General features: G+C 44.8%; 1 protein-coding gene and 1 long non-coding RNA gene across 8 annotated transcripts; both read right to left on the reverse strand.

Moving 5' to 3' along the window:
- Positions 1-4,434: 4,434 nt before the first annotated feature.
- LOC134736533 (uncharacterized) lies at positions 4,435-10,079 on the reverse strand. Its single transcript, XR_010120627.1, has 2 exons — positions 6,822-10,079; positions 4,435-6,376 (listed from the first exon to the last, which is right to left on the reverse strand). It is a non-coding gene; the product is annotated as an uncharacterized lncRNA (long non-coding RNA).
- A 788-nt stretch (positions 10,080-10,867) lies between these two features.
- DCTD (dCMP deaminase) lies at positions 10,868-38,190 on the reverse strand. Of its 7 annotated transcripts, none has more exons than XM_063638464.1 (7): positions 37,877-37,954; positions 37,002-37,128; positions 36,045-36,159; positions 35,506-35,641; positions 15,226-15,342; positions 13,782-13,878; positions 10,868-12,226 (listed from the first exon to the last, which is right to left on the reverse strand). In XM_063638464.1, the coding sequence occupies exons 3-7, from the start codon at positions 36,150-36,152 to the stop codon at positions 12,148-12,150; spliced, it is 537 nt and encodes a 178-aa protein (XP_063494534.1). In that variant the 5' UTR covers positions 36,153-36,159; positions 37,002-37,128; positions 37,877-37,954; the 3' UTR covers positions 10,868-12,147. The 7 variants fall into 7 exon arrangements, with proteins under 7 accessions (XP_063494534.1, XP_063494533.1, XP_055132462.1 ...); XM_063638463.1 differs by lacking the exon at positions 37,877-37,954 and adding an exon at positions 37,256-37,599; XM_055276487.2 differs by lacking the exon at positions 37,002-37,128 and having other exon boundaries at positions 37,877-38,190.
- Between the last annotated feature and the right edge of the window lie 33,752 nt (positions 38,191-71,942).

The following is a 71,942-nucleotide window of genomic DNA, read 5'->3' on the forward strand; positions in this document are numbered from 1 at the left end:
AGCACTTTGAGAGGCGGAGGCGGGTGGATCACTTGAGGTCAGGATTTCCAGACTAGCCTGGCCAACATGGTGAAACCTTGTCTCTACTAAAAATACAATTAGCCGGACATGGTGGCGTGAGGCTGTAGTCCCAGCTACTCAGGAGGCTGAGGCAGGAGAATGGCTTGAACCTAGGAGGTGGAGGTTGCAGTGAGCTGAGATCGTGCCACTGCACTCCAGCCTGGGTGACAGAGTGAGACTCCATCTCAGAAAACAAACAAAAAAAACCCCAAAACCCCTGGGCCAGGCACTGTTCTAGGCACTAGGGAGTCAACAGGAATAAAACAGGCTTGGCCCCTGCTGTTTTGGGGGGACACAAACAGAAAACAATAAGACAAATAGACAAAAGAGTTATGTAAAGAAAGAAACTGGGTGACCTGATGGTTCCTGGGAGGTGGGGGTCTTGGGGGTGCAGGTAGACAGGGTGGGCCAGGGTGGGCCCCTCCGAGGAGCGGACTCTGAGTGGAGGTGCTGGAGATAGGAAGGAGGAAACTGGGAAGAGCTGGTGGAGAGAATTCTCACCTGGGAAGAAGAAATAGCAAGTGCAGCTGCCGATCTGGAAAGGAACGCTCAAGAAGAACAGGCTGGCAAGGCCAGGGCATCAGGAATCGGAAAGCAGGAGCAGAGAGGCTGGAAAGCCAGCTGTGGTGGAGGGCCACAGACTACGGCTCCCATTTGTCTGCCTTAGCACCCAGCTTCATGAGCTGTCCCAAGACCCCATGTCACTTGGCCCAGTGTCCTGGTATGGGCACCGGCCTCCAAGCTGGGGAACCTGAGTTCTCAGCCCACTTCTACCTCTAAAGCAGTGCAAGCCTGCCTAAGTCCTAACTGCATGTCCTTATCTACAAAGCAATGCTGGAGACACGATTCTAAACTCTAATATTCTCCAGCAACGACTGTGCCATGCTGGCCACACAGATGACTCACAAAGAACTCCAGCACTGCCAGTGCCAAAGTGCCGGGCTTGCATTGACAGAGTCCAGGATCTTCGCCTGCAAACCCTGCTGCTGCTCCTCTGAGAGTGGAAACCTGCCAACCCACGGCCGAGGGACAGTAACAACTCACTTGGCCAGTGAGCAATGTCACGGCCGTGTCCAAGAGAGGAGAGGCAGGAGGGGAGACGTAACAGGCAGGAAGCCCACTCCCAGACAATGAGCGTCTTCAGAGTCCTGACGGAGCAGGAGTCTAAATTGAAACATCCTGGTGCAGCGGAGTGATTACACTAAAGCAAGCTGGCAAAACATCAGACAGCAGGTACCATGGCTGCCTGCGACGGGAGGCTCCGGCTGACTTCCTAATTGGGCCAAAGCACCTCGAGTGCTCTGAAGTTCACTTGCACTACCCTCAGTGGCTGAAACAAAGAATCCTTTCATCAATTAAAATGTGTTTCCAAGGCAGCGTTTTGCTCTTCCCTGGAGGAGCTGCTGGACTTGCTCTTGTGATCTGTGCTGGCTTTGAGACCCCCATCTGGGGCTGCAAACCCAGCAAACCTGGAGCCCGCGCCCAGGCCTCAGCATGTGCTGCTTGGACTTAGCCCTGCTGTGGATTTAGTGACTGTTCACTTTGCTCCTCCCCACTCAAGACCCAACAGACAATGTTTAGCCAAAGTTGCTTTGGGGCAGGGGAGGCACACTCTACCTCGGGTCTCTTCTGTGCTGCTCACCGTGACTCAGAGCTGCTCGGCCATGCTGCTTCTCATCAATCTGCGGCTGCTGTTTGGTAAAGAGCTCCCCTTTTTCATGTGGTGGGGAGGCACGTGTGGCCATGCTGCTCCTCACCTCCTTTTCCTGTGATTCCCGTAAGCCTTTCAGAACCCTCTCCTCCCTGCTCCCACCCCTTTAAAGACAGTAGTAGCTGCTTAATCAAAATGTGCCCATGAGCACTGATGTTCAGAGTCGGTAGCAAAGGGCTGGATGTATTTATATGTGTATTTTTATCAGGCACTTATCTTATGCCAGTGTGCGCCTTCCTTGTGTCCTGGGTATGACCTGGGGCCAGCCTGTTTCTGTCAACGGCACCAGGGAAACAGTAGAAAGGAGAGGAGCATAGAGTCGTTATGAGTCTGTGATATTTGGGAAATTAAATAAAAAGTCCACTGTGCCCTCCGCTCAGCCGCTCCCTCTTGGAAGGCAGAGCTGTGGGGGAAAGGCTGAAATCAGCTTCATTTCCCTCCATTCCTGACTCTAATAATACGGGAGAACCAAGGTCGGAAAACATGCAGAGAACACGCTCACAGTATGGAGTTTCTTCTAAGTAATACTTTTCTGATTCATTTTATTACGAAATTAAATAGTTGATCCATTTGAACTCTCATTAATAGATATTAAATGTTTCTTATTATAAGAATGCTAATAAATCATTAGGTTTTATATAAAAAAAAACTAACCACCAAATGGCTAACAAATTAAATTTAAATCATTAAGTCTGATATTCCTAGAGAGGATCACAGGGGGTGGTACATTAGAGAACCTGTTTTTATTTTGTTTGGTTTTAAACACAAAGAGCCCGTGCTGGCTGCTGGCTCGAGCCTCCCTGGCCCCTTTCCAGACGGCAGCGAGCATCTGTGAGGCAGCTGACCGGGCGGAGCGGCCGTTTGGAGGGTGGCCGGGCTACCTGGGCAGCGGGGCCGAGTCCGTGACCTCGGCCTCATTAGTCCTGGCTCTAACCAGCCGCGCTAATCAGCACCAACATGTGCTGCTCAAGTGTTGACTGCTCTGTTGCTCATCACCCCTTCTAGGGCTGCCGCAGGTAATTAAAAGATCTACCACGAAGATGGCCAATCAGCCTCGGCTAAGCTTAGAAAGCACTATTGTCCCCTTTCAGTGTAAAGGATGCAAGAAATAGGAAGCCCCTGGTATGGGGACACAGTTTAATCAGAACTCAGAGTGCACCTTTCCAGCTGTCTGCCTGGACTGCAGAGAGACCTTGGCTGAATATTGCATCCTCTTGAAATATACTGCTGTGACCTGACTCAATTCGCCATCTCTTATTAACATTTTAACACAGGCGCCTTAAATTAGAAGAGAGTCTGTGATATTCTCATTCGTAAAACCATAACAAACTGTTTCATTTGATCAGCTGCAGCAAACCAAGATAGCCTGGTATACATCAAGAGTTTGTCTATTTTTTTCTTCTCTTAAAGCAATGATATTAATCATACCTTGCATATTCATTATATTAGAGATAAAAATACAGGTAAAAAGAACATGATCAATTCTTTAAAAAAAAAATCTAATTTTTCCCCCTGCAGGTGATATCATCCGGGCCAAGAAATGCAGACATAGAAAAGGGCAAAGTCTTGGTGGTGCACGCCTGTAATCCTAGCTACTCGGGAGGCTGAGGCAGGGGAATTGCTTGACCCGGGAGGTGGAGGTTGTGGGGAGTCGAGATCATACCACTGCACTCCAGCCTGGGCGACAAGAGCGAAGCTCTGTCAAAAAGAAAGAAGAAAAGGAAGGAAGGAAGGAAGGAAGGAAGGAAGGAAGGAAGGAAGGAAGGAAGGAAGGAAGAAAGGAAGGGGCAAAGTCATCAGTGAACAGACACTTCCAAAGTGCCTTTCGGGCTGGAACCGTACTGTCATCTAAGGCAGCTGGCACCTCAAAGCATGAGCCTACAGATTCTTTCATGGGGTCTACACTGTCAAAACGATCTTCATTATAATACTAAGCTGTTTTTTGCCTTTTTTCACTGTGTGGACATTTGCACTATGCAACCAAATCAATGGTGAGTAAAAGTGAGGGTGAAGGAATCAGAGGCAGTGGCGCCCACGTGCACTCTCCACCACCACACACTCAGGGAAGAAAACAAAGGCAGAGAAGTAAAAAGACCATTTCCCTTAAGATGTCCTCAATGATGCTAGCAGGAAAAAGTATTACTTGTAGGGAACCTCCACGTTGACGAGTCATCTTTTTCACACTTCCTGGGTGAGATGAGAAGTGTGCATGAAGCACTTCTGCACGTTGTCCTCAGGAAGAGCGCCATGTGAGTGAGTTGCAAGCTCAACTAGCCCCATTGTTCATGGGATGCCATTTTTACTTCAAAGAAAGAGTGACTGTGGATACTCAGATTTGGGGACATGACAGACATTTTCTTGAAAATGAACAAAGTAAGCCTATCTATCACTTTGAGGGAAATGAAGTGATCAAATGATAAAATTCATGCTTTCAAGATAAAATCGGAATTTTGGAAAACTTGTTATCGGTTACTGTGAACTTGACAGCTTCCCAGTACTTAAAGAGAGAGATTTTTCTCAAATTAGTGGTGATGTTTACAAAAGTGATTTGGGGATGTTGTATAATGAAATGTGTCAAGTCTTGAAAGATCTGCATAATTCAATGAACTAGTAGTTTCCAAATGACCAATAATATCATGCGTGGGTTAAACACCAATTCAAAATACAAGATAGACCAAATGATTTTAATATAAGATAATATGAAATATTCATTAATACGATTTCAGATTTCACATTGCAACTAGCTTTTAAGAAACTTTCATATATCAAATTGTGGTGCGGTATCAAAGACTATCCCAATTTTCTGAAAATGCTATTAAAATATGCCTCCCCTTTCCAACTACGTATCTGGGTTTGGCTGGATTTTCTCCACATATTTCAGCCAAAACAACTTACTGCAACAGATAGAAAACACACAGAAATGAGAATCCAGCTGTTTTCTATTAAGCCAGACATGAAAAACAATTGCAAAAATGTAACACGATGCTGCTTTTTTCATTAAAGATTTTTTTGTTGTTCTAGAAAATAGTTATTTTTTCATAAAAGTATGTTATTTATGTTAATATGTAAAGGGTTTACTATTGGTATTTTAAGTGAATTAAAATATTTTTTAAATTTCTCAGTTTTAGTTTCTAATGTAAATATTGATAAATATAACCCATGAAACTAAAGTTTCTTTGGGGTCCTCAGTAATTTTTAAGAGTGTAAAGGGGCCCGGAGACCAAAATGTTTAAAAAAAAATGTTAGCTTGAGGCAGCAGGAGAAAGAGGCTCCAGAAGAAGCAGTACCACAGGGAATATTCCAGATTAAAGGGGCTAACGAGACTTGACAACAAAATGCAATACCAAACTCTAGACTGTATCCCATACAGAAAACACCAGAAAGAAACGCATTGGGTCAACTGACAAAATTGGGATAGGAATAATAAATTAAAATATTCCAACAATGTCAAACATATTATTGTCAATAACTATACTTAACTATACTGGATATGAAAATGTCCCTATTCTCAGGAAACAAATGCTGAGTATTTAGGGGCCAGAGACCACGTTGTAACTGACCCTCAAGTGGTATGCGTGCATATGTATATATATATTACTCTTTCATAGCTGTGACCAGTTAAGAAACTAAGATTTCCTGCACAGGAGTTTGAAAGTCAATGTCAAGGTCACAAAATTCCTATGAAGCAAGTATCATTTTTCAACTCAACAACAACTTTAACACCGAGGATGCGAAGAGCCACTGAGTAGAAATTACACGATTAAACTGCTATACAATTTTCCAAGCAAGGGGTATGTTGTGGCCAACAGCATGAATGACAGCAGTTACTAGCCTCCTTCTCCCCTGCAGCCTCCTCTATCGAATGTGGAATGCCAAGGACCCTGTCAGCCTCCCTTGCAGCTAGGGGTGGCCATGTGACTGGCTATGGCCAAAGGGATGGAAGAGAATATTTGCTGGGGCTTCTGAGAAAGTTTCTGCTTTTCTAATCAAAGAGATAGCCAAGAGCAGAGAAGCCTCATCCCCACTGTACCATCCATCTCCTTCTTGCATTTAGTGTGAATGGGATGCCTGAAGTTTTTGACAAAACAAGCCTGAAGACATAAAGCAAAAGATACAAATAAAGAAAAAAGCCTAGATCTTTGCAGACATCATGGAGCAGCTGACCCAACTCCAGCAAATGCTTACCACCGTACCTATTATGTGAGGAAAAATATGCTACTTGTTTAGTCACTGAGAGTCAGGGGCCTGTTACTTACAGCTACATGCATTACTAATGCCTACTTATTCAGAGGTTGGGGAAAGGCAGAATAAATCAAAAGGCTGCACACCATGCCCACCCCCACAGAGGAGGCAATTCCAGAACAGAATGCCCATTTAAAACCTGGACCAAATGGCATGTTTAAGTTTCTAACAGTTTTCATTAACAAAAGTTAACATAAAGAACTCCTACAACAGAAAGCATTCAACAGTGATTTAAGACCTGGAAAGGTGAAGAAATCCTCTAATCAGATGGGTTTCAGTGGAAACATCATCTCTGGGTGTTCTGCCAGGAGTGACTGTTATTGCCAAATTCCTCATTCAAACCCATATATAAGAATGCTGTAACTGAAACGCAGAAGTCAAAAATAAGACATTTAAATAGTAATCTCCTGTCTCTCTCAAAGATAAATGTGCCCATTAGCCCTGGTTGCTAACAGGAAGATTTCTTTCTCTTACATTCCAGATGACAATTTTTTTCAAGCCATTCACAAAGAAATCAGCATGGAAAAAATAATTTAGGAGGCTGGCTCCTGCTCAGCTACCTCGCTGAATTAAAGTGCAATCCAGTTCATAACTTTCACGTGGAAATATTAAAAATGTTTATGAAGCCCCTCTGCATAGGGTCCTGTGCAGACGTGGGGAGAAATGGTAGCCAGGCACCAAGATACACAGGATGCCACATGCCCTCTGTGGAGTTTACAACTCGTTAGAGCAGGACAAGATATGAAAAGTTAAATGAAATGTTTCAGTAACCGTTCTAGACAGTAGAAGAGATATCATAAAACAGTACCTGATTCATTGCCAGAAAGATGGTTGCTGACAATAACTGCTGCAGGATTTCAAAGAAGAAAAAGTCACTTCAAGCTCAGGAAGGTCTGGGGAGACTTTATAGAGAAGGCAGGATCCAACTCAGTGTCGAAAGATGCATGGAAACTGTGGATGGTCAAAGGGAGCACAGGAAGAGGCTCTTAGAAATGCTGGGCTTAGGCCATGCAAGGTGGCTCACGCCTGCAATCCCAGCGCTTTGGGAGGCCAAAGCAGGAGGATCCCATGAGCCCAGGAGTTTGAGACCAGCTTGGGCAACATAGTGAGACCCCGTCTCTACAAAAAATAAAAAATAAATAACAATTGGCCAGGGAATTAGTGTGGGGTTGCATGTCCATGGTTCCTGCTGCTTGGGAGGCTGAGGTGGGAGGATTACTTGAGCCCAGGAGGTTGAGGCTGCAGCGAGATATGATGACGCCACTGCCCTCTAGCCTGAGCGACAGAGTGAGTGAGACCCTGTTTCAAAAAAAAGAAAGAAAAAAATATTGATTTTTAAAACAGAAAAATCCTTCAAGGTAGGTGACTGGTGCAGGGAGGAAGGCCGCTGGGTGGCTGAGGCAGACGGGTCCTGGTTGGAGAGGCACACTGCACATTTGGGAAAGGATGGCTGCAGAAGACGGAAGTGGCCCAAGTGTCCACTGGCGCGTGAATGGCTAAACAAAAGGCGGTATGTGAACACAATGGGCAATTCTTCAGACTTCAGACGGAAGGAAATCCTGACACAGGCTATAACTTGGATGTACCTTGAAGACATGATGCTAAGTAGCCAGTCAAAAAGAGAAAATTCTGTATGATTCCACTTATATGAGGTACTGAGAGTGGTGAAATTCATAAAGTAGAATGGTGGATGTCATTTCTGGGAAGGGGGAAGACCAAGTTACTGTGTAATGGGTGTGGAGTTTCAGTTTTGCAAGACGCAGAGCTCTGGAGATGGATGGTGGTGATGGCTGCACAACACGTGTGTAATTAATACCACTGATCTTAAAAATGGCTAAGATTGGCAAGGCAAGCGAAGCTGTAAAGTGGGGCTCCAGAGAAGAGATTTGGCAGTTGGCTACCAAAAATAAGGGCAATACCTTTCTTCGGGCCCCAGGCCTGAGACCCTTGGGCTCCATACCCGAGCGGTGAGCAGACGGTATGCTTTTCTTTCATCAGCAGAGAACCCTTCTTCCCCTGATTTTCTTAGGAAATACTGAACTCATTTTAATTTAATGAAGGACTTGTAGAATTTTTTTTTTTTTTTTTGAGACGGAGTTTCGCTCTTGTTGCTCAGGCTGGAGTGCAATGGCGCGATCTCGGCTCACCGCAACCTCCACCTCCCAGGTTCAAGCAATTCTCCTGCCTCAGCCTCCTGAGTAGCTGGGATTACAGGCATGCGCCACCACGCCTGGCTAATTTTGTGTTTTTAGTAGAGACAGGTTTTCTCCATGTTGGTCAGGCTGGTCACAAACTCCCGACCTCAGGTGACCCACCTACCTCGGCCTCCCAAAGTGCTGGGATTACAAGCGCAAGCCACCACACCCGGCCAGGACTTGTAGAATTTTTTAAAGTCTTCGGCCTTGGAATCAGGGTAAGAACCCAGCTCCTGTGAACTTCATGTCTGGTCCCTGACCTCTTCCCAGGGTCTCACTCCAACGGATACAGACACAAAATAATAGACAACCCAATCACAGAGAAAATAAAGTGCAGGTGGCGCCTACGTGGCTCAGGGATGTGGGTGGCAAATTTGGGCTTCATCTAAGGAACTTGTCTAATATCTAGCTATCCAGTCTGTTCTAACTCTCACCCAAGAGCCATGAGAGAACCCAATACGTGGTAGGTACTCAGTAACTATTTGAGATTCATATACCCTCACGATGAAAGGGCTTTAGATTCTTCCAACAGTTCGGAAATAAAAGTCGAGCTAGCTAAAGGTATCTCCAGAAGAATTCTGGGGCACCCTGCTCTAAACGTGACTCCTGGACCCAGGGTTATTTTGCTGACACCTCTGCAGCCGGTAATCCATAACTCTAGTCATCACGGTTCCCTGACAAGAGAGCTTGCAAAGCACCCCCACCTTGAGTTCTGGTCCTTCCCTGGAGCTTTAGACAGGCCTCCTGGCTAATGATTTGTAGAAACTACCATTTTGAGAGTGGCTTTACTTTAACAACAACAAAAACAAGTGAACTATAAATATTAAAACTTCTTATCAGCCTCGCCAATGAGAAAACTCCCTCCCTGCATTCCTCAGGCCCTTTTGCAACAACCTAAATATTTTTAATCCTCAGGTAGATACAGACATTGGAAGATCAAAAATTACACCAGGGCCACAGGAACTGCAGCTCACCGGGCTTGCAAACCTCCATTTGTATTCATGAGCTCAGCTTGTATGCTTGTTCTCTTATTTTGCTTCATTTTTAATTTAGGAAAAGATGGCTAATATATTAGATCACTTTCACTGCTGGGTCTTGTTAGGCTTCAGAAGTCTTTAAGGACAGACTGCTAAAAGAGTAAAAGGGAAGAAAGCACAAAATGTGTCAGGGAAATGGAGTTCCTATCATTTCACTCACAAATTTTGCCTTTTAAATGTAGTCCTTCTACCAACGGTTCAGTGAAAGATGGTTTCCTTATCGTCATTTATTAGCCATGACAGGCAGCAACACTGGCTCAGATACAGTCTCCCTTCACCACAATTATCTAGTAATGCCTGCAAGGCAAAAGACTGCACATAACTCCTTCCTTCTGGAAAGCTTCTCCCGAAGGCACCAGTTCAAAGCAAACCTCTATTAACTGGAACATGAACATCTGCGGAATTCCCTGGATAGGACAATTCTACTATTCTTATAGTGATCGTAGAAACGAAGACATAATCACTTACACTCCAGTCACCAGGAAACCAGGGTCGGTTCACAGGTGGAAGTGTCACAAACCCCCAGCGACAGCATCTGCCCCCAAATAAACACCCACAACTGACCTCAATACCAGGACTCCCCTTTTAGCAAGGACCCTTCCTGTCAACCCCCTTCCTGTCAACCTCCCCTCAAAGACAGAAAAAGAAAAAAGTCCATTTTTTTTCACTAAAACTGAATGTAGCAACCGGACAAGATATAAGATAGTATCAAAATTAAATAAATTAGATGCGCTACCGGCTTATCAGCCCCTAGACATATTTATCAATGTGATGTGATGCAAATGACACACTCCATCCTAACAGGACTCACAACTCGTGACTTGCGGCAATATAGAAATCTCTAATTTTCTACCTTTAAGTCTACTGATTCTTTCTTTTTTTTTTTTTTTTTTTTTTTTGAGACGGAGTCTCGCTCTGTGGCCCAGGCTGGAGTGCAGTGGCGCAATCTCGGCTCACTGCAAGCTCCGCCTCCCGGGTTCACGCCATTCTCCTGCCTCAGCCTCTCCGAGTAGCTGGGACTACAGGCGCCCGCCACCACGCCCGGCTAATTTTTTTTGTATTTTTTAGTAGAGACGGGGTTTCACCGTGGTCTCGATCTCCTGACCTCGTGATCCACCCACCTCGGCCTCCCAAAGTGCTGGGATTACAAGCGTGAGCCACCGCGCCCGGCCCTGATTCTTTCTTTCACATACCTTTTGTTTTATGTATTTTGGAGCAAACAAAGGGCGAGGAGTTTGGAGGAGAAAAGAGAAGGAAATTGAGGAGAGAAGAGAAGAGAGACTTGGAAAGAGGATAAGGTGAGAAGTCAGCAAAGGGCAGAACTCGGGACTGAAGCCTTCTGGGAGGGCAGAGGCCTAGGCCCTACCAGATAGATGGCCACACCTGGGACCGGGGGCAGGGTACACAGGAGAGAGGGCAGGGCCAGCGGCTGCCTTCGCATCTTACATAAATCTAATCCATAAAGCAGCCCCAACCATCAACCCTGGGGAATGCACACAGCTTGGGCATCTCAAATTATTCTTTGAGCATTAAAACATATGCAATGTGCTTCAGAGGCAATACAGAAAGGACAGGAGTGGAGAGTTAAACATACAATTGTAATAACATAGAAATGTACATGCTTTGGTAGGGTAGATTTTAATAAGATTTTAATAAGATTGGTAAGGAGCCAAATTACAGAATACCCTAGAATGTGGAATACAAAATCTCAGAGACAAAATAAAAACTCATGAAAATATAAGAGCACTTTAAAAAGGTAATAATCTTTAGGATAAAGAAAGCCTTTTCTCAACACAGGTACTGAGCATGTTTAATAAAAATTAAATGAGATTAAAGAGAAGGGGCACAGCCACACGCTCCCCGCCCCGCGGTGATCAGGAAGGTGATGTTTGTGTAGGTGAAAGCACGGAGCCAGGGCACAGAAGAGCTCCAAACACCAACAGTGCTGCACTAAACTATCTCCACGTGGGCGGAATTTCTCACAATCCACTCGCGGGATAGGAATTAATTTTCTCTCCAGTTGCAGAGCGGCCTTGTACATGAACTGCGTTGGCATGCAGAGGAGGGGCAATACATCCATGTTGGGGATCCCTCCCACCCACAGCCCCAGCTGCCACCACGGCAGGGCATGGGCTTTGGGGGCAACAAGGAGAGACAGGCTGTCTCCTCTAGGAACAACTCATTTTTCAGTGAAAAGCAATGGAAGAGCTCCGTGTGACCAACAAACCTGAATTGAGCCAAAACAACAGGCGTCCCCACCCCCCAGAGGGATAATGTGCCACCACCCTGTGTGCAGCGGGAGAGCAGGGATGGAGGAAAGATTCCTGGCTCAGTTACACTCGTCGTCTGTCAGGACAGATGTGCCCCCCTATCTCGGATTCCGGGAGGGTGGCTGGGGGTTTCCCTCAACTCTGCAGCAAATACTTCAATGCTACTGTCATTTGAGGCCTAATTTTCTTTCAAGGGCACTATATGCCATGCTTCACTTGGGCCAGATGTTCAGATCAGTGTGTCTGCTCGTCCCCACTAAGAACACAACCACAATTATTTATTTGTCCTTCTAGCACATGTAGCAGTGAAGAGAGGCTGCCAGATCGCAGCGGATGACAGACAGCTGACGCTCCTCTTAAGAGCCACCAGGATCCCAGCACCCTCGTTCTAGCACCGTGCACCAGGCCACCACAGGCTCCCCTATTTTAAACCCTAAATCAACAGTTCAAACACATGTAGATTCCATGTGACAAAAGAGACAGTAAGGAAGATTTGAGGCTTTATATTCTTTAGATGTCTACTTTTGCCATACTGGCTAGTAAGAAGTTATGTGTAACTTCAAGATGAAAGGCATTAACAACTTCTTAGAAGAGGATAATCCCAATCTTCTGGAGATTTAATGAGATGTAACTCACTGAAGCTTTTGACTCGGTCTGCTGTTAATTGAATCAAAGTCAATGACAATCTTGCTGCACTTCGGTATGAATTTCCTAAAAATAAACAAAAACAAAAACAAAATACAATTATTATCTGGTGAGTAGTTAAAGCAATTTGTTTACTTTGGCTTAACTCATATTTTCTGTGCAGAGAAAAAAATGTCCTGGGATTCACTTGCTATTTTCTCTCTATAGGAGCCAATTATAGTGCACCATACAAGAGAAACACGGAGCGGAAAAGACTGAGACAAAAGGAGACGCATGGGGTGCTGTGGTTTGTATGTTTTTCAGTTGTCTGAGTTCATGAATTATTGGGGAGTCAAAGGATTTCGAACAAGTTAGCTGCACAACATGATATCCAATTACTAGTTTTCCCATCAGATTTATCTTATTTTCTAGAAAAATTTCTGCAGTCAACTTGGAGTTGCTCTAATGCAAAAAAATAGTAAATTTTCTTTTGCCGCTTATACATAGCAAAAAACGACTACCTTTAGTGAGGAGTAATTTTTCAAATTACATTCTAAAAATGCAAACATAAACCAACTTTTTTTTTTTTTTTTTTGCTCATTAACTTTTCACTCGTTCCTCATTTCTTCTACAACAATTAAAAAGAAAATATTTGGGAACAAAACAAATTCTTTTAAGAATCACTAAACAAGAGAGTATACAAATAATTTGAATTTAAAGTCTCAGAAGGCACCACAGTTGAGGTGTATCCCTAATGACCAGCACAAAGGGCCAGGCACGTCACCTATGACAATGGTCCCCCAGCTGCTGAACGCCAATACCATGAAGCGCTGGAAAACTTTAGTCCCAAAGGAATTTTCTGCCATGAATTAAAGGTAGTTGAACTTACCTGCAAGTAAAATATAGCTCACAACCATTTCTTAGCAAAGACAATCATAAAAATCTGTAAGACTTCAAATCTCACTGCAAAATGTTGCTGTAAAAGGAATCCCCGGGTGGCTCACACCTGTAATCCCAGCACTTTGGGAGGCTGAGGCGGGCAGCTCATGAAGTCAACAGATCGAGATCATCCCGGCCAACGTGATGAAACCCCATCTCTACTGAAAGTACAAAAAAAGTAGCTGGGTGTGGCAGGGGAGGCTGAGGCAGGAGAATTGCTTGAACCTGGGAAGCAGAGGCTGCAGTGAGCCGGGATCGCACCACTGCACTCTAGCCTGGCGACAGAGCAAGACTCCGTCTCAAAAAAAAAGAGAATCCCCAGTGTTTCAATCTGGTAGGCTACTTTCATCCTAAATTTTCTATGCCAAAGTTGTTACATTTGTAAAATTTACCAAGGTTTGGCGTTCCTATTATAAAACTTGTGAATGTTTAAACTTCTCACTACTTGAATAACTAGTCTAATTACCCCGGAAAGTTACTGAAATTAAAGTACAATCATTAAACAAATGGTCTTCAGATTTTCCTGTTGCTGCTCTTAAATATCTACCCCTATAATAGTTTTTAAATTCTTATGCCCTTGCATTTCTAAAGACACCTCCAAGTGTGGAAGTCAGACATCACAAGGAGGAGACAAGGTCAAATACATCTCTTCATCAGCCTTCACCCCACCCCTTCCCCCCTGCCCCGCGTTCTCCCTGCTTACCGGAATGTCACCCCAGCCATATCAAACAGGAGCCTCGCAGCAGTTGCCTCATCACTATCATGGTATTTATCAGACATGAAAATAACTTCTTTTATACCTGTAAGGTAGCAATGGGAGCTCCCTTAGTATACGCACATACAGATGCTGCAAAAGACAGGCGGAAGCAGCTGGAGCGCTTTTAGTCTATGATTAATGACCTTTTCCGAGCGTGCTTGCAGACAGTGTCCAGTCACTGAAATACATATCTGCCGCTTTCTCATACAGCAGAGGGCGGATTATATCTAATCTTCCCTCCAGTCTTTATGGATTTTTTTTTTAAACAAATGCAAAGGGAAAACATGTCAAGTAGTCAAGGCTTGATCCGATTAACCAATTTCCCTTACTACAGGTAATCAAGGTAGTATTCACAAGGTAGCTTCTCTTACTAGTGTGAGGACTGATGGAGGGAGTGGGGGTTGCTGGCAAATTCAGAGGTGGGCACCGCTGTGCTTCCCAGCATGGCTTTGCAGACCACTTCAAACCAGCTCTGCAGAAGGCTGATCTGTTTTCTTGTCCTGATCTCAGCAGGCAGCGCTAACTCGGGAGCCAGGAATCCCAAGGGCCCCGCACTGAAGGCTGCTGCTCCATCAGCCTCTGAAGAGAGAGGAGGCTGCAGCGTGGGGCCCAGACTGCTGGGCCATCACCTCCACACCTGAGCACCGCGAGGAGAGCTTCCCAGGAATGGCGACGGCGACAGCCAGGGAGCCCACGCGACTCCTCAGTACCAGCAGGCCACTTCTGCTCTGAGATCCACGGGGCTGGTGATAAACGGCCCCTTTAAACCACACATCCGGCTAAACATGATAAGTCTTTAAATCTCCAGCCGAGAGTTTTATGGAGACAAAGTGTAGCTGAATCTTAGATGTGACAGTTTGAAAAAGGTGAAATATTCAGAATACAATGGTGTAGATTTATGGGAACTGTACATAAGAAAACCTGAAAGTAGTGCCATTTGGGTCTTATGACATTTATATGCCAGGGTATGTTGAGATCCTCAAATATCTACCATGTATTAGATACAAATTAAAATTTCATATACAGACTCCCAGCTGACCTTGTTTCTGACAGAAGTTCATTTCTCTCCCTCCCCCCAATCTATGCACAATATGTCAGAGAATAGTAAATTGACAGTAATTATATGCAATGCCTGTGTTGTTTTTTGGCAGCTTGCAGTTTAAGAAGTTGCAAACTAAATTAAAAACATGCTAAGAATCACAGAGGATGCAATTAGTCTTAGAATACCTGGCACCATTCAAAAACAAAACACGGGAAGTATCTTGCAAAGCCGATAGTGCAATTAATTTAGATCTAAACAATAGCAATTTAAGATCAAACACATCAGCAATGAGCTACTGACGAGCAGACAGCAATGCAAATGTGACAAATGAAAAGACCCGGTTCCTACCTGCCTGGATGATGAGCTTAGCACATTCATTACAAGGGAACAAGGCGACATACATACTACAGCCTTTCACATCGGTCGAATTTTTGTTCATGATGGCATTCAGCTCGGCATGGCACACTGTGGGTTGAAAGGGAAAGAAAGAAAAACTTTGGTTGCAGCTCATGAAGAATTTACTAAGTGTTAACACATTCCATTCCCCCCTCTGAAATAACACATAACAGACTCAAGTAAAAAAATTGATTAGAAATGGCAAGTACTAAGAATACCAAATGAGGCCCACGTGGTCTGGCTGGTTGTTGTTGAGCAGTGAGGCCTGAAGGCACCTAGAGCGGCCAGGACGGCCGAGGTCAAGTGCCTTCCCCACCCTACGCGCAGCTCCACTTCACGGCTCCACAAGACCCTGGGGCATGAAAGTGTCCACCTGAGCTGGCTCGCTGGTGTGCTGACAAGCACACATGGGGAAGCTCACCGTGGCCGTTCAGAGGGCTAGGGGATTTTAAGAGCAAGAGAATCAACAAGTGACGAAGCTAAGTGGTCCATCCTGAGGGATCTGCTTCGCCACATGGTGCTCAGCCCACATACGCACAAGGAAAACACCAGCAGCCAGACAGGGTCTCGTTCTGTTGCCCAGAGTGCAGCAGCATGATCATATCTCACTGCAGCCTCCAACTCCTGGGCTCAAGTGATCCTCCCAACTCAGCCTCCCAAGTAGCTGGGACTACAGACGTGCCACCAAGCCCAGCTAATTTTTTGTATCTTTTGTAGAGATGGAGTCTCACTATGTTGCCCAGGCTGGTCTTGAAATCCTGGCCGTAAGTGATCTTCCCATCTTGGCCTCCCAAAGCTGTGGGATTACAGATGTGGGCCACCATGCCCAGCCCAGTTTGTCCTTTATAAGAAAAATGTTCATCCACTGAAATGGCAATGACTAGTTGAGCTCTTGATAGACCAGTGTATTCCACCCATGATCCCGGGTCACATCCGGACCTACCTGAGTTCAGAGTCAAGGGGATCCCCTTCCTCCCTCTCTTGAACCTGGCAAAGCCAACACACACCCCAGGTCCAGTTTGCCTAGATGCTCCCACTCCCTAACCCACAGGGGACATCCTCCTTGAGTGGGAATGAGTGGTGCCCACAGCACACACCTGGGTTTGACTCCCTCATCCTGCCCAGGAGGTTTCTGGATGGCCGTCTGGTATCGTTACTGAATTTTCCTGGGTGTGTTATCTAAAACTCTATTATAAATCCTAACAGCAGTGACTTGCCAACCTCTCTGATATCAGAACACCCTTAGACACTTCCAAAATACAAAGATCTGTGCCCCATGCCTGCAGAGTGTGATGGCCTGGGCTGTGGCTTGGGCTTGGATTTGTAAGCAATTCCCCGGGTGATTCCAATGTGCAGACAAGTTCTGGAAGCACTGCCTTCTGGCTCCCCTGGTATTCCCAGCACATGCTATGCACACAAGTGCTAAAATATTTGTCAAACGAGTTAATGAATGGCATCCGGCCATGGTCCACATCACACAAGCCACCTAGAATATAAATATGGGGATCTTCAAGTTCTCCCCTACCCTCTCCAGCCTGCCAACCTTCTACACGTCACACTTCCAGGAGTCTTGAGGCCTTAAATGAACAGTGGCCTAAACTTATGGCGCTCATACATTTCAGTCCCAACTCACTTGCTTCATCGATGACCATTTACTGAGCACCTACTCTGGGTCAGAGAGATGAAGTCCTGGCCACCCTCCTCAGCCAGCCTCCCGGGTTCCGGTGCAGCTGCAGCTACCTCTGTGTGCCTGGGTCCCCCAGCAGCAATGCAATGTGGCAGGCATAAGGCTGACCAAAAGCTCTCTCAGGATATATTAGGAAGTATTCATTTTTGTCTACAAATTCCATGTTTTAGGAGGTCTCAGTCCTGCCTAAAACTGAGCAGTCTCTCCTGGCATTGCAGGAAAATCGAAAGAGGCAAACAAGCTGTGTTTCATTGACCACAGCCCATCAGAGAATAATCCTCGCTGGCCAGAGTGACCACAGCCATGCCCTGAGACTTGGAGGTCCCATAAACCCTGACGGCATGGGAGGTCAAAGAAAGACAAGAGAAGGGGTGAGGGCCCAGGATTGGGAAGGCGCAAGGTATGGCCACATGTGCGCTGGCCTTGGAGGGGCTCCCGTGACCCCTTCTCCCCTTGTGACCAGGATGCTCCAGAGCTGGGTTTCACGCTGCTTGGTGTTAAAAACAATTACATGTAATTGTTTCTTTTATTTCCCCCTTGAGGGCGGAGCCCAGCCTAGGTTCTTTGTAACTCCCCCAGAGTCTAATGTGATGCCATGAACATAATGGGTGTTAAATATTTATCGAATGAATAAAGGAAGAAATGCAGATACCAATTATTGATGGTGACATTGGGAAGTACTGAAAGTCCTCTTAAATTCAAATATCAGAAATATGCTCTAAAAAATACTTTTTGATGGTGCTGGTATTAATATTCAGAACTACAGGCCCTCTGCATCTGTTATGAAACACTACGATAGCGTCCTCTAAGAACTGTCATGCTCACTGCAATGAGCTTCCTCTACTTCATCCCAGGCAGTTTGGGGCAAAATTTAACAGTATAGGTCTGGATTCATTAGTGAAAATTACCATATGAAACAGATTCTCTTGGGCAGCATCTGACATCCCTGTGTACAGAGGGCAATTTATAGAAATAATGCACAGGATTATAAACAGACTTCCTCTCTTTTAACCAAAAAAATCACAAGATGAAGAATGTAAAGCTTCTTGTTAAAAAAATATATATCTGAATATTAATATTAAAAATAAATATTAAATATATATATTATATCTGAATATTAATACCAGCACCATCAAAAAGTATTTATTAGATGGGAGAGCATATTTCTGATATTTGAATTTAAGAGGACTTTCAGTACTTCCTGACGTCACCATCAATAATTGGAATCTGCATTTCCTCCTTTATTCATTCGATAAATATTTAGCACCCATATATATATATATATATATATATATATATATATTTACATATACATAAAGCTACTGGGCAATATGAACAATAGTGTGTCGGGTACACATAATCCCACATACGCAAAACTGGACACTGACAAACAGGAAACTCAACTGTTCAGTGGAGGGTGTAAGATCAACCCACCCTGGTCTCTCTTGCTGCTTCCTGCACCCTTCCCCAGACCCCCTCAGCCCTGTCTGATATCACAGGCTTGCCCGGCCCGCACCTGCGGGGCTGAGGAGAGAAGCTCCAACCCAGAGGAGCACCTGAGGCTGCAACCCAGCCCTGCCCACTTCGTAACTCCCAGCTGCTGCCTGTTGTGGTCCTGAAATCCAGCTTCACCTTTGTGGCTGACACTCGTCTATCAGCTCCAGGATCTCCACAGCCCTGAAACTCTGATCCTCGCTGTCCCCCAGGCCACCCTGCACCTCCTTTTGGGCCTGTCCTGAGGAGACAGGACTCAGGCAGGCCTCGGACCCCAGACTGTCCTCAGAGAGGAAACTGGGGAAACTAACTTGATGACTTCCTCCAATTTGTTTAAAGCAGGTGGGTCAGAGTAAAGTCTGGGGACTCATTTACTTGTGTCAACTGGCCATCGACACTGATCAAATAACAGGCACCTGCCAAATCCACTTCAGGCCACAAAGAGCACTTGATGCCTGCCTGGCCTGTGACGAGCTCATGCCTGCCCTGGCTGGCCAGACCACCACAGGCCAAGCATCCTCCCCTCTGTACTCTCCACCTCTGCCAGCGAGTGTGGACAAAGAGCTTTGCAACAAGGGCAGCACGAGGGCTCAAGGTACAATCTGCTGCTTGGAAGCTGGATGACCTTCGACAGGGTGGCTGAGCGCTCTTGTCATTTGCAGGAGTGACAGTGGATCTGAGAAAGTGCATTTCCAGCTAACTAAATAAAAGCAATGTAAAAAATACCAAGTACATCCGATGTCTTTGCTTTTTTCCTAAGGTTTCCAGTTTCATTCCTCAATCCTCCAGAACAGGTGACTTTCTCTAAAACAAGCTTCACTATCAAAACACGGCCTCCTCTCCCCAGGCAAACACAAGGCCGTGCTCCCAGCCCCTCCCTCCATCTCTGAGGGCTCCCGCTTCTCTCTGCTCGTTTTTCTTCTCCTGTAAGCATGCACACTTAGTCCTTAGTCTAGAGAGGTCATCTTGTCAGCCTTTTAGGATTCTTGTTTTCCTCCTTTCAAGATGAAATCATCCTATCTACAACTGTTACCACAATTTATTTTTAAAATAATTGTCTTCTGACTTTGTAAGGCATATATAATCTCCAGTTTTCTCTAAAATAATGTTTTTCAAACTGCAGGTCATGAAATAGTTCAGTGAGTTACACCAGCTTTTTCTTCTGTTTTAATGAAGTAGGTAAGAAGGGAAGGATAGACATCAGAATGGATCCCACATACAAGGTTAAATACTGTCCCTAAAAATTATGTTTCAGGTGTCAACTGTGTTTGCTGGGTCACCACGTATCTGCCAATTTCCACTGTGTAGACATTTTTTCACACAGCCAATCTCTCACTCCCAACATGACGTGGACTTGGGAAGCAATGCGCGCAGTTGGCTCTGACGACCTGATGAGAGCCAGCTCCACAGGCCACTGGAGGGTCTCGTCATCATGAAAACCCAAGGTCTCTTCTGGCCTGGAACCTTTGGATTCACCTGCTCTCTTTGGACTCCTCTCTACTCTAAAACCTCTCAGGACCACCACACACTTGTGTTCTCTTTCTACTTTACTTTTCTGTAGGTCCTTTTATTTTTGCTGCCTTTGTGGGCACTTCCCAAGGTAAAATATTGCTCTTTGATTTTTCTCCCATAGTCACTGCCTTTTTTTTTTTTTTTTTTAGATGGAGTTTTGCTCTTGTTGTCCAGGCTGGAGTGCAATGACATGATCTCGGCTCACTGCAACCTCCGCCTACCAGTTTCAAGCGATGATTCTCCTGCCTCAGCCTCCCAAGTAGCTGGGATTACAGGCACTCGCCACCATGCCCAGCTAATTCTTGTATTTTTAGTAGAGACAGGGTTTCACTGTGTTGGCCAAGCTGGTCTGGAACTCCTGACCTCAGGCGATCCACCCGCCTTAGCCTCCAAAAGTGCTGGGATGACAGGCGTGAGCCACCATGCCCGGACAGTCACTGACTTTAAGAATCCATCTGTTCATAGATTCTCAGACACCAGATCCATCTGTAAAACCCTGAAATCTGCTGTCTAGCCGTAATTGCCCAACTTCTCCCCAGGCCTTTTCTTTTGGGTGGTCTGGGGTTTCCATGTACCTTTCCTCTGCGGGTTAAATGTCTCTTATCCAAAATGCTTAGGAGCAGAATTGTTTCAGATTTCAGATTTTAAAATGTTTGCATTATACTCACCAGGTGAGCATTCCAAATCCAAACATTTGAAATCCAGAGTGCTCCATAAGCATTTCCTTCGAGTGTCACGCTGGTGTGCAAAAGGTTTCAGATTTTGGGCCAGGTGCAGTAGCTCATGCCTGTAATCCCAGCACTTTGGGAGGCCAAGTAGGGGAGATCGTTTGAGCTCAAGAGTTCAAGAACAGCTTAGGCAACATGGTAACAGCTCATCTCTACTAAAAATAAAAAAACTTAGCCAGGCATGGTGGCATGCACCTGTAGTCCCAGCTACTTGAGAGGCTGAGGCGGGAGGACCACTTGAGCCCAGGAGGTCAAGACTGCAGTGAGCTGTGTTTGCACCACTGTACTCCAGCCTGGGCAACAGAGCAAGACCCTGTCTCAGAAAAAAAAAAAAAAAAGTTTCAGATTTTGGATTTTTGGATCTGGCACACTCAACCTGTACAATAAACATTCCACAGATATTTGACAGCAATAAACCAAGGAATAAATTTACCTTTCCCTAGTGTGAACATTTTTGTTGTGTTGCCTGGATGAACTGCAGCAAGAGCTACAAATATACCTGAGTGCAAAAACTAACCAAGAAGTAATTGTTAGTTTTTATATTCATAGTAGGAATAAGGACCAAGTATTTCAAAGACACAGTGTCTAGGAAGTATTCGTAAGTTAGTCTAAATTGTAAAAAAAAAAAAAAAGATACAATGTTCAACCTAGAATTACACATCTACAGCTAAGCAATAAGCAAAATAAATCTGCAAACACTACATATATATTTGATAAGCACAAAGAGTGACACACAACCCTCCAGTTATTCCCAACCTTGTTTAAAAGGAAAATAATCAAATGCTGAAAATATCAGATTAATGCTTAGAAAGTCTTGATTGCCAGAAGAGACTCTCTGCTGCAGGTAATTATAAGACAATTCATCTGCTTTGGGTTTTTTTTCTTTCTTTTCTATTACCAACTGTCAGAATTCAGAAGTGCATTAACCTTGGACCATGGAGAAGAGACTGTATAATTAGAAAACTGTATTTTTCAAATTCTTTCTTACTAGGGCTTGATTAATCCTTACTGTCTCATGTAGGCGGTTCCCTAGAAGTTTGACAAATTAACAGGATATATTCCATCCTTGGTTAGATTTAAAAGTTCAGCATTTTATAGATTTGACTTTCACCTCATCTGATATAAGACTCATACAATACCTATTTTAGACAGTAGTATTATAAGGTTACTCAGATAGGTCTGTTTAAAAACCCTAAATAATGCTGAACAAATTCTAATTGCTGCCTAAATAATTTAGCAGTGATAGTGTTATTCTACCCTCAATTGATCTTCATCTGCTATGGAGACGTGACAGGAACTACTGGGGCCTGAGAAAATTTAGAGTCAGGAAAATGAAGATTCTGATCTAGTTCTGAACTCTAGTTCTAGTTCTGAACTCTCCAGGTTGCCTAAAAGTCCCTTATTTTTAGTGACACAGGATTTTCCTTAAAGAAAATGATGTCCTTAGACCTGAGGGTTGTTCTGCCAAAGCTGACCTGAACAGGTGGCAGCCTGGTGTGGTGGCTCCCGCTAGGGTCAGGGTCAGAAGTCCAGGCATGGAGTGCCTGCTGCCACTGAGAGCAGACCTGCAACGCCTTCCCCCGCCACCCCAGCCTGAGCCATTCAGAGCACGGACAGTTCTTTTCACTGACTAGACAAGGGTCAGGACTCGAGCCAAGAAGCGTCTGCTCACAGCCTTCTGGAATGAAAAGGTGGGAAGCATCACCCTCTATTATTTCTACTGGGTTCCCACCCTGCAATTAACAAGTGACATGAAATGGCATACCCAAGTTCAAGGTTGACCTGTGCATTAAAAAAAAAACTCAGTAATTTACAGGATTTTCTACTTTCATTCTGATGACAAAGCTTTTTGTCATTACTTCCTGAAGTTAGGGCCTGAGTGTTTTTACTTCTGGGGTCCTAAAGTTATCAGAGTTGCTAAACCTGGACGCGTTGTCTCTGGGAGCACAGGCACCCCCGCCCCGGCTCCCACTGCCCACAGATGCCTGATGGAAACTTCTGCTAAGGGATGGGGTACACACTTGCTCCTCTAACTGATCCATTTATGGAACTGCTTCACAGCTTCTAGAACTAAAATGGAATTTCAACTACTTGTTTTTTAATTATTGAAAGATATCCTGACAGGGCCTCATATGTCACTGCCAGCCTCCGGAGTACCTATCCTTCACGTCAATAATTTAACAACAGCATAGCCGCGACAATTAAGCCCCCTCAACCCCCACCAAGTACACTCTCCCAAAAGCTTATAAAGTGTTCCCAATTATGGCTTCCCCAAAATCTAAAGCAAAGATTTCTAGAATTTGGTCCCAAATAATGTCACCTCTCTATCTTATCTCTCCTGCATGAAGTTCCTATTAGTAAAGTAGCAATCCGGCTCATTATCAGGGTTTTCAAATGATTTGAAATAAAGGTGGAACTGGGGAGGGGGGCACCATATAGAAATCAACAGATACCACTTCCCTAAGATGGTTCCACCAGACAAGCCCCTCTTGTGCCCCGCCCCTCTCCCGTCTCAGGCCCTGTCTTCCTCCTGCCAGCCTGCTGGACTGCTCCAAAGCCTACATCCCTCTAAGCCTGCTCAGACAGAGGCCTGTCCCTCACCCAGGGGAGCAGCCCTTAGTAACAGGACTGGAGCAAGAAAATAAAACAGTTTAAAACTTCCACAGTTTCCCAGGTATGTCCTGGTAAGTTCTGGCTGCAAACTGGCCTGCACCGGGTGGAGAGCTAACAGGGCTGGGTGTGGGCTGCGGGATGGAGGCGGGTCTGGCCCCTGCAGAGCTCACACCAGCTGGGCCCAGCGCAAGCTAAAGCGACACAGCAGGCCTGCTGAAGGAGTGCTGAGAAAATCCAGGAAACGGGGGTTCCAGGCACTGCTCGCAGGTGCAAGGGGAACAGAATCTTCAAGTAACATTGTTTCTGTAGAAAAATGTATTTGGATTACAAATGTCTTTTCAGAACAAAGGGATTTAAATCCTAGGATGTGCCTACACAAAGGTAATACCCTGTTCAAGTTCCAGCCTCTCTCAGCTACGAACAGGAATAACAACACCTGCCCCTTCCCATCTCACAGGGTCACACGAACAGCAAGTGAGGGACATAGTAGGAAAACGCTGTGTGAACTCCAAAGAACTCTGCAAACAGGGCCTTTGTCACCAGTACTCAGAATGGGACCTGTTTCCTGAGAAAGACACTGGCTGGCAGGAACCGGGTCTTCCTGATCAGGGACAAGTGACAGTGCTTCTGCCTCCCCCATCACGCTGCACCCGACAGCCTACCTGTCCTTGGCGTCGAGACACTCCTGCCCCCAGCCCAGCCCCAGGCACAGTGTGGCCTTTCTACTCAGAAGATAAAGTAACTGAGGCCTCCCGCCACGGAGGGACACATGATTCCACCTGAGAGGCACGACAGTGTAATTCTGCGTGTGAAAATAAAGACGAGAAACAGGGGTGATGTGCAGAAACCCGCCGCATGCCTGGAAAATGTATGGGGTCTGTTCTGTTTCCACCCTGTGTCCAGAGAGGAGGGCTCTGCTAGAAGAAAATGACAGCGCAAAGGAATTCTACCAAGGTCTGGGGAGAAAGTGGTGGGTCACTCACGTAAAAGGCAGCCCATCCTACAGGCTCTGAGGGAAGCCTCCACTCCCAGGGCACCCACCTGCCTGCCCACAGCCCAGGGCCCTGAAGGCTGAGGCAAGAACTTCTGTCTCCGCTCCTGCGACAATGCACTCAGGAGTCTTGGAGACCCCAGGTACTGCCTGTCTCTTCTGCTTCCTCCCTACTCTGTCCTCACACACTGCCCCCAACCTATCAGTCAAGCATCTTCTTCAGCCTCAGCCTCCAGACCTGAGACATAGAGAGAAAAATCCCTCTCCAAGAACTGTTAGAAAGACTAACATCTGTCAAGAGCACAGCACAGACGAGCTACTTGCCACACGTGAGTGCTTCCCACCCTCTCCCACACGTGCCCACCTGAGACCAGGCTGTCCTGGCCTGCCCAATCCAGCCTGCCTGCGAGAACACCCATTTCTTTTTCCCTCTCTCCCACTCTGCTCCCCATCCCTGCCCACTTCGTCACTGCCTCTTGCTAAAGCTGCGGGTGACAACTCACGGAGCCCAGGGGAGCCACTTAGCCCCAATGGTAGTGCTCGGGGCTAAAGAGATTTCTGACTGTGGTAAGGCCATTATTGGTAATAAAGCCCCCAGAACTCTAATTACGCTGCCTCCCTATGTGCTAAGGGCACACAATCAGGTCAGGAGGAGGAGGATGTGGAAATAGCTGTACTGCATCCACGGTAGGCCATGCCAACTCCCTTCCCATTGTTCATGTGAAATGCACGCGTGATGCCTAAAATGCGTGACAATAGCACCAAGAGAAACAGAGCACTAATCAGCGTTGATAGTACTGTGATGCAAATATGCATCACGGAGCTTAAAAGCCTCCTTCGTGTGTTAATAGTGTTTAGAGGGGAAACGGGCCTGAGCACTGGGCACTGGAAGAGGAGTTGGGATGTGTGTTCTAATTAATTCCAGCTCTCCCTGGACAGCCTCAGGCAGCCTGTGTCGGCAGGTAGAAATGGGGAGCAACCGCCCAACTCGCGATTCTAAGATGTGAGCTCCTGACACTGCCCTACATTCCTAGGACATTCCTCTCCCACTCCACACAATCATCTCTTCTCTCCTCCCAGCATCCAAGCTCCAACTCCCAGCTTCCTCCACCAGAATGCTGCAACTGATCACACTCTGCCTTTCCCTCCAGGACCCTGTGTCTGCTGGGTCCTTCCTCTTATTACCTCCCCCCTCAGTCCTTCCTCTTATTACCAACCAGGGTGTCTGAGAGACCAATCCTCACAGCCTTGAACACCTTGACTCTGTTCCAGAAATCTCTATCTCACTCTCTCTGTCTTGGACTATTCCCATCAGCAAACAAATGTCTGCTGCAGAAAAGCAAAAACCAAAGCCAAAACCAGATTCTCTCATCCTACAAACAATGCAATCCTTTCCCGCGGCGTCATCTCCGTTCCAGCCACCACCCCACTGCTCTGCTCTCTTCTCGGCCACACATCCCAAAGCCCGATCTAAATAAACCTGTCCCCATTGTCTCGCCCTCTGTTCTCCTTCAAGTGGCTCCAACGTGGCTTCCAACCCTATTGCTCCGCTGAAACTATACTTGGCTGAATCTGTACTTGGCAATAGCATCTCTGACCTCCACGTTGCTGAACCCCATGAACACGTTTTAATCTTAGGCCTCTTGGCAACCTCCGATACAGCTGCCATGCCCTCCTTCTTTGTTTTTTTAGACAAAGTCTCACTCTGTCACCAGGCTGGAGTGCAATGGCGTGATCTCGGCTCATTGCAACCTCCGCCTCCCGGGTTCAAGCAATTCTCCTGCCTCAGCCTCCCAAGTAGCTGGGACTACAGGCGTGCACCAACATGCTCAGCTAATTTTTGTATTTCTAGTAGAGACGGGGTTTCACCATGTTGGACAGGATGGTCTCGATCTCTTGACCTCATGATCCGCCCGCCTCGGCCTCCCAAAGTGAGGCCTTCTTTCTTAAAACACTGCTCTGTGTGCTCCTTCTCACGGGCCCTTCTTCCTCCAACCACCTTAAGCGCTGGAGCCCTCAGGGCTTAGCCACAGCTACTCCTCCTGCCTCTGCACATGCTTCCTTGATCAGCCACCCAGGTCGCTGGCACTGACACACCTGTACTGACGGAGCCAGTCTGGACTAATCCCCAACTCATATACCCACCTGACCACCCGACCCTTTGCGGGGAGCTCTCATGGGCACCTCAGCCTTCAGGTGTCTAAATCTTCCTTGATCGTCCCAAAATCTTGCTTCTCCTCCTCTGTATGCCCGTCTAGCTGCTGCAGCCAGAACTGTTTGGGGGGAGTCAATCTACCTCTTCCACCCTTTATCATGCCATCTTCCTGATGCTGCCCCTAGAATATACCCTATCTCCAGCCAAGCCTCTCCAGCCCCAGCACCCACCCCCTCCAAGGTCCTCGCATCGTAGACTGCGTCACCTCCCGGCTGGCGAGTCCCTGTTGCCACTCTTGCCCCAGAACGATCCAGTTCATACACACAACCTGTCCTAGTCTGTATGGGCGGCTCTAACAAATATCATAAATTTGTAGCTTCTAAACATCAGAAAGGTATTTCTCACAGCTCTGGAGGCTGGGAAGTCCAAGATCAAGGGGCTGGCAGATTCGGGGTCTGGTCCCCGTCTCATTAAAAAAGAAAAAAAAAGTGACTGCCTCAGAAGGGAACATTCAATCATATCTGTTTGTTTCATTAATGTCTACCTCCTCCACAATTAGTCTGCAAACTCTTCAAAAACACAGACCCTCCCATGGCATTCTGTTGACCTCTGCAGAGTGCCCGGCATGTAAAACACATAATAGATGCCCTAGAAGTGTCTGCTGAATGACTACATGTGATGGTGTCTGAAAAACTCCAACGCATTATAAAATAGAGTTACGATTTTAAAAAGAAAGAAAGATGACTCCAGAAACATCCCCATCACCAGCAGACAACTGAAACTGGTAAGAGAATAGGTGACTCATTAGTACTTATTTTAATTCCTAAAAAGTGATAACTCACGTGGAGAAGGAAAAACGACAGAATTCTGCTTCCCTTTATTCACCTAAACTCAAAATTAATGGCATTTTGAACAAAGTCTTTTAATTGCAGAATTAAAAAATTCATGCTCAGTTATCATATTCAATATTTTAAATTTACTATGGCATCTATCATTTGAAAGAAGCACAGAGAAAATTTACACCTCCACTAATTGGTTGGCCCCGACCCTTCAGACAGCATCAGCAGAGGAGAGCGTCCATTCCCTTGCATTGCAACTCTCCTGCCATCACCAGTATCCCGCATTTATCACAGGGGTTTCCCAATGTCAAGCAAGCATCTCTGTTTGAATAAATATTGTCACGCTGACTTGTTCTCCAAAGAATTTCTAAAGTCCTTTCTTTCTATTTGGTCTTAACCTTTTGTCTCTTTCAAAGAGTTTTAAGCGTGTCCCATGTAATCATACATTTTCTTTCACTTAGACATAGGATCTTTTTCTTAATTTTTTTGAGAGAGGGTCTCTCACTCTGTCGTCCGGGCTGGAGTTCAGTGGTGCAATCTTGGCTCACTGTTGCCTTGGCCTCCCGGGCTCAAGCGATCCTCCCACCTCAGCCTCCCTGGAGTAGCTGGGGCTACAGCTGCACGCCACAATACCCGGCTAATTTTTGTATTTTCTGTAGAGATGGGATTTCGCCATGTTGCCCAGGCTGGTCTTGAACTCTTGAACTCGAACAATCCACCTGCCTCGGCTTCCCAACGTGCTGGGATTACAGGCGTGCACTCCATACTCAGCTAGGATCTTTTTCTTTATTGCTGTTATCCAACCTTTTCTCATCCAATATCTTTTAATCTGCATGTCTGTGGAGTAACCTACAGTCTGACTGTCCTCTCCTATTCATACATCCGATCTCCATATGGTTTATATTCATCTTAGAACTGTGCCAGACTTTAATCGCTAGAGGGGGGAGGGAAAGGCGCCTGTTTCTATTAATTTATCCATATGTACACATGCACATTCTCCCTGTGGCATTGCCTCCAACAGCTTTTTACAGCTCTGATTTGACCGAGAACGCTTTCAGAACTCCGTAAGCTGAGAAAAAGATACTAATCTAATGCCATCAAAGCTATAATACTTATATTTTTCCTTGGAATAAGAGAACTGGAAGAATCTTCAGTGATAATTTACTTCATAGAGATATTGAGAAATAAATGTCAGGTGATGCCTCTAACAACCCCACAGTCACTGGACATCAACATACCAAACCTGGAACCCTTGGCTCCTTAAGGCGGCGCCAGGATTCTTTCGTGTGAATATGGCAATTGTTGCTTTAAGCACTATGAGACTTTACTTAGCTAATGTGCGTATTACAGACATGCATATCCCTACCCAGATAAAAAAAAGTCTTCAGAAAGTAAAAGTAAAAAGCAATACAAACATTTGCAAAAATCTCTGAGAACTAGGTTTTCTTGTGTATTTCTGGGAGCAAACAATATATTCATATTCTACTTTAACATAGCTAGTATTAACAAAGCTTCTGAAGGGAGATTCTGGATGAAAAAAACTCAAAATACAATAAATCTTTAGTCATTTAGGCCAATTCAGAGAAGATCAGTCAAATCAGCACAACTGACATAGAACAGATCACCAGAATCAAGACTATGAGAGTAATCATTCTCAGGTAACCACACCAAAAAGTGATCCCTGTGTTTCTAAGCAAAGACTTAGCAAACTTAAAGATATAAAGAAGTGGTCGGGTGCCATGACTCAAGCCTGTAATCCCAGCACTTTGGGAGGCCGAGGCGGGTGGATCACCTGAGGTCAGGAGTTTGAGACCAGCCTGGCCAACATGGTGAAACCCCATCTCTACTAAAAACACAAAAAGTAGCCAAGCGTGCTGGCACGTGCCTGTAATCACAGCCACCCCGAGGCTGAAGCAGGAGAATCGCTTGAAACCTGGAGGTGGAGGCTGCAGTGAGCCGAGATTGTGCCACCGCACTCCAGCCTGGGTGACAGAGCAAGACTGTCTCAAAAAAAAAAAAAAAAAAAAAAGAAGAAGAAAAAGAAATGAAGGAATATCCATTTGTATTCAGATCATTAATGTGCTCAAATACTTAACATAGCTGTTTTCTAAATTAGCTTGCATGTGCTCCTGACATTTTATCAAGGCTACTAATTTTTCAACAAACCTTTTATCTTGAGAGATTATAGTACAAAGATAAACTTCAACCCACTTCTGGGAACCTTGGAACCACTACTTTAGATTAAGTTTTATTTCAAACTTCTATGAGGTGAACTGACTCAAAAATCACTTTCTATAGAAAGGAGACAGATATGTGTATTTTCATAGGTGGGTCCAATCCCCAAACATTTCAGCTTTTCCTAACATGTGCTCTTCGAAACAAGGAGTTATTTTGTTACTATATGTCTTTTGTAGATATTCATAATAAAATAGTAAACTCTAGCACTTTAAAAATAATTAACTCTGTAACTATAAAAATACATAAATATCAAAATAAATTATATTAAAATATCGTTATTTATTCCTTTCCGAAAACTGTTTATAAACAATTATATCTTAAAGTAAAACATGCTTACATGGAGCTGGTTGATTTTAGTGGGTGGGAGAAGACTCACATATACACTGGTGTGTTCCTCTGTTTATCTAAAACCCCACACAATCACAGCTGAGTTTGCCCCTTGATTCGTAAAAATAATCTACTTAATTTCTTTTCTATGCAATTGTTCAAAGGTTTTCCATTGATTATAACAGTAGTTTTGTACAAAAGTCCCTAATTAGACCTGCTGTCGGGCCACAACTACTAGATGGCCAGGCAGGGGAGGAGCGGCAGGAAGCTATAAGTGAAATTAAATTCTGCAGGAAAAGAAACAGCAAGTTATCAAATTCATGGGCTGACTAACAAAACCAGAGGACATTCAATTTCAGGACTGAAAGAACAAATTTGATCTTAATTACTAAGAAGCTCTTACAAGTTGTGAGGAAGTCATATCTTAAGAAGGATCAGCCTCCTAACTTCTTGATAAATTACTTTCTCAACACTAACCTTTCGGATGCCAAAGAAATATATCACGTGCATGGCAGTCAGGAAAATGTCAGTGTTCAAGGGGGTAAAGTAAATGGCTAAGTAATCACAAAAGTGACATCTATGCATGCTTAACAATATGCTAAGTCTGAAAAATAAAGATGAAATTTAAATAGAGAATTTAAAGAGGCACTGCCCCACACTGGTAAAGGTGTTTAAGATGCTCTGCTGAACTCTTTCGCCTTAATTAATTCCAGGTTTTTCAGCATTTTCCTTCCCAGCATTACATCCTTTTTAGAGTATCCCTGTAGACATAGGAACTGACGCGGGTAAGGGCCCCACATCTCCATTTCTGCCCAATGCACTCAGAGTGAGGCCACCCCCGACTCTTGGGGACATTGAGACTCTACAGTTCCCTCCCTGGTGCAGTGAGATGCAGCAGGCCAAGCAACCCTGGCTCCCTGGTCCATTGGGTGGGATAGGAGGCCAAGCACAGAGGCACTCACCAAAACCCAGAGCCCTTCGCCAGCAGAAATCAGCAAGGCCACAAGTGCTGGGCAGCTGGATACGTGTGGCAAGCATTACTAAAAATTCCCTTAAGTTTAACAACGAGAACAAGTTAATTCTCCAACTCTCTAATTTGTAAACTATATCATCAAAATTGGTTATGAAAACCCAAGGAAAGAGTGATATCTGAATCACCAAGAGTATTTTACCTCCATTTGATAACATCGGTATTTTGATTAAATGTGCTTCACTACAATGAATTCCACAAAGCAAAAGGAACGAAAAATGTCAACTGAATACATCAGCACGGGTTTAGCAACCCACCCCCTCATGAAAATCAGAATCTTCCCAAGGTTTTTAATCTTGTAAATTAGATAAATCTGCTGCTTCCTCTTTTTTCATTGTCATTCATCTGAAAAGATTCTTAGTATAATAACATTGCCTTCTTCCTGCCACTTAATGTTACTGACATCATATTATCTTTTGGATTTTTCAGGAAAAGGATGGAATAAAAAGCTTCTTTAGCAGAGGGAATTTTCATTTTCCACATTAATACTACATTATAATAAAATAGTTTTATGAAGTTTTGATCCCAAGGCTGGAAGAACAAAAACACCCTTTAAAAATACCTCTCTAGAGACACAGCCCAGGAAAAGCTCCATCTTCCTATTATGTTACAAGTAGTGTGTGTTTCCCTCCTCCCCACAAGGCATCAATCAGGACTAATGACTTCCGACTTACGGAATTAATAAAGCAGTATTAAGTTGTATGTTATTTGGTAAACTCAAATTTACACAGTTCTCAAGCTCCCTGTCACAGTCCCTTGGGGCTGCTATAACAAAGTCCCAGAGACTGGGTGGCTGAGAAACAACGGACATTTATTTCTCATGGTTCTGGAGGCTGGAAGTCAGGACACCAGCATGGTTAGGTTCTGGCAAGGTCTCCTTTCAGGGTTGCAGACAGCCATCTCCTCTCCTATCCTTGCACATGGAAAAAGAGTAACTGAGCTCTCTGGGGTCCCTTTTAGAAGGGCACCAACCCCATTCAGGAGAGCTCCACCCTCATGGCCTAATTACGTCACCCCAGGCCCCACCTCCAAATATCAGCGCATTGGAATTAGGGTTTCAGCATGTGAATTTGGGGGGAGACACATTCAGTCCACTGCACTCCCCTTTGAAGAAATGTTACAGTGAGCCACGCACGTGGCTTTCTGCATGATGCCAGGCACAGGCCACCCCTCCCCGAGCTCCTGATCTCTGAGGAGTTATTTTATGGGAATCTCAGTCTGATCAACTGCAAAAAAAAAACGAGACAATGATTGGCATTTCAGTACAGCTGAATTCATGTGCCCCACAGGAGAGACACAGGGACGCAGCAGGAAGAGCACTGACCTTGGAATTAGGAGATGTCACCCTGCATGTGTGACATTATAGAAGTTACTTACAAGAAAGGAGGAGGCTTAGACCCTGTGGGCCTAGAACCCTGAGACACTACTAAGGTATTGCAAGGGGTCCAAGCATAGCCACAGCTGGATAAATCCCATGTCCAGGACACACATAAACTTTTCCCAAACATACATACATGCTATCCAATTAATAAAGTTCAAATTAACAAAAAATGTTACGGATGCCAAGGAGTTTTTGTCATTGTGGAGTTTCTTACTCAAAAGATACCAAGAATTTAGCATTATGCAGGGGTCCTAGAAGTTTTTCAGCATTTAAAAGAGGGTCCTGCACATTCAAAAGAGTTAAAAATCATTGTCTAGAACTCGAGATAATCTCTAAAGCTCCTTTACAGGGATTAACACATAACCTATGAATTTACCCTTCCTGCTACAGCAGCTCAGTCAGCGTTAATGTAGATGAGGAAAGAATGGGTTGAGCTATCCAACTCCAGGCAGCATCCCCTTATTTTTTAAATTAATTTTGAAAATCTTAAAACGAAAGCAAAAAAAAAAAAAAAAGACTTTGCATTTGAGTCAATTATCAGCAAACATTTCTGTGACATCCCAGGCAATCCGAACATTTACTTCTCTGTGGCCTGAAAATCCTTGAGAAGACAACAAGTGTACAGTTTATACACAGTCATCATCATTTAGACTTAAAGCCCATCTTTACTGTATTATGGTGGTAGTAATACTAAATGCCTTTTAAAAACCATTTAATACCTTCTGCAACTTTTATGGTACATCAAATTACAAGCTTACTCTCGTGAAAGAAAATTGTCGACATTCTAACATAGCTACATATAAATGAATAATTGATAAGTAAGGGCAAAGAGCTTTGAAAACCTAGAGGTATCATATGGATAATAAAAAATAATGCAGACAGACAACCAGTGCCCAGAAGCTCAGGAGCTATTCAGTAAAAAACAATCAGTGAAGTTGGACAAATACCTATGTAGGTTTTTAAAAAAATTCCTTCTAGAAAGGGGCTCTGAAAGGTACTCTCCTCAATTTGGACAAAAGGCAGTGTCTCATAACCAACAAAATCAGCTACACGGGAAGTCAGGAGAGCTGGGAAGTCTGGGGTGTGGGGCAGGTGCTGCAAATGTACTGCATGGCCCTTGGCTTCTAGGTCACTGCTTACAGATCTGCTGGGGGCTCTGGGTGACTGAAGAAGGCACAGGCCCCATTGGGAGGCCCGCTCAGTGCTCACCCAGGACCCCTCTGCACTGTCCAACCACGGGTATCTTTTGCACCAGCTTGAGTATGACGGACTGCCATCCCCCCAGAATTCCTCCATATCAAAGCCCAGCCCAAGGGCCAATATTTCACCGTCTAGACTCGGTGAAATATTGACTGTGGCCGTCACACAGTTCAATGCAGATCTTTAACATCGAGCCTCCACTTTCACCGTTTTTATATGGAACATTGAACCGCACTGTGAAAAATTATCTTTGCATGGACTTAAAAACAACTAATCACTTCCCTTCTTTCTTACCATCAAAAGCTTATAGAATCAAAATCAGGATGACAAAGTTTCTCTGAGTCAGCGCATTTTTCTAATTAGTCATCCACTACCACCAGCTTTGAAGCTGGGCTGAGAAGACAGTCTTACCCTCCCCCAACTCCGATCCTCTCTTCCCACTCCTACCAGGGAGGGGTGAAGTTAAATCGAGGATCTGACGATTCAGTCCCCTTCATCCCTAAACTACTTTTCACACCCTGGAAACCCAGACTGCTTTGCAGTGCTCAATTCCTCCTCTCCCTCCAGGTACCTCTTTCCTTTTTCATTCAAACATGGCAGAGTTGCCCCTAGGCAATTTAGAAAGAAATTTATGGGGCTTATTTAACATGATCGAGGTCCAGGAACGTTAGTAAAAATATATAAATTAGACTAAATGTAGACTTGGAATTCTTCAAGAGAAAAACCCAGAGGAAAACCTACCAGGAAAGTCAATAAAGAAGAAAGGTCGTACATCACGCCTTGGCCTGAAGGCACAATCTTTCCCATTTGGATGGCCTCACTCTACCTTCACTTCCAACAGCGCCAGTCTGTTCATTTTCAGACATAAAATACAGGGCCTAACCTTACAAAAAATCAGCAACGTGCATACGCAGCATGATTTGCCTCTTTTCCAGCATCAGTTGCATATTCTCGGAGGAATGCAAGGAAAAGTAAAGCTATGGCTGGACCCTCCCAGGCAATCTCTGAAGGAATTTTCCCCGGGGCTCAGACAGGCAACAAACTCTAAGAAGCAGCCTTCCCTAATTTCAAGGTGAAAATCCAGAGACAGTTAAGCCAAAGGTTTACAGTTCTACACTTCTAGCTTTTTCTTTTTTTTTTTTGAGACAGAGTCTTACTCTGTCGCCCAGGCTGGAGTGCAGTGGCGCAGTCTTCACTCACTACAACCTCCACCTCCCGAGTTCAAGCGATTCTCCTTCCTCAGCCTCCTGAGTAGCTGGATTACAGGTACCTGCCACCAAGCCCAGCTAATTTTTGTACTTTTAGTAGAGGTGGGGTTTCACCATGTTGGCTAGGCTGGTCTCGAACTCCTGACCTCAGGTGATCTGCCCATCTCAGCCTCCCAAAGTGCTGGGATTACAGGCGTGAGCCATCACGCCCAGCCTCGCTTCTGGCTTTTGGTCTGACCACAGCCTACTGTGAAATTGCAGCATCCCCCGTAACTGGAGGAAGCAACTGGATCCTCCATCTCCTGATGTCTAGTTCACAGTTTGATTCCTGCTTCCCGGCAATGAGCTTGAGCCAGATGTTCTCATCAGGCACATGGACTGAATGAAGACTGCTTCTCATCAGACCAAAGCCCGAGCCAGCCCCTGGTTAGCCGACCCTGCTTCCGAGTAGTAAAAAAAGAACCCGCAGAGACACCATGCACATCCCTCAGCTATCTCTGCAAGGGGCTGTGACCCTCTGCAGAGAAGCCGACTATCAATGCTCTGGTGTTGTGCAGGCCAGCAGGCTGCCAGTGAAGCCTGCCAAGCTCAGCACAGGCAGCAGAGCCCCGGATCTCAGGGCCAGCCTGTGTGGCCACTACCATGCTTCTCTCCGTAGCTCTCTTTGGAACTTAAGAGACAAGGCCAGGAAATTGGGGTAGTGCAGTAGGATATTCTTCTTTCTAGCTGTTGATGACAAAAGGGACATGATGCCTTCTGACCAACTTTCTTAATTAGGCACTCACCAGGCTATGTCACTAAGCAGAACGGGACATAAAACTTGCCCTACCGTACGGGTATTTGGTGTCCAGCTTATTCTTTGCTGTCCTTCTCCAAGGCAACAGGTCATCACTGCATCCATTTGGCATCCCATTGTACCCGATCCCGACAATCTTGTTTTCTGAATTCACGATGCAGGCACCGACCTAGAAGGAAACATGCCCAAAGGCTTGGTGCCTACAACTGGCTGGTCTGCCGCTGGGGAAGCAGGGAATAAAACCAGGGGGACTGCAGAACTCAAAACAGATGCACAGCTGCTGCAGGTGCTGAGAGCTGTCAGTCTCCTTGCCTGTTTTTTTTGTGGCAGCGCCCACAAGCCAAGGAAAGTGCACCCCTAGTCCCAGAACGGGCACAAGAGGCAGTTAACAACGGCATGTGACAATTTTCTGTCTCATAGGAAGAACTAAGCTTGTAGAAACGCAGCACAAAAGGCAGACCGACCCTGCACTTTTAAGTTGATAGGTGTCCACTGAGTCTCCCCTTTCTGCTCATGTGCAGTAATCTCTTTGCCTGTGAGTATCTAAGCATTCTCCTGTGAAATTCACTTACCTGGGAATTTGGATCTTTGCTTCTCTGTGCTGATAAGAAGGCCACAGCCATAAAATACTCAGGCCATTCCAAATAGTCATCCCGTTTCTTGCAGGAAACTTCACTCATGTTGGGTCTGGAAGAAAAACATGACAAAACAGAAGTTTAGTGAAGCATTTTAGTAAGTCTGTTTTCCAGTTCAATCCAACCACACTGAACCTTTAAATCTCTAAACATGGGCAACTTCAGCTACATTTATCAATCAGAAATCACAGCACATGAGCCCTAAACAATCTCTGGTCTTAAGTAAAAACTTAAGAAATTTCCTATTTCAGAAGTTTGAATTTGGCATCTATAGCTTCACGTTCCCAAATATTTCATCTATTTACTGCTTTCTCATAGGATTTTTTACGCTGGCCTACAAATTGTTCTGTCCTTTACCTGTCTCCCTTACAAAACGGAGTCAGCACAGGAGGAGGGTGGAAAAAAGAAATATTTATTGATGATCTAGAGATTCCAGACATTGTTAAAGTTTATACGCATCATGTCACTTGCCTTACTCATACCTAAGGTAGACAGTGCCATCCCATCTTACACAGACTCAGAGAACTTAGGTAACGTATCCTAAACCACACAGGATTATTATCCATGCCAGATGGATTCAAAGAACACATCTGAAGTCTTCCCAACTCTGATATTAACCAGATAATTTTTCCCTTCTCTTTCCCCTCAATACTCCAGAAGGGACAGAAGTTATCAACTGTGAGTAATGAATTACATGAGAAGAAACTATGAAAAACGTCAAGTGCTACTCCTAAAGCAAGGTTTTTGGAACGTAGTTTACCAGGGGCAAGCACAGGCTGTCTACAACAGGGAGAGCCCACGAAGGGGGTCCTAGAACTTCAGGGGAAGTGGTCGCTTTCAAAAGGAATGAAACAAGGGCAAGGAAAGAAGACAACAGAAAAACGGGGTGGCTACCATGGAGAAATCGTGAGAAAGGCGAGGATTGTGGTCTACAGGAAGGCAAGCATCTCCCAAAACTTCTGCTTCAGGCTCCACACTTTATTTAGGCATATGCTGCAGTGCAGGGCGGCTGTGCCTAAGACTAGTATGCAGTGGAGAGTAGGTGCTGGGAACCATGGTCACCCACTAATTACGTTGCCCCAAATCTGAGAGGCCTGGCAACCCCCCTAACAGGAAAAGACAGGTGCTGAATCAGCCTGCTTTCCCACCTGGCTTTAGGGCCAGCATCCATCATCGCTGTGGGGTTCTAGAGAAGTACCTACTAAATAGGAGGGAGAGGGAGCCATGGGGGGGCGAGGGAAGGGCAGGAGAGGTAAGGGTCCTGTTAGTCCCCGGGACGCCTTCTCCTGGCGTGGCTGAACGCCCACTGGAGCCCTGTGAGGACTGAGGCCCAGCTGTAGAAACAGAGGGAACTGGAGCTCGAATACAACGATTCAGGAAGACACATTCGGTCACCGTCCCAGGCACACCCCACGCCGCTCGCAACCCCGTCAGCTCTGATCCAGGGCCTACACCCGGCATTCCCACCCCACACGCGGGCGCAGGAAGGGATGTGATGTTCAGACGCCCAGCACCACCTCCCGGGGCACTCCGAGGGGACCGGCCTCGCACAGGCCGCGGCGCCCGCCGAGAAATCGACCCTGGAGTGACGGCGGGGACCCCGAGCGCTCCCACCCCGCCCGCATTCTCCGATCTAAAGGCTGAACGCGGCCGAGGCGCCCTCAGCGTCCGTGGCCCCGGCCCAGGCCCCCGCCCGGCAGCCGGCGCCCCGCGCCACGCGCTCGGGACGGTGCCACGCGGCGGTGGCTAGGGGCGCGCGGGCCGCGTACCCGCACGGCTGGCCCCCGCCCACCATCCGGTGCCGGCTCCGCGCGCAGGCCGATGCTCGTCCCCGCCGCCGCCGCGCTCAGGGAAGGAAGTCGGGAGGGGAGGCGGGGCCGCCTCGGGGCCGGAAGGGGGCAGCGGCCCGGACGCCGCGCGTTCGCAGGACGGCGGCCGGCCCGGGGGGCCGAAGCCCTGCGGGGAGGGAGGGACGGCGGGTGCGGGTCGCACGCCGCAAAGGCGCTGCTCCGCGTCGCCGTACGCCTCCCGGTCCCCGTGACGCAGCCCACGGTCCGGCCGGCGGTGTTCAGAGCCCGAGCACAAACTACTTCCCGGGTGCCAGACCGTCCCGAGGTCGCCCCGCTGCCCGGGTCACGCGTGGCGCTGGGTGGCCGCGAATTGGGCGTTCCCGGGCCTGACTGCACGACCGTCGGGGGCTGCTTGGTTTGGTGGTGGTGGTGGTGAGGTTTTCCCCACCATCCGTGTTCCATCAACTGCTTAGAGACACGGCTATAGAGATTGTGATTAAAAGACGACCCCAAGAATCTAGTGCCGTGGAACTGGCAGGGTGGGAGGTGGGGAGACCTGGTTTGGGTCTCTGGAGTGAGCCCGCTGTGTCGCAGCGTCCCCGTGGGGACCTTGGCCGGTGGCTGGGTCATAGTTTCACACACTGGATGGGGCAGGGAACTGGGTCGGGCGGGGGCGCTGTGCCTCGAGGCTCAGTGCCTCGAAGTTAGATTTGCATTTGGCTGTGCCTGACAGGGACAGGCTTGCAGTTTCTGCTCAAATTGTGCGGAAGGGCCTCAGGTGTTTGGTAAAGCCTGCCGCGCCTTGCTCGAGTATCACCGCACATGCACCCCAACTACATGTTACCTCCTGGTAATGCTCGCCCGCTTATATTGTGGACATTTTGTTGCAGTTGTTTCAAAGATGAGAAAAACAGGGCAATAGGAAAGACCTTCAGTGACATTTCTGGAGTCGTATCCCCCAAGCAACTAAATCTGGTTTTCATGAACTTGGTTACCCTGTGCAGACGTCTAGCCCCTTACTGTGGTTCTAGCACAGAGAATGACAGAAGAACCCCTTTCCGTTTCACTCATGGGACTTGAGGGTACTGTCAGCACTCCATAAATAACAGCTACTGTAATAATCATCAGTTCTGATCTGCACATCCCAGATTCGAACTGCTATTCCAAACAAAAGCTTGTTAACTATATTAATTTAGCCTAACAGAGGAAGAATGATGAGAGTAAACAGTTGGTTCTATCTAATTTCTCACTACAGCAGACACATCATTCTTCATCTCATGGTCCAGCTTGTAGATTCAATAATTAAATTATGTACTGCTCTTGGTGGATGCCGGGAAAGCAAAAGGGAGAAATACTTCATCGTTAACTATAGATTTTTTTTTTTGCCTTGATAAGACTCAGGCTTGAAAGAGCCACATAGATTAAGATGATGATTTTTAATGTCAAGCTGACTTTACGTGGCTGTCTTGTTGCCGCTAAAGTGTGTCATATATCCTAGCCCCTGGTTTCCCTCCTCCTCCCAAATCCACTGCTTGGTCTTTGTCACACTCATATATAGTCTTTGGGTCTTCATAGATCCATTTCTCTTCTTACCAACCTACAACTCATACATCACCAATTGCTGCTGGTCCTTTAACCACAACATCATTAAGCTTGCTTCCTTCCTCTGCTCGGTAAAGACTGCCATACATAATTTAGTTACTTCTCATCATTCTCCATTTTGGTCAACTCACACACTCCCCTCTGCCATAAATTCAAGCTCCTGCTTGCTGAAAACACATCACCCTGAATGTTCCTGCATTTCACCGAAAGTCCCTCATCTTAAAGATGACATCATTCATAATACAGGAAACCCTCCTGGTTCAGAGTTTCACAACTTGAGGTTTCAAATATTCTACACCAATAGTGAAGCCACGCGGCCAACGGGGGTAAAAATATATTCCTTGGTATGTCTTTCTCATTAACACCTTGTAACTCCAAGTGTGACTGTAGGTGTTAAATCTCTCTTGCTAATACCTTGTATTTGGGCTTATAATTGAGGATCTTTCTCCTCACATAGGTTGAACACGATCAGCACATTCCTAAGGACTACTGTCTTGGCCCTTATGTTTATGGGGTTTCGTGTTATCTATGTCTAGTCTAGAGCATAACCTGGAATATATTAATATTTCAGTGTGCCTTAGGTAGGGGATCCCGATTAAAAACAGAAGTCAAGGTAAGATTCTTTCAGGGCTGCCTCAGAAGAGGGGTTGATGGCATTTGCAAATGTCTGCCATACCGAGACACTACCTGCCCCTCCTTCCACCTCCTCTGCCTGCCAAGGTAAGGATGTGACCTTTAACTGGGGAAACAGAGGCAAGGAGTCAGGAAGGTGGCCAATCTGTCCATCAAGTTTGTCATGAGAGAAAGAGCACAGGCCTTGGAGTCAGACCAGACTTTGAACCCTACTCCCACTTCTTACAACCCGAGTAACCTTGAGAAGCTACTTCCATTCTTGGAGTCTCTGTAAAATCAACAATATTCATTTTTTATTAATTCCCTACTATGTGCTAAGTGCTGCAAATACCATAATGGATACTATAAGCCAGTTCTTGCCCTCACATTCCCCTCTCCCCAGATAAATACAGAAAAAAATGAACCTCATTGCTGGCCCAGTGAACATAGTAAATGTTGTTATAAACTGCCTGTTGTTCTTAATTTGGTGGTTGTCAGTCAGGACCAAAAACTTCTTTTCATAACAACTGCACTTAGAGGCAGAGTGCCACTTTGACTGGTTTTCAGAGGAATAATTATGTTTCCATGCTAAAATGCAAACTAGAGAGAACTCTTTAAATCTTAAGTAAGGGATGACTGTAAGTCTGCTAAACCACAAAAAAGTCACAATGAAAATTCTAGAAAAAAATAAATATGTGGTCTTATCAATACAGTACAGGTTGAGCATCCCTAACCTGAAAATTCAAAATCCAAAATGCTCTAAGATCTGAAACTTTTTGATTGCTGACACTCCCACAAGTGGGAAATTCACACCTGACCTCATGTGATAGGTGCACAAAATTATTAAAAATATTCTGTCAAACTACTTCTAGGCTATGTATATAAGGTATATATTAAACGTAAATATATATTGTGTTTAGATTTGGGTCCTATCCCCAAGACACCTCATTATATATATGCAGATATTCCCAAATCTGAAAAAATCCGAAACCTGAAACACTTCTGGTCCTAAGCATTTTGGAGAAGGGATATTCAACCTGTATATACATTTTCGTAGGTATGTTAGAGCATGAGGTCAGTTGTTTGTGTTCCATGAAGGGCATACAGACTGCAAATTGACATGACAGAGCATTCCTATCAGAAAAAAAATCAGGATCCCTAAATAGCATTTCTGTTATGAGTTGAAGCCACCAATTACTTTGTCATTATACATCTTCAAAATTATAATGAAGGGCCGGGTTCGTTGTAATGAACTCACTCCTGTAATCCCAGAAAAGTGGAGGCCAAGGTGGGAGGATTGCTTGAGCCCAGGAATTTGAGACCAGCCTGGGCTATGCAAGACCCAGTCTCTACAAAAAAAAAAACAAGTTTTAAATCAGCCAAGCATGGTGGTGCATGCCTGTAGTCCCAGTCTCTCAGGAGGCTGAGGAGGGAAGATTGCTCAAGCCTAGAAGGTTGAGGCTGTAGTGAGCTATGACTGTACCACTGCACTCCAGCTTCAGTGACAGAGGGAAACCCCATCTAAAAAAAAAAAAAATTTTTTTTTTCAATGAAGATCAGTAAGGAAATGTTAACATGGCATATGCACGAAGCTGGGTGTTTTGCTGTTTTATATTAATAAATATTTGTTGACTAAATAAATGAGTTAATAGAATATCATTGTTCTATGCCAAATTGTTTGGAGCATCTAACTCACAGAGAGAAGTCTTTGTCTGTGAACTCTGGTTCTACTTCCCTATCCGCCTCCTTTTTCTCCTTGCGATTCATAGACCTGGAGAGACATTTGACAAGTGAGACATTGGGGCTGGTGGGTCAGGGAACCAAGAGTGAACAGTATCATTTTAAGGAGGCATGGATCTCAGTCCTAGGATTTGGGGCTTGGCCTGAAAATGACTATCTCTCGTACAGCAGAGCTGAAGGCGGAGGGGAAGGCTGTCTCCTCTTTGCTGGTGTGATGCCTCTCCCCATGACTTGCTTTGCTTCTACAGAGCTGAACTTGTAGCCTCTTTCATACATAACTGGTTGAAGTGGATGGAAATTACATGTCTTATTGCTTCTTAAAAGAAAAAAAAACATATAAAATGTAAATCTAAAAGAAATGGGCAATTTTCTCGTACCACTTTCTATTTCTGTGTAAGTTACCAAGTGCCAATCATTCTTACTTTTTAAAATTCACATTTGTCAAGCAGCATGTAAGCTTTCAGTGTTGTACAAGAAAAGATAATGCTTCATGTGGAACAGTCACTTATGCTAGTTCTGTGAAAGTGCCTAACCTGAAGAGAATGTATCAGATTGTTGGCTTTATAGAAATGTTAATGATTTCATTAAATTACACCCTCTACTCTGGGGTCACCAAGGCACCTCCTAAAGGGTAATCAACAAGGTATTACGGTTCTGGATATAGAATTCTTTATTGACATCAGAGTCACCACTCATTTTGCAGTGTGTATTTTAACTGGTGTAGCAAGGTGAATGCCTAAGAACCATTGTAAATGAAAGTCCCTGTGTAATTGTAGTTGGGAGTTAATGGCCATCATAACCTGCCTGACGTGTTGTGCCTTCCCTCAGCTAACTGGAAAGCTCATTGGGTGTAAACTTCTAAAAGGAGAAGGCGAGAATCAAATTAATATTTTAGTATTGTGGCACACCATGTATGTATATGTTGAGGATAACACCTGTGATCCCACCACGACAACAATCTGCTGTTAATGCCATGAGGAAAAAAGTCATCTTCTACAGTCAGGAGCAAACAAAATAAGGCAGGAAGCCTATCCTATGTGAATGACTGTTGACACTGTTCACAGTAAGCAATTCAAAGCTTTGATTCAGGAGCTGACGGAGAGCAACACGGCAGTACCAAGGCCAGAGTTCTCCAAAGGCCCCATTTCTGACGAACCTCTGTCTGCTGCGGTGTTTGATAGACAACTTGAAATGATACAAGGTAGGGAGCTCTCAGCCATGAAGCATTTTAAGATACTTTGATCCTAGTAATGCTATCTTCAAATTAGCCCTGGATTGAGTTAAATATCAACCAAAGGGAGTGGAACGGCCCTCGTGAAATCATCCCTAAGAGGACGAGAGAGATTTAATAGTGTGGTGGTTACAGTAACCACTAACCTGCAAGAAAAATCGATATCTACACAGTGTTAGAATCACACCAAGGGCTCCTGGAGCTGAGCCATTTCAGTGAAGAGTAAACCCGGATTCATTGGAAAGTCAGAATGTGGTAGGAGGTCAAACATAAATACACCCCGGGCTCTTTCGTCTGCAAACCCAACAAGATGTTCTTCTTTCAGTATCCGAGCATTTTTTTAAAAGCATGGAATTTACAGAGCTGGGAAGTGACCTTAGCAATCATTGAGTCCAGCCCCTTCTTTTTACAGATGAGGAAATAGTGGCCCAGAAAGATGACTTGGCTCGCTCCCATTCACACAGCTGCTCTGGTGAGATTTCCTCATGCCACACTGCTCATGTCCAGCTTTGCAGTCCATGAATCAAAACACAAATGTTTATTGAGCCTCTCTGTGGAAGGCACTCTGCCAAGCCTTCGAGGGGCATAAAGAAAGCCGAGTCAGTCTTCGCCCTCTCTTTGCCAGAGAGAAGATCAAACTACATAACAGGTTACCCAACATTCAGTGGTTAAGTGGCGATGTAAGACAACAATAAAAGAGAGCTGTCCCAAAGCAGAATATGATTGTGTGTGTGTGTGTGTGTGTGTGTCTTCTACCTGAAAAAGCCCTTTCTTCCCACCTAGGAAGTAGGTTATAAAGGCAGGGGTATTTCTGTTCCCTTTATTATTACTTCCACTTAGCACAATATTCAGTTGTGTTTATGCCCCAGTTTTTGTTTTGGAAGGAGTGCGAGATATACACGCTGCAAGGAATGGGAGCCTGCACATGGAGCGAGAGCTCAGGCAGAATTACTAGCATCGCAGCCTTAAGTATGAGAGGTTGCCCTAACTAGCCCTGCACTAGCTAGGGAGAAGACTCCATCTGTATTGGTTTCTGGAACAAAGCCCAGACAAGGCAGAGTCAGTGCCATTTCTCTGCATTCACTAAATATTAAATGTTCCTATGTCCTTAACAAAATTGTAGCCCCCAAGAACCATGGAATTTCAGTCAAAGAAACATGCATACATGCACATGTAGATAATCTTTCCGCTTTGTACTATTCGACCCATGTTGAAATTCCAGGGATAACATTGCCTTTCAGATAAAGTTTGACTATCATATTACCCACACACAGTAAGGCATCACATGACGTAAAGAAACAAGAGCATGTGGTACACCCTCCAGGACTGGAGAAGGTGGCTTGGTCTGGGTTAGTGACTGACAGCTAAAAACTAAGTCTGGCTGCTGAAAACTAACCATATCTACTCAATAATGCACATGCCCCCATGGAAACTCCTTATCTTGCCTTCCGCTCCGTTAAGTTTTCATATTCATGGCTCCCTGTGAAACCTAGAGAAGTATATTTCTTGAAAGTCTTGGTTAATAGCCTGTTCACTTCCTCGCTATTCTCATGGCAAAGTACAAACGACGTGTGTCGGCAAAGAGTGAGATAGTGAGTTTACATTTTAGAGTGTAATTTCCTTACGAAGCCATCCGTTTTGTTTGTAACAGTCTGACACTGTTCTAACCAGCTTCTAGGAGCCAGGCGCCAGGACAGAGGAAAAGAACTTCATTTGATAAAAATGGTGGCAAATTCGATTAGAGATTTCAGTGGCACATTAAACAGGTTATTATTAGACAGAACAGACATTTCACATGCAGACATATTCTTTACTTGAAAGTCAAGTGTCATTCAAAAGAGGGAGAAATTATTTAGGATTTGTGAAAACATCAAAGAAATGCCCTGAAAACCTCTCCTTATAAATGCCTCCACCCATTGAGGAGTCAGGGCTAGAACGGATGCCTTTGATTTCTCCTTGATGCAAACAATGATACCAGAATGGAATGGCTCTGGGGAGTGCTCATAAGCAGTGGTCAGGAAAGTGGATTCTCCTTCTAAATCTGTAGCTAGACCCCGGTGCTGATGGGCCTCACCGAAGGAAGGTGTGATTCATTCACAGGGCACACCACAGAGAACTGCCCCTTCCTCCGTCCAAACAGAATCATCCTCCTGCTGTATATACAGATATTGCAGCAGTCACTGAGATACTTGAAGAGTTTTTCACTGCGTCTGCCTTTGGAGGTACACATTTGGCTCGGCAGAAGCTAAACATTCTTAAGAGCACAGTAAGAAATAGGCCAGAAAACATGAAAGCTTTATAGCTTTTTAGAAAACTTGATGGTCTTGCTGGTACAACTCCCTATGATATGGTTCAGTTGTAATAACAATGGAAAGTGTATCAGTGCAAGCTGCTGATGAAACATCAGAAAATGTAGCCAAGGGTCTTTTAAACACATTTAAGAACTGTTCTTTTGAACTGTGCCTCTTAGCCTTGGAAAACCTCTTCAAGATTTTAAACAGGGCCCTGGATGAACTATAGAGTGAGAACCTGAAATTATCTTGTGCACTGGAATCAATATCAAGCAATATTTTCTCTTTGAGAGAAATTCAATCTGACAGGAGGGAGTAGGGGCAATAAGGAAACTGGGACCGTGGCTGAAATGCTTGCCTGAGAAACACGCGGCAAAGCAGTACAAATTAGGTGATGTCACTAAAGGCAGAAAACCATAGTGACAGAATAAAATGTTATCTGAGCTTCAGAATACTTCATTATCACTACCACAGGTCACTAAGCTTCACAAAATGCGTCCATCAGCCTTGACAGGCATTTGGAGGCCGCCGCTGGTAGCTGGATGGCGCAGCAGCGGAACACAGCCCCTCCACCTCAGGGGACCAGGGTGCACCAGAGGCCTGGGCGCACAGAGCAAAGTTTGTTAGTCTCCAAGTGCTCTCTAGTGGCCATGTGAACATAAAATTATCTGAAGCAGGGGACTCACTTGGGGAGAGGATTTAGAATTAAAGGGCTGTTGCCGAGCCTGTAATCCCAGCTATTCCAGAGGCCGAAGTGGGAGGACAGCTTGAGCCCAGGAGTTCGAGACCAGCCTGGGCAACACAGCGAGACCCTATCTCTAAAAAGTTTAATTTTTTTTTTTTTTTTAAAGATTAATCTTGGAAAGCAAGGTAGAGTCACTTTCCACTGCAATCTACATCTCCTGGATCTGGGGGAACAGTTTATGAGCAACTTGCCTTTCCCAACTATTGTGCTGCTACCCATAAGACACTTATAGGCCGGGCGCGGTGGCTCACGCCTGTAATCCCAGCACTTTGGGAGGCCGAGGCAGGCAGATCACGAGTTCAGGAGATCGAGACCATCCTGGCTAACACAGTGAAACCCCGTCTCTACTAAAAATACAAAAAATTAGCCAGGCGTGGTGGCGGGCGCCTGTAGTCCCAGCTACTCGGGAGGCTGAGGCAGGAGAATGGCGTGAACCCCGGGGGGCGGAGCCTGCAGTGAGCCAGGATTGCACCACTGCACTCCAGCCTGGGGGACAGAGCGAGACTCCGTCTCAAAAAACAAACAAACAAACAAAAAACACTTATAAATTATTAAACTGAGCTGTGTGGTTTCTAGACTGGATATTAGAGGTTTATCAAGTTCACGGGGAAGCATTTAGGTTTAAATTCATCCTTGTGGATTTCTAGGAGTTTCATTCATGAAGGGTATTTCTGAGTAGACAGTGAGGTACATTTATCCTGTCCATCTGTGTGACATGCAGAAGCTCTGTGCTGTGCCCCAAAGCCATCTTGGCTGTAAAGGGAACTGTTTATGGAATGTGATAAGGGCCAGCTGCTAAGCTTGGTGGGAGGAAATCATTTCTGAAGCACCCACACATTCCAGGTATGGTCTCTTATTTTATCACTAGTATTCATTCAATCCTCACAAAAACCTTCTGGTGTAGGAATCATGATCTCTTTTTTTTGGCCCCCAGATAAGGCAGCGGTTTACAAACGTTACATGTAAAGGGCCAGAGAGTAATGATTTTAGGCTTCGAGGGTCACACAGTCTCTGCGTCTCTGCAGTGTCTGTGCATCTACTCAATTCTGCTGTTGTAAAGAGCTGTCAAGGACATAAACAAATGAGAGTGGATATAGCCAATAAAACTTTATTTATGGACTCTGAAATGTGAATTTCGTCTAATTTGCACATGCCTCAAAATATTGTTCTTTTCTTGGTTTCATTTCAATCATTTAACAATGTAGAAACCATCCTTCGCTCAAGGGCCATGCAAACATGGGCAGGGAGGCCGTGCAAACACAATGGCCTGTGCCAGCCAAGGCAACAGCTAGTTGCCAAGTTTGCCGAGTCCTGTGATGAGGAAGCAGAATCCCAGTTTGCAAGTCAGTACGTGGTGGTCTCAGTAGTCCAAACAGCTGACTGTGGCCCAGGTTGAACTGGGAATCATCAGTGGACATCAGACCTCCTTCTGCTATCCACCCTACAGTAATGCACTTTTTTTTTTTTTTTTTAGAAAAAGAAAATTTAACGTGTACTTCTCTAGGAAGAGCCAAGCAAAGACAAAGACAGACAGAAAACAGCACTAGGGGAAACCAATCTGGCACCAAGGAATATGTACACCGGTGCCAGGAAGACTACTATTTCGGACTTTATAAAGATTTCCGAATCAGATGGAAGGCACAGGTCCCAAGTTCACAAGGCTTGCTATCATTTAGGAAATCCATGAGAAATTCATGGAAACACAAATTTAAAAGCTCGCAGGCATATATCCAATCACATTCAGCAATAGGGAAATATATATAATAAGAATTGCTTCTAGGACCAGGTCCCCAATCCCCAGCTAATTTTTTGTATTTTTTTTAAGTACAGACAGGGTTTCACCATCTTGCCCAGGCTAGTCTTGAACTCCTAGGCTCCAGCGATGCACCCACCTTGGCCTCCCAAAGTGCTGGGACCACAGGCATGAGCCACCACACCCGCCTTTTCTAGAATTTAGATCAATTTCTACAATGAGCTCTTAGGCTATTTAGCATAAGAAACATAGACTTGGTCAGGAGGATGGAGCCCTCACTAATGGGGTTCACTGCCCCTGTAAAAGGGCTTGATGGAGGGAGTTTGTCCCTTGGCTTTCTCCCTGCTGTGCTGTGAGAACACGGCGTTCCTCACCTCTGAAATATGCAGCATCAAAGCACCGTCTCGAAATTGCAGAGCAGCCCTCACCAGACACCAAACCTATTCATGGACTTCCCAGTCTCTAGAACTGTCAGAAAAGAAATTTCTGTTCTTTATTAATTAAAAAAAAAAAAAGACAGAAAATATGGACACTTCAGGTTTGAGATCAGTCAGTTCAGCATTTCTCTCCTTCCTCCTTCTGCTAAGGAAGGAAATGCCCTTCTGACTTGTAGGTTGGAGGGTCATGTTGTAGCCTTGGAGGGAAGGAGTTGCATCCTGGGTTGGAATCTGCCCACACAGATACAGGCCCCTGCTTGTCTCCCATTGTGGGCATCAGTCTCCACTAGCCTCCACTGAGTTGGAAAGTCCCCTTGGCCTCCAGGGGCTCTGTCTTCCTCATTCCAACTAGAGGTCCCTTTGGGCCTGGCTGCCACTTCCACACCCCACTGGCCACTGTCTCCTCTGGCCTTCTCTGCCTGGCTGCAGGAGGCAGCCCTGTGTACGCCGCTGCTGCCCCGCTCCACCACACTGGCTACGTCCTGGGCGGTCTCCCTCATTTCTGCACCACAGCAGGAAGAAAGCACAGATCCCTTTTATGTGCAGAATTGTGGAAGGGGTGGGAAACTTAATCACCACACCCAGCTCACTCACTGACCCTCCAGCTCTCAACTCTACCCTCAACATAAAGTTCCTGGTCCACCCCTCTACTTTTTGTTTTTTTTTGTTTGTTTTTTTTTGGTAGAAGATAATGTCAGTTTACGCTTGAGAATTCTTCCATATCTATCATTGAAGCCAGGATCTTGATTCTTAAAGCTTAAAAGCTACTTTTCTTTCTGTCTGCATCCCCAGCAGCCTCTCCCTGACAGTCTGGATTGTTGAGAGCCAGGTTTCACTAGGAAAGGGCAGTGTGAATTTTTTCAAAGGTGCATATTTGTGTGGGGGATAGAGGGGTGCTACAGACTGCAGGAAAAAGATATACATTAATATTCCACAATATAATTCCACTCCACACTCTAAAAATACATGCTAAACATCTAATATTCCCTGGTATACACTGATGAAGAAAAACAGACAGGGTCTCTGCCCTAAAGGAGATTCGTGTGGGTGGGAGTAGAGACAGATATATTTGCCAAGAAAACAAATTAATGCATTTTCATGGCTTGTTAGAAGAGCCGTGAAATAGAATGAAGAGTTCCCATCTATCCAGGGAACACCTTGTAAAGACGCGAAGGGTGCAGAGAGCTTTATTGGTATCAGGAACAAAACAGTGGTACCCAGCATGGCAGAAACCGAGGGTGAGAAGGGGAGAAACAGCGTGGAGTTGGAGGGGGCAGTGCTCAGACCATGGCAATGAGAGTGAGCTATTCTGAATGTGGGACGGACCTGCCACAGGCATTTAAACACCAGAGTGGCATGATCTGATGCACATTTGTGAAAGGCAGCTTAGCTGCTGGAGGGAGGACAGAGTGGAAGGGACTGGTAAGGGGCTGTTACAGAATCCCACAAGATAGGTGTGATAGTTTGGACTAGGTGACGGTTTGGACTAGGTGGCAGTGGAGAGGGAGATCAATGGGTGCATTTTAGTAGGTAAAATGAAAAAATCAGGTACAGGAATTGGAGGAGTGAGGAATTACGAGCGACTCCCAGAGTCCAGGCTTGAGCAGCTGGGTGGGGTGGAGATGGCATTTTCTGAGACATGGAAAACTGGCCGGGGCATGAAGGTGATAGCCAATAGGAAATCCAGAGTTCTGTTTGGGGAGGATGGTGTTTGAGGTGCTGCCAAGACACCTGCATGGAGACCCCAGCTCAGATGCTCCCCTGCCCTGTGCTTCCCACTGTCGCTACCTCGTGCCTGTCATAGCAGGAGTGATAGCAGTCTCTGGGCACTGAACAAGAACAGATCTTTAGAACACATCAAAAGGTGATGAATGAATGGTTCCCCACCAAGGGGGGGCATACTGAGGGGGAAAGGGATGGTTCCACCAAAGCCCTAAGCATAGTTACTGTTGCCTTGAGGACTGTGTTACAGAGATATGCTAATAAGCATAGGAAGTGGCAGGTGTGGTGGCTTACACTTGTAATCCCAGCTACTCAAGAGGCTGAGGCAGGAGGATCTCTCGAGGCCTGGAGTTCTAGACCGGCCTGGTCAACGTAGTGAGATGCCATCTCAACAAAATAAAATAAGATAAAATAAAAACTAGCTGAGCGCGAAGGTGCATGCCTGTGCTCCCAGTTACTCAAGAGGCTAATGTGGAGGATCACTTGATCCAGGAGCTCAAGGCTGTAGATAGCTATGATGGGGTCTCTGCATTCCAACCTGGGTGACAGAACAAGACCCTGGCTCAAAACAAAAGAAAACAAAACAAAAAAACACAGCACTTTAGGAGGCTGCGGCGGCAGCCTGCTTGAGCCCAGGAGTTCAAGATCAGCCTGAACAACATGGCAAAACCCTGTCTCTATAAAAGATGGAAAAATTAGCCAGGAGTGGTGGTGTGCGCCTGTAATCCCAGCTACCTGAGAGGCTGAGGTGGGAAGATCACCTGAGCCTGGAAGGTTGAGGCTGCAGTGAGCCGTCATCACACCACCGCACTCCAGCCTGGGTGACGGAGTGAGACCCCGTCTCAAAAAAGGAGAAGTTTATAAATTACAGGACAAGAAGCTAGCATAGATAATGACTCAAATATGAGAGTGAAACATGAAGGAAAGAAGAGTTATAGGACAAACTAGGATGATCAAAAAAAGAAGAAGAAGAAGAGGTAAAACTGAGTTGTTGGGTGAATTGCTATACGAAGGAGTTCTCCTAAGTCTGTGTCCTGGGCCTTTAACTCATGCACACAATTATTTGGGGACAATGGATTCTATCACTTCCCTCATGAGCCTTGGTTTCCTCGCCTCTCAAAAGAAGTAGCTGGCAGAGATTGTTAACCTGGGGTCATGGGTCCCTCGAGCTGAGACCAGGCCTTCTGGGAAGCTTCAGGAGATCGAGTCTCCCCTGCCTGCAAATTATCTGCAAAAAATGTTTCCTGTATTTGCACATACACATGAATTTTCTCCATGAATCAAGGTATTTTCTAAAGACCCCCCCAATTCTGATATTCTTTAAGAGTATCATTCCATATTTGAATACTTAATTAAGAAATTCTAATGCTAAAAACTTTTCAAAATGAAATGATTATGTACGTAAAAATATCAACATAATCTATGGATAAATTATTAGCATTAATGAGTTTAGCAATGTTGCCGGCAATCCATAAAAATCATTTGAATTTTCTAGATGCCTGTAATAAATAGCAAAAAAATACATAAAGATATTCTATAAAATAAACAAGAAGTATATCAATTGCCTAGGAAAATAAATCTAAGACAAGATGTGCAAGACCTCTATGCCAAAAACTAAAAAGCATTACTGAGAAAATTAAAGAAGGCCTAAATAAATGAGGGAATTTGTGGCATGTTTCTGGGCTGGGAGGAAGATGCAGTGATGTAAACATGTCAGCTCTTCCCCAGTTGAATTTCAAAGTCAGTGCAATCCCAATCTAAATCCCAACAGGGTTTTTATGGACTTGAACAAACTGATTGCTCTTCGTTTTCTTACTCTTCATTTTTCTCTTCCCCTTTCCTTCCTTAGTTTCTGCATAATTTACCCCCAAAGCAATGGAGGGTGGCATGAGCAGGGTTGCACGGACAGGACTGTGGAGCTCCAGCAGAGTGAGGCGGCACCCCCAGGGCGGGAGGCTCAGAGCAGGGGCGGGGGCCTAGAGCGGCGTGTCAGCAGGAGTGAGGGGAGGGCCACTCGGGAGGGTCACAGCCCAGGCTCGGGCAGGAGGGCCTCTGCCTTTGCGGAGCAGGCGGTCCCAGCGCAGGTGCGGGGGCCCGAGCGGGAGAGGTGGGTGTGCCCATCGCGCAGGACGCGGAGCGCACGGGAGGAAGAAGGCACCCTCGTGGGCAAGCACCCAGCACGAGGTGAGGAGGCCTCCGCCCTGGGGGGCTTGGCACAGGCTGCCGAAGCCCAGGCGGGATGAGGGGTGCGGCCATGCAGCAGGAAGCCTGGCGCAGCCGGGGAGGATCCGCGGCAGGGGAGGAGGACGTCCGGGGGTTGTCCTGTCTCCAATGCGGGCCAGGACAGCCTCTGCTCCTGGAGGTGGGGACCTGGCATTGCTGTCAGCCTAAGGGGTGAGGAGGATGTTCGGGTGGCGTAGGGGGTGCCCAGCCCTGTGCCCAAGTGAAGTAAGGAATACAAGCGCAAGGAGGAGGAGGAGGGCTGACAGTGACAGCAGGAGACTTACTATTTACTGCAGGACTAATCTAACCTAATTAATTAATAAACAATAAGGGAGCCGGGTTTCTCACTGTCAGAGAAGAGATTTACAAATATGTAAAGGGGAAATTAGAACAAGCCCCCTGGTATGGAATTGCCATGAAAAATAGGGATGTGAACTCATTGTTTGCAATATACATCCACAGACAAGCAGACACAGACATAGAAATTGGGACAACCAGAGCCGGGAATTTGGTGCTTGCTGCTATTGGAGTGTCCCTACTCCCAAAAGCTCCCAGACAACAGAACTTGACAATACGTGCACATGCAGACATACAGCACCCACAGTTACGTCCACATTTCTTTCTATATTCAACCAAATCTGGGACAATTTGAGCATCAGAAGAAATAACAATAGTAACAAATTACAGTCCATTTAGTAAAATAAGAAGTGATCAGTCCTAAAACTGATATATAAATTAATTAATGAATATTATGTATTGTACACATGTATTAAAATATCCTTTTTTTCTTTTGAGATAGAGTTTCGCTCTTGTCTCCCTGGCTGGAGTGCAATGGCATGACCTCAGCTCACTACAACCTCTGCTTCCCGGGTTCAAGCAATTCTCCTGCCTCCAGAGTAGCTGGGATTACAGGCGCCCGCCACCATGCTCGGTTAATTTTGTATTTTTAGTAGAGACGGGGTTTCACCATGTTGGCCAGGCTGGTCTTGAACTCCTGATCTCAGGTGATGGACCCACCTTCGCCTCCCAAAGTGCTGGGATTACATGCGTGAGCCTCTGCGCCTGGCCAATATATCACTCTTTATCCATTCTATAAATATGTGCATTAATTACATGCCAACTAAAAATAAAAGGAAAAAAATGAACACACTGAAAATGTATAGAACTAGAGGGTATTCTGGGAATCTCATTATACCATCTTCAAGAATACTTACTCCAAAGTGGGAATATTCTCCACTGTATCTTTACCATGGGGAAGCTGGCAGGCACCACCTTAAACAAGTGTCCACAGTTAGTATGACTGATAATAGCACAGATCAAAAGCCTGTGCCACTAGAGAAGATGCATGAACACAGCATCACCTCTGTGATATTTCTACCGAAGACGTATAACCTGAATCTAATAATGATCAAACAACAACAAACCCAGACTGAGGGACATTCTACAAAGTAACTGCCTGTAATCTTCATAAAGTGTTAAGGACATTATATTTAAGAAAAGTCTGAGGAACTGTTCTAGATTGACAGAGACTAAAGAGATAGCACTACACACAATGTGTGATCCTAGATTGAACCCTTGGGACCACTGAGAAGAGTTGAATGAGATCTAAAGACTAGATGGTGGTCATGTATTCATGTTAATTTCCTGATTCTGATTGGCCATTGGTTATATAAGAGGATATCCTTGTTTATAGAAATATACTGAAGTATTCAGAGGTGATGGGGCAACTTACTCTCAAATAGTTAAAAAAATTTTTAAACACAATAAAAATATATGTAGAAGTGTAGAAGTCCACGAATAGCCAAGACATAGCTGAAGAAGAACAAGTTGGGGAAAGTTGTTTTCCCAGATAGTAAGATGCATCTTAAAGGTATGGTAATTAGGACCATCTGGTACTTCTTGGCACAAGGGTAGAGAAATGGACTAATGGGACAGAATAGAGAACCTCTAAACAGGCCCACTTACAAATGGAGACTTGATAAATTACTGAGTTAGCACTGCAGAGCAGAGGGACAAGAATAAATAATGCTGGATTTATTGGAGATTCATATGGAAAAAATTAAAACTTGCCTACCACTAAACACGCACATGAAAATTAATTCCAGCTGGATTGCAGACCCAAATATGAAAAGTAAACAATAACATTTCTAGATCAGTGCTGTCTCATAGAACTTTCTGTGATGGTACAAGTGTTCTATAATTCTACACTGTCTAATACATGAGCCACTAGTCAATATGGCTACAAAGCATTTGAAATGCGGTGAGTGTGACTGAAAAACTGCATTTTTAATTTAGTTCAATTTGCTTCACTTTAAATTTAAACAGCCATATATAATCAGTGGCTACTGCATTGGATGGTGCAGATCTAGAAGAAAATTTAAGAAAATACCTTTATGACCTTGTCTTTGGAAAAGAGTTTTTAAAATAAGACACAAAGCATACTAATGTAAGTTAGCGCTTAAGGAAAAAATGATACATTGGATTTGACTACAGTTAAGAACTTTTGTGGCCAGGCGTGGTGGGTCACGCCTGTAATCCCAGCACTTTGGGAGTCCAAGGTGGGTGGATCACCTGAGGTCAGGAGTTAGAGACCAGCCCGGCCAACATGGCAAAACCCAATCTCTACTAAAAATACAAAAATTAGCTGGGCATGTTGTGTGCCTGTAGTCCCCGCTACTTGGGGAAGCTGAGGCAGGAGAATCATTTGAATTCAGAGGCAGAGGTTGCAGTGAGCCGAGATCGTGCCACTGCACTCCAGCCTGGGCAACAGAGCAGGACTCCGTCTACAAAAAAAAAAAAAAAAGAACTTTTCTTTTTCATTCAGAGAATGGGAAAGGTAAGTTATAGCAAAGAAAGAGCATATTATGGAAATGATAAAAGACATCTTCAGTATATATAAAGAATTCCTACAAATCAGTAAGCAACAGTCCTACAGAAAAGTTTGCAAGATACTTGAGCAGACACTTTACAAAAGAGGGCACAAAATGGCTGATAAACGTGTTTGAAATGTGCTCAGAGTCATTAGTCATCAGGAAAAGAAAATTGAAACTACAATCACATATCACTATCCTTATCAGATTGGCTAGAATGGCTAGAATTTAAGACTGATGACATCAAGAGCTGATGTGAATGAGTAGGAGCTGACAAGTCTACTACACTCCTGGGAGTACACATTGGCAGAATCTCTTTGGACAGCTGGCCTGATCTAGTGAAGTTTAATATACGCATCCTCTGCGACCCATCCTCCACTTCTAGACATAGGCCCACAGAAACATGCACACATGTGCACCAAGAAACATCTTTCTATTATTGTTCATCATAGTCAAGAAACTGAAACAATCCAAATGTTCATCAACAATAAAGTGATAAATTATGGTGTATTAATACGACAGAATACTATTTAGCAATAAAAATAAGTGAACTACTGGTACGTGTCACATGGACGAATCTCACAAAGATCACATTGAGCTAGGGACACTGTGCCAGGTATTTAACTGTTGTCTTTCTGCTTCAAGCCCATCCTTTTATTCTCTGCTTGACAATGCTGAGACCAGGACCCTGCAAAGCACATTTCTGCTTTTCTAGCTGTCTCTCTGCTAGGTTCTACCTATAGGGGGCACCAGAGGGAGACCTCAAGGCTGTGAGGAAGGCCTGACTGGCTCCTTCCTGGAGCATGGGTTGTTTTCCAGTTTTTCCTCCATCACACACACAAAAAGCATCATTGCATCCCCTTGGAGGTCTGGGCTCTGGCTCCACAGCATCCCTCCTTTTGCTCTTCTCAATTTTAATAGTTCCAACTTCTTCCCTTTGTCTCCCTAGTCCTAGAGGTGGTAATTGCACCCTGACATTGCTACCTCCATACCTCAGTGTCTCTTTCTCTCTGTTCTGTAATACCCAGTTAGGAATTCATTGTATTAAATTATCTCTGTTAAAATAACTGGTGTGGCTTCTAGAACCTGTTGCCACCAAATACAAAATAATAGTGTATGACTCAATTTATTAAAAATTTAAAAATGGGTAAAACAAGGGGCACTTCTGGAGAGAATGGAGGGAATCTCCATTGGGAAGTGAGTGAGGTGGTGGCAGTGGGTGTGCTGTGTTCTGTTTGTTGACATGGGTGATGATTACCCACGTGTATTTTCTTGTGATAATTCATTGCTCTATTTGTTTATGCTGTGCATATGCCCTTGTGTGGTTTTTACTTAAATTAATAATAATTTCTTAAATTCTTCAAACTTCTGCCGGGCACAGTGGCTCATGTCTGTAATCCCAGCACTTTGGGAGGCTGAAGTGGGCAGATCACCAGAGGTCAGGAGTTTGAGACCACCCTGGCCAACATGGTGAAACCCCGTCTCTACTAAAAATACAAAAATTAGCCAGGCTTGATGGCACGTGCCTGTAGTCCCAGCTACTCAGGAGGCTGAGGCACGAGAATCACTTGAACCCAAAAAGCAGAGGTTGCAGTGAGCCGAGATCGCCCACTGCACTTCAGCCTGGGCGACAGAGCAAGACTCCGTCTCAAAAAAAAAAAAAAAAATTCAACTTCTTGGTATGTAAGAAGAGATGTTCCTGACATGAAAAAATAGCACCCTTTACAGCACTTTTTCTCCTAGTGTGGACAACTGGCAGGATTACCCAAGGTTGTCATTTAAAATACAGATGACAAGTTTCCATCCTCAGAGGTTTCAAGTCAGTAGGTCTGGGATGAGGCCTGGGAATCTGAAGCTTTCTCAAGCTCTCCAGGAGCTTCTTACATAAGCCAAAGCTTGAGGCTCACTGATAGCGACTGAACTGAGCTTCTTTCTTTCAGAGCTGATTCATCCATTACCCAAAGTAACTCCTGCATACCCCGATGACACCAAGCACGGCCTCCACATTCCTACAGACTAGGAATTTCTCATGTGTTTATTCTAATAAAGTTCCAGTGTAGAGAATCATCTCATGCAGTTGAAATACTGGAATTTCACTCATCATCGGCATCTCTTCCTGGAGCAAAGACTAGAAGAAGCCTCAGGAGCTTTAGGTGTAAGATTGACCTAGGTGACAGCTCTTAGCATTTGAGGGACCTTTTGAGAATCTGCTGGTAGCTCTGAAGTGTCCCTGGAACTATGCACACACACGCAGTTGGCACATGATTTTGGAGGGTCACGTGTCACCCATCCATAAACAACATCCTAGGAATTTAGAAACTCACAGTTAGGGACCTCTGCTGTGGGGACTCAAAGCCTATTCTTGGTGTGACTGTTTTCAGCAGAAGCCAGTAAGACCTGGAGGTTTCTGGGAAAGCATGGTGTGCTCCAACTACTGTACCTGCTCATCTCTGTTGGTTCCCTTAGAACGAGGAGAAGCTGCAAAGGGAAGTCACAAGGGTCACATTCTAGTTCTACTCCTAACAATGATGGGAACTTGTTTCGCTTCTTCATATCTGTGCCATTTTCTCCTCTTGGGAAACGGCATTAATGCTTGCCCTGCTTTCTTTTTCTTTCTTTTTTCTTTTTTTTTTAGATGGAGTCTTGCTCTGTTGCCCAGGCTGGAGTACAGTGACACAATCTCGGCTCACTGCAACCTCCGCCTCCCAGGTTCAAGCGATTCTCCTGTCTCAGCCTCTCGAGTAGCTGGGATTACAGGTGTGCACCACCAAACCCAGCTAATTTGTATATTTTTAGTAGAGATGGGTTTTCGCCACGTTGGCCAGGCTGGTTTTGAACTCCCGACCTTAGGTGATCCACCTGCCTCTGCCTCCCAAAATGCTGAGATTACAGGTGTGAGCCACCATGCCCCGCCTTGCCCTGCCTTCTTCACAGGACTGTAGAGAGGCTCAGAGAAGAGGTGAAAGTCCTGTACACTGAGAAGCATATGCATGTTTATTGGGCACCCACTACATAGCCTGGTTCAGGCCTCGCATGGATTATGGGGGCAAAACATTTGTGAAATATTTATATACAAGACAAATACAGCTGCCGGGTGGTGTCCATAGTCCACGTTCAAAGGGAGTAAAGGCTGCCTCAAGTAGTAGCCAAAGAAGAAATAGGTAAAATTAGAAAATATGGAACTGAAATTTTAAAAAAGGGCAAAAAGAAACTCACAAATAAAAAAAAAAAATAGATCTGAGAGTTAACAAAATGTACTAACTGCAGTAACTGTTGTCCTGAGGGCATTTCCGCTTTCCAAAGGATTCTTCTATGAAGGAGAGTTGGGCAGTCACCCGCCTGTGAGGTTGGTCCTGGGGCCCTGGACCTCTGAGGCTCCATCCCCATGACCAACAGCTGCTCTCCTCACGGTTACACTCTGCTCCTGTTTTCCTCTCCTCCCACCCGGAAACGTACTCTTATTGGAGTCGAGGTAATTGATCTCAATTTAGCTATTACAGGGTCATCTTGTAATCTATCATTACAAATGATGTTTTCATTACTCTAGATTATTATACACCATGGTCTACAGGATGTGAAAAATCTAATCCAATTCCTCACTTTATGTAGACACAGCAGAAATCCTTTCCACCGATGATTCCGTCAAAAGACCTGTCAAAGGAAGGGCGAGAAAGGAGCGTAGCCTCCCCGTCTCCCCATTTAGCAGGCAGCAGTTTTAAATATCTTTGTTGTATTGCTCTTGGCCAGGTTCTAGCGTCCAATATTTTTGATGCCCCCAGGTCTTTAATTTTAATATAAAAATTTTGTTTGAAAAAAGAGTGATTTTTCTTTTATGTGGGAAAGTATTATATTAATATAACCAATGTTCATTGTTTCATGCACAGAGCAGGAGATAAAGTGAACAGATAGCTCTCACACAGCTTCAAAAGAATTTTTGTTTTTGTTTTTGTTTTTGTTTTGAGACGGAGTCTCTCTCTGTTGCCCAGGCTAGAATGCAGTGGCGTGATCTCGGCTCACTGCAACCTCTGCCTCCCAGGTTCAAGCGATTCTCCTGCTTCAGCCTCCCGAGTAGCTGGGATTACAGGCACCCGCCACCATGCCCAGCTAATTTTTGTATTTTAGTAGAGATGGGGTTTCGCCATGTTGGCCAGGCTGGTCTCAAACTCCTGACCTCAGGTGATCCACCTGCCTCGGCCTCCCAAAGTGCAGCTTCAAAAGAATTTGGATTCCATTTTTGAATTCAGACCTGTATCATCAGCTGAGATAATAACTAAAAATGTACCAGGAATTTTCTATGACAATAACAGACATTGTATTGAATTCATTAGTGCTTGAGTCACCAAATAGAAGGTTATATCTGGGGAAAATAATGAGTTTAGGGTTCACAAGAAAACCAGTTGACATATGCTCGGTCATATCACTAATATGAAAGCTTGGAGCCAATGAGAATATTCATAGATTTATGTGTACATGTATTCATCATCAGCTGACATCAGTGACATAATCAGGCTCACCAAAGCCCCCTATTTCTAGCAGAGAGGAAACATTCTAGGTGTGACTCTAAAATTATAAGGCTGGTTACTGTGGAGTCTGTCTCATTACTTTATAATCAAATTCGATGGCCTCCTGAAGTGGTTTGCCTTGTTCTTGATTCAACAGTTTTACTTAAAAAAAAAAAAAAAAAAAAAAAGAAAAAAATATTAATTGTTATTACACAAGTTTTATTTTACTTGCACCTTTTAGAATCCTGAAGTAGATTTTGTCTATTTGTCAACCAGAGCCCCTCTTTTTCTGGTAAACTTTACACTTTTAGTTATAAAAACCAGTGATGCAAACTGGCATATGTCAGAAACACTGTAAATATTCACAAACGTCATCATCATCATCACTAAGATTTACTGAGCACTTCGCATGTGTTACATCAGGTAATTCTCACAAAAACTCACTAGGGATATAGTTATCCCCATTTCACAGATCAGAAAATTGAAATGATAGAAGTTAAGTAACTCAGCAAAGTCACAGGGTAAGTGGCGAAGCCAGGAGTCGAACCCAGGCATTTTGACTCTGGAGGCTGCCTCAACTTCTGTATTATGCTGTCATCAAAAAGGGATAGACACAGTGTACATCAATACAATGGATACTCAGTCAATAGGAAGAATCCTGGACTTTAAGAATTATTAATAATATGGGAAATGTTCATTTAAAAAAGTTAAAGAGAAAAATGTGTTGAGAACTTACTGTGTACCAGATGCTGTGGTAAGTTGCTATATATACATCATCTCATTTCATCCTCATAGTAACGGATGACACAATGAATTATCTTATTATCTCTATTTTATAAATGACCGAGTCAGAGATTTAAGAAGCTTGGCTGAGTTCACACGACTAATAAATCACAAAGCCAGGATTTGAACTTATGTCGATTTGACTCCAGAGCCTCCGTACTCCATCTCTAATCTATACTGCATCTTAGCTTACCCCATTACACACATGATTAATTTGGGCAATGTGTGCAGATATGTAGGGGCAAGACTGGAAGGAAAAACACAAAACATTTAAAAGTTGTCGTCACCAAGAGTCAGATTATGGATGATTTTTATTGTCTTCTCCATACTTACCCGTACTTCCCAATTTTTCTTTGACGGGCACTTATTTCTTTTTTGTTCAATGAAAATATTATTAATAATATAAAACAAACATATTACCTGTGTATCATGCACTATGCCCCCGGAATCCCTGCTCCAGAAGTGACAGCAAGCCATGCCCTCTAGCTTCAGCCTCTTCCTGCAGGCTGGGTCCATCTCCTAACCTTCACTGAAACCAGGCTGTCCCAAAGCTTATTTGGGGAGGTGACTATTGCCACTCCAGACCATCACCTCCCACCTCTCTCCCTTGAGACTCACAGCATCTGTCAGTACCAACATATCCCCAACCGGGCCCGACCTCTGTCCCTCAGGTGTCCTTCATCACCTTTTGTGACATCTTCAGTATCTACTTGGATGACCCACCCAACGCCCTGCCAATCAGTTCCTGGGCTTCCCAGGGCCAATGAATACATCTTCCTCTGCTCCATGACTGCCACAGTCTGCATGATTCTCATGCCTCGCCCAAACTTGCATCACTTCCAGAACACTACATATACCAGCCGTGACCTCTTATCTTCTATGTCGCTTATCAAGTACTTCTACCATATTTTGCCTTTAATTATGCCATAAAATTCTCGATTTCTTGATCTCCGTCAGCCCTTTCCTTCCTTCACAGTTTTTCTCCAGATTAGACCCCATGGCCCGTCATTAGAACCACCTTGCCCCCTCTCCCTGCATCAAGCTTGCCTAAAGAGACCCAGGTGCTCACTCCTCAGCTGCACCCAGCAGGTGAACTTTGGCCAGATTCATACAACTAAGCAAATTGGCTTCACTTTAAAATTCATCCTCCTGCACCCCAAATGGGCTTTCATTGTAACCCAGCAACCCAGTGCATTTTTGCTGGTAAGATAACTGCCCCTGGCTCCAAGAAGACAATTTCTTCTCTCTTCTCAAACTCTCTACCCTTCCTAGTGGCCTCCTCACATCCTCCATCCACTTTACCTGATACTTGGCTGAGAAAATAGGGGCCATCAGATCCGCCCTCACCTTCCCACTGTCAGATTCAGAAACTCATCTGCACTTGACATTGTTGATTTTTTTTCTTTCCTTTAGCAACTGAGAAAAAAACTTCCTTTTCTATCAAAGGCTAGTCTCTCCATGTGTTCTCTGCATCCCATCCCATCTCAAGATATTTGCTTCTAAGTTATCCCTTTCTAAAAATCAGTAAAGTCAAGTTTCCCTCAGTTCATTTCCCATGGCTTCATAACACCGAAGCTTCCATCTTTCAACATTTCAGCATATTCTAGGCAAGGTTAAGAGTTAGGATAAATGGTGGAACAATATTTCTTTGGGATCAACTAGTGTCAGAGTTACTTCCTTAGGCCCATACCAGACTCACCCGCATCTGTTACAGCCTGACCATACAAAACGATCCCTTTTGCTCCGGGAGTACCATGCTTCTTGGTCATCCAAGAAAACAGAAGTGGCACATGCATCCACCTCTTCTAGAAACCAGGTGCCCTGGTTGGATAGGATGTTTTCTTGTTGAGGTAGGCTGCACTTGCATGGGAAAAAAAAAATGGTGGCATGGTGACCTCTTATGCTCATTCTAAACCAGTTGGAATAGTTCCAGGGGAATCCAGCCTCACAAAACTGACCTTATTAGGTGCCAAATGGTATGTATTGGTCATGAGATAGATGAGAGGCAGGGCAGGATTGTTGTCCAGGTAGCGATGGGAAATTGAGTAGGGTCCATTCTGCCTGGCTTTAGCCATCCACACTCTTACTATGCCAGCCTAAAGATTATTGTCTTGCAACCTTCTGTTTATTATTGAACAATGAACTAAACATACTATGTGACAATAACTTCCCTGGGGAAGGTTTATTCCAGTGAATGATGTAGCTCTTGGCTCCATACTTCCTCAGGAGTTCCAGATGATTCCATTCCCGGAATTTTTGCCCATCACTCTGCTCCCACTTACCATAACAGACGGTGGAGAAGTTCCTGGACCCAGAAAGCTGTTACTGCAGCTTCCTCTCACATATTGCCAGGCTGGCTGCCCGTGGACAGACTGCTATCAAGGGGGAGACAAAGGAGAGCTTGCAGGAAAGTGAGAGTGATCAAGAGTCAAATATGGCCAGGTGCAGTGGCCCACGCCTGTAATCCCAGCACTTTGGGAGGCTGAGGCAGGCGGATGACCTGAGGTCAGGAGTTCGAGACCAGCCTGGCTAACATGGAGAAACCCCATCTCTACTAAAAATGCAAAAAATTAGCAGGGTGTGGTGGTGCATGCCTGTAATCCCAGCTCTCAGGAGACTGAGGCAGGAGAATCGTTTGAATCCAGGAGGCGGAGGTTGTGGTGAGCCGAGATCGAGCCATTGCACTCCAGCCTGGGCAACAAGAGCAAAATTCCATCTCAAAAAAAAAAAAAAAAAAAAGAGTCAAATATGGCAGAGGCTGTCATAGAGCAAGAGGGCGTTCCGTCTTCTAGCCGCTCCACTCAGAGGAACCGAGAAACTTGAGCTTGCTCTTCTAGAACACTGCAGGTCTCCCCAAGACCCCTCAGGAATAACCACCTTCTCCCCGGCCTTGACCATGAAGGAAAGTTCAGTGGGATGAACCCCAACCGGAAGGCAGAGGGGCAGAAAAAAGAGAGAGAAAGTCTGGGAGAAGTTCTTCCAGACACACAGCTCAGCTGACTCTGAGTGAGATTATAAAAACCAATGAGAAAGCACGGAAATCACTGGCACCATCCTTTGGGCAGCTGTCTTGAAAGCGTGCTCTATAGACCAGCATCTGTCTTTGCACTGCATGTTGAGTGTGTGCGAAAAGTACAGAAATTGAAAGTAACTGTTTAGAAACAATTAAAGCAATCGGACAGGGTAATTCTCTGTCTATTGAATCTAATAATAAAAACCTGGGACCTGTATTTTGTATGTCTTCATTTTTTTTCTAGAAATCCACTTGATCTTATTTGACAAAAAATATAGATTTGGTACAGATCGTGGGGAAATCTCAGGTCCTCCCTCCCAGACTATTTGAGAAGCACTGTTTAAGACTAATGTTTGTAGTGAAGTCACAGTGACAGCATGTTCTTTCTGCTACAAACACACCCACCTCCTGCCCTCCTGTCCTGCAGGCTGACCTGAGAGCCAGCTGCATAGCTCAAGCCAGAAAGGAACCTAGTCTTTGGAAAGGGTGAGTATGAAAATAATGCAAGGTAAAGAAAAGAATGTTACTTAAGATCTACTTATTATTTAAATCCTGCCCCCTTTTCTTAAAGACTGGAAAGACAAAGAAAAATTGGATATGTTTAGAAGTAAATTACCTCCCAGGCAGCAAGAGAGATTTAGAGGCAGGAGGTAAAGTATCTCTCTCTTAAAGTTCAAAGAGTGTGATATAGAGACAGATGAGAAAAAGAGAACAGAGAATGAAAGAGCTCAAAGCAGTCCTGTAGTAGTTTGCTGGGGTTACCATAACAAAATACTACAGACCGGTGGCTTCAACAACAGACGTATTTTCTCACAGTTCTGGAGGCTGGAAGTCCAAGATCAAGGTGTCGGCAGGGTTGGTTTCTCCTGGGGTCTCTCTGCTTGCCTTGCAGACAGATGGCTGCCTTCCCTCCCTGTCCTGACCAGGTCTCTGTTGTTTGTCTTAATTTCTTCTTTTAAGGAAACCAGTCATATTAGATTAAGTCCTAACCATAAGACCTTCTTCTACCTTAATTATCTCTTTAAAGGCCCTATCCCCAAATACAGTTCCATTGGAAGTTAGAGCTTCAACATGTGAATTTTGGCGGAAGGAGACACAACTCGGTCCATGACAGGACTCAGACTTCAAGGACACTCAGGGTTGTGCTCAGCGTGGACTCCAGGGGGCAGCAGAGATTTGCAGCCGCCCTGGGCGGAGGGCAAGGCAACACTCCAGGCCCGCTGTGGGCACCGTGCCCTCGCCCTCAACGTTCCTTCTCGGATTCTCAGGAATTTCATTTCACGTCCTTGTTCCCTCGCATGTAATTGACAACGCAGAATCCGTAGGATGTGAGGATTGGACCCCTTATTAACTCCAGTTCCCAAAATCACAAAAATATGGAACCAAAATGAGCTGCAATTGACAAAGCAGGGTATTATACAGAGAAAACTCCTGAAAGCATGGTTAAAGTAGCTGAGGTCTATAACTTGCTCGTAAATTAAGGTGTTTTTAACATTTTAAAATTAATTTAGTTAATTAATTAATTAATTATTTTTTTGTGTGTGTGTGAGACGGTGTCTCACTCTGGTGCCCAGGCTGGAGTGCAGTGGCACCATCTCGGCTCACTGCAACCTCTGCCTCCTGGATTCAAGATTCTCCCACCTCAGCCTCCAGAGTAGCTGGGATTACAGGCGCCTGCTACCACACCCAGCTAATTTTTCATATTTTTAGTAGAGACTGGGTTTCATTGTGTGTATGTGTGTTTTTCTTTTTTTTTCTTTTTTCTTTTTTTTTTTTTAGAAGGAGTCTTGTTCTGTCTCCCAGGCTGGAGTAGAGTGGCACAATCTCGGCTCACTGCAAGCTCTGCCTCTCAGGTTCAAGTGATTCTTCGGCTTTAGCCTTCCAAGTAGCTGGGATTACAGGTGTGCGCCACCACGCCGGGCTAATTTTTGTATTTTTAGTAGAGACAGGGTTTCACCATGTTGGCCAGGCTGGTCTCGAACTCCTGACCTCGTGATCCTCCCACCTCAGCCTCCCAAAGTGCTGGGATTACAGGTGTGAGCCACTGCGCCTGGCTCAGTGTTTCATTTTTAATTGACAGATACTATGTACATTTATGGGGTACACTGTGATGTTTTGATGCATGTATACAATGTGAAATGATTAAACCAAGCTAATTAACATATCCATCACCTGACTTATTATTGTTATTTTTTTTTTGGTGGTGAGACACTAGAAATTTACTCTCTTAGCAATTTGGTTTCTCAAAAAACAAAAAATAGAATGACCACGTGACCCAGCAATTTCATATATGGGTACATATCCATAGAAATTGAAATCATCATGCCCAGAGATATCTGCACTTCCGTGTTTACTGCCGCAGTATCCACAACAGCCAGGATTTGGAAGCCACCTAAGTGTCTGTCAACAGGTGAATGGATAGGAAAATGTATATTAGTGCATATACACAATGGAGTACTATTCAGCCACAAATGAAGCTTACAAGGTCACTGTAGCAGATGCTGCCAACAGCCTGGCCATGGCCCTCAGCCCTGACGTTGTGAAGCACACAAGCCCAAAGCTCCGAGGGCTTCCCCTGGTCAAGAACCAGCTCTGTCTGCTGGCAGGGGAGGGTAGAAGTTCCGCTCCAGTGGTCCACAGCCAGAGCCAGGGCGTCCTCGTTCCAGTCTACACTGACCCAGTGGTCCCAGCAGGACTGAGCTGCAGCACCCTGTGACGGTCAGCTCGACGCCCCAGCCCGCACTGGCCGTGCTTCCCTATGTCCCTTTCCCACCTCCTACCAGTGTTTCTAGGTCAGCTTCCACATCGTGACTTGAGCTTGAATCTTCAGCTCAGTCGTGTTCCCACCCTCATAGATTACCTATTGATACCTGGTGAAATCTGGCAGACACCACCTTAACTATGTGAACAAATTTAGCGTCACCAATAATGGGACAAATTGAGGTAATGGGAAGTACACAGCACCACCTACAAAATATTCTTCATGAAAATCCTCAAGTTCAATCAACCATGAGGGGCCAGGCGCGGTGGCTCACGCCTGTACTCCCAGCACTTTGGGAGGCCGAGGCGGATGGATCACCTGAGGTCAGGAGTTCGAGACCAGCCTGGCCAAATGGTGAACCCCATCTCTTCTAAAAATACAAAAATTAGCCAGGCGTGGTGGTGGGCACCTGTAATCCCAGGTACTTTGGAGGCTGAGACACAAGAATCGCTTGAACCTGGGAGGCAGAGGTTGCAGTGAGCCGAGATCACGCCACTGCACTCCAGCCTGGGTGACAGGGCAAGACGCCGTCTCAAAACAAACAAATAAACAAACAAACAAACAACAAAACCACGAGGAGGAAACACACTGTTCTTCAGCAAATTGTGTCTGGTGTCTGCCCAAAATCTCTCCATGTTGAAGTCCTAACCCACAGCATCTCAGAATGTGACCCTATACGGAAACAGGGTCTTTGCAGACGTAGTTGAGATCAGGTCACACTAGTGTAGGGTGGGCCCTAAATCCAATGAATGGTGTTCTTTTAAGAAAGTGGTGTGAAGACCGAGGCAGAGAAGAGTTATGCTGCCCATAGTCAAGGGTACCAGGAGCCAGTGAGGGCTGGAGGAAGCAAGGAAATGGTTATCTCTTGCAGCATTTGGAGGGCGCGTGGCTCTGCCAACACCTTGATTTTGGACTTAGAGCCACCAGAGCTGTGAGACAATATCTTACTGTCGTTTTAAACCAGGCAGTCTGTGCTACGTTGTTACAGCAGCCTAGGGAACTAATAACACACAAATTCAGATTGTGGGATGTTCTGCAAGACAACTGGTCTGATTCTTTAAAATATCAATGTCATAAACAGCAAAAACACACAAAAAAATGGTTAAGAGATTGTTCTAGATGCAAAAAGACTAAAAAGATATGATAACTAAATGCACAATGGGGCTGTTGGTTAGATCCTGGATATTAAGGGAACAACTGGGAAAAACTGAATATGAGCAGACCAGTTTTAAATTTATTAGGTTTGCTAATGGTACTGTGGATATGGAGATGTTCTTGTTCTTAGGATTACAGAGTACTTAGGAGAGACGTATCCTGATAGCTACAGTTTATTTTCAAATGGTTCAAAGAAAACAGTACATACACACATGTAACCACATATACACTGAACAAACAAATATGGCCAAATATTACTAATTAGTGATTCTAGATGAAAGGTATATGCATTACTCTTTCAACTTTTCTGTACTTTTGGAATTTTTCAAAATAATAAGTTTTGAGAATATTACATTTCATGTGGATGTTGGTTTATGACAAACAATACCTTTTCACAGATATGAAGCCTATATTTATTTTCTAACAGAAAACATATTGGTTGATTTTTGTTCCATTCACATCTTGTTTGCGTGTGTAGATATAAGAGATATATGACTGTCTCCCCTTTAGAAACCAGAAGGGAACTGAATAGACCGTCCTCCTAAAATTTAAATCTCTTTGGGTAGATATTTAAATCTCTCTGGGCACTCTAGACTCTAGATATGTCATTGGGCAGACATCCCTTAAAACCAACAGGCACACACGTGTGCACACACACACACACACACGACCAGGCACACACATGCATGCATGCCACACCAAACAAGCACATTTCTGAATTTCAACTAACTTGCCTTTTAGTCCTAAAAGACCAGTACCCCACGGTGAGATTCAGCGTTCTTTTTGAGAGTATTATAAAATGCTGCATGATGGTTAATGTTAGGTGTAAACTGACTGGATTAAGGGATGCCCAGAGAGCCAGTAAAGCATGATTTCTGGGTGTGTCTGTGACAGTGTTTCCGGAGGAGACTAGCATGTGAGTCTGAGTGGACCAGGTGGGGAAGACCCCCCCTCAGTGTGAGCAGGCACCATCCAACCCGTTGAGGGTCCATAGAGAAAAACAACAGAGAAAAGACACATATGTTGATCCATCTGCTGGAGATGGGATACTCTTCCCCTATCTTTGAACAACTCCAGGCTCTCCAGTCTTTGGACTCCAGGACTTATACCAGCAACCTCCCCTACCAACTCCCTGTTCTCAGGCCTTCAACTTCAGGCTGAGAGTTACACCATCAGCTTCCTGGTTCAGAGCCGGGCTACTGACATCCCAGGGTCTCTAGCTTGTAGACAGCCTGTTGTGGGACTTCTCAGCCTCCGTAATCACATGAGCCAATTCCTCTAATAAATGCCTTCTTGTCTGTCTATCTATCTATATATCCTATTGGTTCTGTCTCTCTGGAGAACTCTGAGTGCATGATCTTCTTTCATGGAATAAATCTTTTAAAATGTATTTTTCTCATTCAATTATTTAGGTTCAATGTTTATGTGGCAGTGCTGAGAACTCTGAATATGTTTCCATCATATTCAAAGTATTGCTACTCTCTGGACACCTCAGGGTAATTTCTGACATTATGACAAATATAAAAACCTGAACGGCTGAACTTGTGAGTACAAAGTAGTTTTATTATGGCATTATAAAGTATCTCTCAAAAGGACCCACTCAGTCGTATATTAGAATTCATTTCTATTGAATAAAATTTCATTTTTATACTGGGGAATTGCAGGAATAGTTTCTTTATGTGGTTCCAGGCTTTGCTTCAAACACAACTGGAAAGAATGCCTCTGGCATTACCATAAGAATACAAGACGAGAGATGTACCTTGATAAGGCCATAATTGTTAGCTGTAATATCTATACAATACGGCTATATTTTATGTAATGTATTAAACACATATTTTTGAATTTAATAAGTAACATAAATAGAATATAAATACAATTTAAATTGGTCAAAAATGACAACAGGAGTGACTAAGGTACAAACTTCCTCAGCCTTCTTATTCACTGTTGATTCTATTTCCTTCTTGAAACTCTTCCTCCGCTGGCTTCCATGATACACCTGCTCCCTAGTTTTCTTCTGGCCTCTGTGGCTACTCCACTTCATTATCCTTGATGGTTCCTCTTCCTCCAATCGCTGCTGAAGTATTTTTCCTGGCCCTATCCTCTCTCTAAACAGTCTCTCTGGGATCCTATCACAGCTTCAGCTCCCAGTGATGACTTCAGCATGTCCACTTTGAGCCAAGAGAACTTCAAAATCAAGTATGGATTTTCCCGCTGGACATCTCTACCCATGCCCCATAGGGACCTCAAGCACAACATGCCCAACACTCACACTGTCCTCCTTCTGCATCCCCTTGTCCCTCCTTCTGTATTCCCCAATGTCCCTCCTTCTGTATTCCCCAATGTCCCTCCTTCTGTATTCCCCAAAGTCCCTCCTTCTGTATTCCCCAAAGTCCCTCCTTCTGTATTCCCAAATGTCCCTCCTTCTGTATTCCCAAATGTCCCTCCTTCTGTATTCCCCAATGTCCCTCCTTCTGTATTCCCAAATGTCCCTCCTTCTGTATTCCCCAAAGTCCCTCCTTCTGTATTCCCCAAAGTCCCTCCTTCTGTATTCCCAAATGTCCCTCCTTCTGTATTCCCAAATGTCCCTCCTTCTGTATTCCCTTGATCAGCAGGTGATATCCTTTTCCCAACCAAAACTCTGGGATTACCTGAGACTATCCCTTGGCTAAAGTTAACTGCTCAAGCCTTATGGATACTATAACCTGTTTTTGTTTGTTTTTTTTTTTTTTTAAAGAGACAGGATCTTGCTCTATTGCCCAGGCTGGGGCACAGTGGCACATTCATGGCTCACTGCTGCCTCAAACTCCTGGGCTCAAGCAAAAATTCTCCAGCCTCAGCCTCCTGAGTAGCTGGGATGATAGTTGTGAGGCACCTTGCCCAGCTAATATTAAAAAATTGTTTTTGTAGATGTGGGGTCTCACTATGTTGCCCAGGCTGTCTTGAATTCCTGTCCTCAAGTGACCCTCCTGCCTCAGCCTCCCAAAGTGCTGAGATTACAGACATGAGGCACTGCACGCAGCCTTTTAATTTTTTTTCCTTTTCCCATCTTCACTTTCAATGACTTGGTTGATGAGTCAACATTTCTAGTAATATTCCAAAATTATTCCGTCTTTTGGAGGTTGTGAATCTACTCCTTAAATTATTTTCAGAATGATTTTTTAAATATGCAAATACTGTCATGTCACTACTCAGAATCCTTCAATCCCTCCCCTTTAATGAATGGCATTTAACCTCCAATTCTTGCTCTACTGCCTCACAGCTGTCTGGCTTTGTACACACTGCGTTCTTTCTCTGGAATGCCCTTCTTCCACTGGCTTGTCTAGCTGGTGCCTACTGTCCTTGAAAGAGTCAGCTCAACCATCATCTCATCTGGGAAGACTGTTCTTACTCTGTTAGTATTAGGATATGCTGATTAGGTATCCCTCTATGTGCTGACCTACTATTCTGCTTATACATCTATCAGACAATATAACGTAATGATATTAACTTATCTTCTTGCCTGTGTCTTTCACTGGATTGTGAATTTCTTAAGTGTAGAAACTGCCTTTATCTCTGTATTCACATAGCATAGCATATAATACGCGCTAAAAAAAAATGTACTAAATGGAAATAGATACTAAAAGTGTATATTGAAGAAGACTTTCAGTGAAATGGGTCATTCAAGTATGATCATTAATATCATTTGAGCACGGTTGTTCACGTCTGTAATCCTGGCACTTTGGGAGGCTGAGGCAGGCAGATCAGTTGAGGTCAGGAGTTCGAAACCAGCCTGGCCAATGTGGTGAAACTCCCTCTCTACTAAAAATATTTTTGGCCAGGCGCAGTGGCTCACGCCTGTAATCCCAGAACTTTGGGAGGCGGAGGTGGGCAGATCACGAGGTCAGGAGATCGAGACCATCCTGGCTAACACGGTGAAACCCCATCTCTACTAAAAATACAAAAAATTAGCTGGGCGAGGTGGTGGGCACCTGTAGTCCCAGCTATGCAGGAGGCTGAGGCAGGAGAATGGCGTGAATCCCGGAGGGCAGAGCCTGCAGTGAGCCGAGATCGCGCCACTGCACTCCAGCCTGGGCGACAGAGCGAGACTCCGTCTCGAAAAAAAAAAAAAATTTAAATTAGCCGGGCCTGGTGGTGGGCACCTGTAATCCCAGCTACTCGGGAGGCTGAGGAAAAAGAATCGCTTGAACCCAGGAGGTGGAGGTTGCAGTGAGCCGAGATCGTGCCATTGCACTCTAGCCTGGGCAACAAGAGTGAAACTCCATCTCAAAGAACAAAAAACAAAAAACAAAACAAAACAACAACAACAAAAAACTATAATCATTAATATCAAAGTTTAGCATTGGTGATGAGACCCATAATCAAACATTCATTTTTCTCAGCACCAATTTTAGCAAAGATTAATTGCCACAGAAGAAAAAAAAAGAAGTTTTAAAATGGTCTGCAGAGATGGCTTCCAGGTTGTAGGTAGATAAGAGACAAATGGTTGCCTTCTTTTGAGTCTTTGATCACCCTTTTACTGTATGTACAATTTACACGTGAGACAGGAGTAGAGGAATAGTTACTTATGCCTTAGTCTGGCTTGGTGAATCTGCGTTTTTCTGTAAA

Source organism: Symphalangus syndactylus, chromosome 4 (genome assembly GCF_028878055.3).
Source record: "Symphalangus syndactylus isolate Jambi chromosome 4, NHGRI_mSymSyn1-v2.1_pri, whole genome shotgun sequence".
Taxonomy (NCBI): domain Eukaryota; kingdom Metazoa; phylum Chordata; class Mammalia; order Primates; family Hylobatidae; genus Symphalangus; species Symphalangus syndactylus.

Bases quoted from the DNA above. Each gene is read 5' to 3' on its own strand.
- DCTD (XM_055276487.2), bottom strand. From the start codon at position 37,902: ATGGTGGGCGGGGGCCAGCCGTGCGG. The intron at 36,160-37,876 runs GTACGCGGCCCG...TTTTTCTTCCAG, and splicing joins GGCGGGGGCCAGCCGTGCGG to ACCCAACATGAGTGAAGTTT. The intron at 35,642-36,044 runs GTAAGTGAATTT...GTTTCCTTCTAG, and splicing joins GCAAAGATCCAAATTCCCAG to GTCGGTGCCTGCATCGTGAA.